The sequence below is a fragment of the Neophocaena asiaeorientalis genome, unplaced genomic scaffold (assembly GCF_003031525.2).
Source record: "Neophocaena asiaeorientalis asiaeorientalis breed wild unplaced genomic scaffold, Neophocaena_asiaeorientalis_V1.1 scaffold131, whole genome shotgun sequence".
NCBI lineage: Eukaryota > Metazoa > Chordata > Mammalia > Artiodactyla > Phocoenidae > Neophocaena > Neophocaena asiaeorientalis.
The window spans coordinates 346763-418524 of NW_020173201.1; the positions used below are offsets into that span (position 1 = coordinate 346763).

Here is a 71762-nt window from a genome sequence, read left to right on the forward strand (position 1 = left end):
AAGCAGAAGATACTCCAGCTCTGACAACCTGTTTATTGATAGGTTACAAAGGATCACAAGGTAAAAATCACTCAGAGGAGAACACAAGTACTGTACCTGTGGATAGGCCTTCGTAGTGGAACTCAGAAGGAGCCTCATTCATGGAAGTGCTAGGAATTTGGGCCCAAAACCCAGCGCCCTCACCACAAAAACTTAAAACAAATGTATTCCCTTTTGTCATTATGCGAGAAGAGGGCCTCCTGTTTCCTCTGAAGAAGGAGGCACAAGGATAAGAAGCATCTTAATGGCATCACAGCAGCTGGACTTCTACCACGTCACTGTACACCTACACGGCTGCTTTCCTAGAAGGATATTTGGCACTTCAGAAAGAGCAGAGACAGTTGTGAGGAGATGCAAGCCAAGATCCCAGGACAAAGATTAGCTGAAAGATCGAATATTAAAATGCATACCTAATAATCCAGAGGGTAGACTTTGGGGGAAATACCAAGAAGTAAGGGATGAAGATGGTGATCAGTTCTCTGATGATGTATTCTGAAGACGGGCATTAGGATGATCTCCTAAATCTCTCACTGTTGAGATGTGGTTGTCTTATATCAGACTTTTTAACAAGTATCAAGACACCAGACACTTTTGAAGGCAAGAATTTTATAAAGTTACACTAAGGAAACTGTTGAGAAAATGCCCAGTTCATCTGTCAGAAGATGACCTTCTTGTGCTTGAATATTCTGTTTAACCACATTGTATTAAATTTTTGCACTGTATCATGCATTGGTCTGAGTACTGCTTATAATAGAGTACTTTCTTTTTTTTCTTTAAGCCAAATGAAAGCAAGTGAGTCCTTTTTGTCTTATTCTCATCTCTATCAGATATTACTTATTACCTGTCTTTCAGTGAGATACTTAGTTGTGTCAGGAGTCACCTAAAATGAATTAGAAAGATATAACATCCTTCTTTTTTGGATAAAGAAGTGAGCAGTCTAGAGAATTTTATGCACATTTGCAAGGGGTTATTGAGATATTGGATGTGAAGTACTTAGGAAAATACTCACAGGAAATGCTTAACAAATGTGTTTCCTCCTTCTGCCTTCCCTTAGGAAGAATGTTATCTTTCATCTTGTTCGGAATAAGGAGTACTTTTAGCGTGAGCTAGAGGTGAAGGGTCTTTCTAGGTGACCAGAATTTCCTGGAGCAGCCTGGGGTCTAAGAAAGGTCTAAGATGATGCATGGAGGTGAAGGGAGTACCCATGCTTGTGCTTTTCCTGTGTTGAGTTCTTTGATCTAACAGGGGATATGTTCATTTACCGGATGTTAACGTTTGGAAAGGAAATATTTTCAAAAGCTACGGTTGAGAGACTTCCCTGGTGATCCAGTGGGTAAGACTCTGCGCTACCAATGCAGGGGGCCGGGGTTCAGTCCCTGGTCAGGGAACTAGATCTGCATGCATGCTGCAACTAAGAGTTCGCATACCGCAACTAAAGATCCCGCGTGCTGCAACTGAGACCCAGCACAGCCAAAATAAATAAATAAAGTGCTTACCCATAAAAAAAAAAGCTACAGTTGAATTATTGTCTTGCCAATATGTCACTTTAAATTTACCCCCAAAGAGAGGGAAACCTCTAGGCTGCAGAAACCTCAGTCTCACTTATACACACTTTCATGTCATCTTAAAGGGCTGTATGGTTGTCTCCAGAGAAGTTAACACTTACATTACCAAAGATTTGTTTGTCTAATATGTTGGCATCTCTTCTTTTCTGAATTAATTTATTTTTATTTATTTATTTTTGGCTGCGTTGTGTCTTCGTTGCTGTGCGCAGGCTTTCTCTAGTTGCGGTGAGTGGGGGCTACTCTTCGTTGCAGTGCACGGGCTTCTTATTGTGGTGGCTTCTCTTGTTGCGGAGCACGGGTTCTAGGCGCGCGGGCATCAGTAGTTGTGGCTCACAGGCTCTAAAGCGCAGGCTCAGTAGTTGTGGTGCACGGGCTTAGTTGCTCCATGGCATGTGAGATCTCCCTGGACCAGGGATCGAACCTGTGTCCCTGGCATTGGCAGGTGGATTCTTAACCATTGTGTCATCAGGGAAGTCCCTATGTTGGCATCTTTAAACAATGTTGAAAGAAGAATAAAATATTAGAACAAATAAGAAAAATCCTTAAAGGAGAACCTTTGTTAGACCTATAAATTTTATTTCAAAGACTTTATCCTAACGGAATTACCATGCATAATAGCTGATATTGTTTTTTTTATAAATTTATTTATTTATTTGGCTGCGTTGGGTCTTCGTTGCTGCACGTGGGCTTTCTCTAGTTGTGGTGAGCGGGGGCTACTCTTGGCTGTGGTGCACAGGCTTCTCATTGCGGTGGCTTCTCTTGTTGTGGAGGCTTCTCTTGTTGCGGAGCATGGGCTCTAGGCACGCGGGCTTCAGTAGTTGTGGCTTGCGGGCTCTCTAGTGCAGGCTCAGTAGTTGTGGTGCACGGGCTTAGTTGCTCCGTGGCATGTGGGATCTTCCCTGACCAGGGATCGAACCCGTGTCCCCGGCATTGGCAGGCTGATTCTTAACCACTGCGCCACCAGGGAAGTCCCTGATGTTGGTTTTTAAAAATGGAAATAACTTAAACATCCAACAAAGGGGATTTGTTAGTAAATTATTGTATCTCCAAATGACAAAATCATACATGCAACCATTAAAAATGATTTTTTAAATGTTGAATGACATAGAAAGATTTCCAATATTAAGTGGGAATAAAGTAGACAACTAAATAATATGTATAGTATGAGGCCATTTTTGTAAAATTAGGTATGCAGAGAAGAATAGTGTTAGATATATACGCACCAAAGTGGGAATTATATTGAACCTATATGATAACTAAAAGCCATTAATAATAAGCAAATAAACTGAATTTATAGAAAGGAATTTACTGTAAGGAAAAATGTTAAAAAAAACCAAACAATTAACCAACATTTATCTAGTGCTATATGCCAGACCTATTATAAGTGCTTTTTTTTTTTTAACATCTTTATTGGAGTATAATTGCTTTACAATGGTGTGTTAGTTTCTGCTTTATAACGAAGTGAATCAGCTATACATATACATGTATCCCCATATCTCTTCCCTCTTGTGTCTCCCTCCCTCCCACCCTCCCTATCCCACCCCTCTAGGTGGTCACAAAGCACTGAGCTGATCTCCCTGTGCTATGCGGCTGCTTCCCACTAGCTATCTATTTTACGTTTGGTAGTGTATATATGTCCATGCCACCCTCTCACTTTGTCCCAGCTTACCCTTCCCCCTCCCCATATCCTCAAGTCCATTCTCTAGTAGGTCTGTGTCTTTATTCCCATCCTGCCCCTAGGTTCATGACCAATTTTTTTTTTTTTTAGATTCCGTATATATGTGTTAGCATACGGTATTTGCTTTTCTCTTTCTGACTTACTTCACTCTGTATGACAGACTCTAGGTCCATCCACCTCACTACAAATAACTCTTAAGTGCTTTTACACATTTTATCTTGTCTAAACTTTGAAATGGTCTTAGACACTACTAATTTTATTTTACAGATGAGGAAACAGGCAGAAAGAAGTTAAAAATCTTCCCCAAGTTTGCACAGCTACCAAGTTGTAGATACTGGCTTGAACTTGGGAGGTCTGATCCCTGAGTCTGCGTTGTTAACCACAATTCTGGCCTTCCTCCTACTTCCCTCTGCTAGCATAGAGTGTAGAAAGATCATGTGAACATTATCTTGAATTTCGCCAATCTAGCTCCATTTTTCATCTTTTTCCATCCTGCCCTGTGAAGTGGAAGGATTATGGAATAGACTATATTAACAGGCTCCTATGTCCTCCAGCTACTGATTGAGTTTTGTCAGTGGGGAGCACTTTGGAGAAGAAGGGAGAGAGACAGTGATGGTAGAGGGTTTATTTCTCTGGTTCTCTCCCTGCTGAGAGGCTAAGTGCTATGTCAGTCTACTGAAGGGTACTGTTCCATTCAAGGGGCCTTCTATGAGACTCTTTCCTTCCATTTTCCAGTAGCCATCTCATCTCTTTGGGCCTAGTGATCGCTAACTGCTGTGCTGTTTTGTGATTCCCCTACCCAACAACTGTTAAAAAGTCCCTTTGTAAATCAGCTCTCTCAATCATCCCATTTTAAGTGTCCTAGTTAGAATCCAAACTGATACAAGTCGTGATACCTGTTTTCAAAAAGCTGACATTGAGCGTTTTGGGTATACACCACATGAGCAGGAAAGTTGAAGCTAGTATAAGAATACATCCTCCGTAGGAGTAACGTTGATGGTTACAAACTAAGATATTTTAAGTTGCATGTACATGGCCACCTGCACATTATTCTATTCTCCATTCCTTATTTTCCTCTTTTAGACAGATTAGCTGTAGAGATATCTGTAAAGCATGCTGCAGGGTGATCAAAATGCTCTCTGAAGTTTTGCAATCTTGCTGTCATAAGTAATTATATCAAAGTAATTCTCACAGCAGTTTTCAGAGCAATTTACAGACCTTGTGACACACATGGTCATCGAATCATAGAGCATTTTATAGACAGCTCTTCATCTGGAACAGATTTATGAGATCATTAGATAGGCCCTCTATAGAAACTGAGAAACAGAAAATAGAAGCTGAGACAGACTTGAGCCAAAACATTTGTATACGGCTTCCCTGGTGGTGCAGTGGTTGAGAGGCCGCCTGCCGATGCAGGGCACACTGGTTCGTGCCCAGGTCCGGGGAGATCCCACATGGAGCGGCTGGGCCCGTGAGCCATGGCCGCTGAGCCTGAGTGTCCGGAGCCTGTGCTCCGCAACAGGCGAGGCCACAACAGTGAGAGGCCCGCATCCCGCAAAAACAGAAAAAACAAAAACAAACAAACAAACAAAAAGAAACACTTGTATAGACTCCTTATCTTCCACTCAAGATAACATAAAGCATAATATAATAACACAGTTCTTTCCCTGCTTTCTCAGTCCTCTAATATTGAGGCCCTTCTCGTAAACTGTTGAACTATTTCACAAGTCTGAGCAGAACAGACATTTGAGGACTTGCAGAAAAGGTGTGTCTATAGTCAAGCATCACAAGGCATGACCGGGTCACTCTTCCACTCCCTTGAGGCAGCTGCCTTCTTTTGTACCCAACATGATTGATGGTGATAACATATAAAAGTTTCATAAAAACAAAAAATAAATATATATTTTTCTAAATTTGAGGCAAGGAGAGAGGCTTTAATTTTCTGCTCTGACAGCTCAATTCTGACTCACACAGGAAGGGAAAGGGTTGGAGGAGGAGGTGGAGAATAAGGAGAAATTCTAGAAAGTTGCCTACACAAAAAAGGAACAAGCCAGCAGATATAAAGGTACAGAACATCTTTTAAAGCTAATGCTGCATCTGCTAGTTCTGTCTATAGTTGCTCCCTTAACTACATTCAGATCTGTGCTTTCTATAAAATGCAAATAAATTCTGCAATACTTGGAAAGACTAATCTTATGAGAGTAATTGTGAGACTGGCCTGGTTGTCTACAATTGGTTGGCACTTAGTATTGACACTGATTTCCATATTTCTAGGGTTTACAGGGTAACCAGGATCTTGTGGGAGAACCCAGCACTGCTGACCACTGTGGCCTTTACTCAGGTCTCAGTCTGCTCCCTTTCAGGCCTTCTTTTCTCCTAAAGATCCCAGGGATTTAGCCTGGTTCTTCTCTTCTTTGGTAGATTCCTTCTCTGTAATGAAATGAATGGTACAGACAAAAAGTATAATTGCCCTCTCTCTCTCTACTTTAATAGCTCCTCTGAGTTTTTTTGTTTGTTTTTTCATTTGTCTGGTTTTTGTTTTGTTTTGAACCATGAATCATTTTTAAAATGATAATATGTTATAGAACTCCAACAGAAATTTGTGTATTATAATGTTACAAGGGGTATAGAAGGCACTGCAAACAAATTGTTTAAGGACATAAGCACAATTTCATTGTTTTAAAATATCATGTAAGTGTATCACAGAACAACCACAAACTCAATAATAAGCAATATTAAAATAAAACAACAAAAGCATTTTCAAATCAGTAAAAGCCAAAGTTCTTGCAAGGATTTATGTGGCCATACATGATGGACTTCCCCATCCTTACCTCTACCCCTGCCACCCTCTGAATCTCCACCTGGAAGGCTCCCCTGCCCCAATATTGACAGGGCAAGCTCCCCCATTTCCTTCAGGACTCAATTGGCCCCTTCTTTATGACAAAGTGAAAAATGGCCGTCTGGCAGTTAAACTATTAAGAGGGAATGGAATAGAGAGCCCAGAAATAAACCCACGCACCTATGGCCAATTAATCTATGACAAAGGAAGTAAAAATATACAATGGAGAAAAGATACTTCAACAAGTGGTGCTGGGAAAACTGGACAGCTATATGCAAAACAATGAGAATAGAACATTTCACACCATATACAAAAATAAACTCAAAATGGATTGAAGGCCTAAATGTAAGACCTGAAACCATAAAACTCCTAGAAGAGAACATAGGCAGAACATTCTTTGACATAAATCATAGTAATATATACATATATTTTTAGATCTGTCTCCAAAGGCAAAGGAAACAAAAGCAAAAAAAGGGGAGGGGGAATCTAGTTAAACTTAAAAGCTTTTGCACAGCAAAGAACATCACTGACAAAATAAAAAGACAACTTATGGAATGGGGAAAAATATTTACAAATGATATGACTGGCAAGGTTTTGTTGCCTTTCTCCTGAAAACCTTCCAATGGCTTCTTATCTTGGTCAGAAGAAAGAGCAGTCGTTACAAGTGGCCCCCAAGGCACCTCTAGGACTTCATGTTCTACCACTCTCCACCACGTGCATTCTGTTCCAGCCACGCTGACCGAATTTCGCTTACTAGAACCTACTAAGAATATTCCTGCCTCAGGACCTTTGCATTTGCTATTCTCTCATCTCAGAATACTCCTTCCCCAGTATCCACATGGCTCTGAGTCACCTCCTTTTTGTTTGTGCTCGGTGTCACTTCATCAGAGTCCTTTCCTGATTACCTTGTACATAACATAGCACCCACCTTCATTATCCCTTTAGTTTTTTATTGCTCTTCATAGCACTTTCCATTACCTCATTTTTTAATTTATTCATGGTGTTTCTTCCCATCAGAATGTAAGCAGGAGAAGAGGGCTCTTGTTTGGCTACTATACCCCTAGTGTCTTAATAACGCTAGGCATCTTAGCAATAAAAATAAAATGTACAGTAAGATTACTTTGCAGCAGGCACACCGCTTAAGGGCTTTATACGTAGCATATAATTTCTTTTCATCTGTAGAGCCTATGTTTTCCGTGCTAGGCGCAGAGAGTGGCGGCCCTGCAAGAGCCCCTGGGGCAGAGCCGGGGGCAGCCGCTAGGAGACCGGGCGGGTGCGGCCTGCAGGTGTAGCTGGTAATCGACTCCGCCGGGGAGGAGGCCGCAGGGCGCCGCACCTCTTGGTCCATGGCGCATGCTCCGCTTCAGCGAAGGACCCTCTCAGAAGCGGCGGCGGCGCTAGGCCTGGGCGGTGTCTCCGCGGCACTTCCCGGCGGCCGGCTGCTCTGATTGGGGGCGCTGGTAGCCGGAGGCGGGAGCGGGCCCTGGCGTCCAGCCGTCACCGCCCCCTCCAGGCCCCAACCGGGGACCCAGCCCCGCGAATTGGCACTGCGGCTGTGGACAGCGGCCCGGGAGGATTGCTCCAGGTGAGTGCCGGCCCCGTTGCGCTGCCAGGTGCGGGTGCCGCAGCTTCGGCTTCCCCCCACGGGCTCTGAGGCCAGGGCCCCGCACCGCTTCCAAGGCTCATTCCAGCCGGCCCTGAGCCTCCGCACGCCGGCAGGACTCTCTGCGCTGGTCTCCGGCGCGTCTTACCTGGAGCACCTATGCATGCCTCTTCTGCAGGTGGTCGCCCGAGGCATCTCGCGGTGACCCAGGAATTGAGGGCTGTCTTGAATTTGCCTGCCCTTTCCCAGGTGCCCTCGGGTTTCCTGGGCAGGCGCGGTCACCTCTGGGCTGCAGCGGCACCCAGGATTTCTGATTCCCAGCTTCCCTCACCTCCTTCCTCCTTGTCCTTTACTCCTATTAACTCCCCCAGGCAGCCTGCAGACCACTCTAACTTGTTAGTCAAGGTGTGGTCGATAACGGTTTGACATCGGTCCTGGTGAATATCTTGGCGATACTATTTAACCAGTTGGCATTTTGCTTCCAGTACTTAACTTGGGTGAGGCTCAGTTTCCTGGAAAAAGGACTTAACGGTACTGCAGAGAGTTGGTGGAGGCGTAATTAACATAGTAGGTCGGAAGCGCTGCCTGCGGAAGTCTGGAGCATAGCAGGAGATTAAATGGGAGCGGAAATTATTAGTGGTGTTGTTATTATTAGAAAGCTGAATGACAAGCTGCTTTGGAGCTTTTCTTCGGCCACTGAACTCTGGACTGCCCCAATCCCATTTTTCAAAATCTGTCTTGTGCATCTACACTTTGCTAGGTCCTGGGGGTTCAGAGTTGACTCAGATGCTGGCTCTGCCCTTGGGCTGGGGTAAAATGAAGACAGACAAGTACTTAATTGGATTGTTACAGTATAAAAAGGATTGAGATAAAAGTTGCTAAGAGAGCCCAGCAAAGCACATTGCATGCATCCTGGAGGAGGCTTTTTCTCTTTTGAACTTCTCAATCCTCATCCTTATGACAATTACTGGACTAGTAGGTTGAAAAACTAGTGTTTTGTTGGAAGGAAAAATCAGCTGGGTGACATTTCCAGTTGAGTGGCTTCAGCTGTTATCTTCCTGGAGCTTCCATTGTGGACAGCTGATCCAGGTCCCGGAGGATAGGCCTGAGTGGAAATGCAGGTTCTGCCAGAGGCTTCACTGTTTCAAATTGTGGTTACAGACTTTCACTTTTCTTTTCAATATACTCCTTATTCCCGAGTAATAATGGGCTTTTGGAAGGTTATATTTATAATAAAAGGTAGCCCGGAACTGTACAGCCCTTCCCAACCACTGTAGAGAAATACAAACTTATGAGTAAGCACAGTGGGCATGCTTTGCCAGTAGAGACTCAAGATAACATCCCCTCCTGTCTAGAAGTTCCAGGTTCACCACTGCTGGGAGAAATCACTGTAGCACCATCAAGAGATGCACCGACAGAAGGGAGTCAGTTCACTTTTGCAGTCTTCTGAGAACCAATTTCTTAAGACTTGTGGAATACTCAGTTTAAGCCCAAGTCTTAAAAACAGCTGTGTTGTATTACTGACGTACAATAGCAGGGCATATTTAGAATGTACAATTTTATGTTCTGATATGTATACACATGTGAAACTGTGATACGTTCAATATCATTAACCTGTTCATCACCCCCAAAAGATTTCCCTTTGCAATGCTTAGCTCCTGGCCCTCGTCTCCCCAGGCAGCCATTGATCTGCTTTACGTCAATAGAGATAAGGTTGCATTTTCTAGAGTTTTATAGAAATGAAATCGTACATATTTATTTATATGGTCTGGCTTCTTTCACTCACCATAACTGTTTTGAGATTCATCCATGTTATTTTATGTGCATTCTTTTTTATTGCTGAGTGGTATGTATATATCACAATATGTTGACCCATTCACCCATTAGGGGCATTTGGGTTTTTCCAGTGTTTGGCTGTTGCACAAGTCTTTGTATGGGTATACACTCATGCATCTTTTTGAATGATTATATTTATTTTAAAAAATGTGGGAGGCCTGGGCTGTTGTCTCAGCTTTGCCTCTAACCATCTGGGTGTCCTTGGAAGAGTCACTTCATTTTGCCTTTAACATCCATCTTCAAGGTCTTTGCTACACTATGATTTTGTGCCATCACTGCCAGAAACTAGATGGTCTTTGGTGATGGCTGGAGGGTCTCAGAAGCAAAGAGGGGTGGTCTTCTTTCCCTCTATTTCTCTTGCAAGCTCTCTTTTCTTTCATGACACTTTTTCCCTTGGGTGTAATTTTATGCACGAAGGGAATTGAATAGCTAGTGGGAGCAAGAACTCATATCGCTGAACTTAAAAGTGTTTAAATTACAATTAGGAAAAGGTGGGAGGTTAACAGGCTCTGGAATTTGGGGGATCTTCCTTTTTCTCAACCTATTGTCTTCTGAGTCCTTCTTTCTGCTATTTCTCTGGGAACATTATGTTTAACCACCTGGTGAGGAGGTGAGTGGGTGTTCTGGGCTCCAAATGTCACATATTAACTGGGGGTGGCGGGTGGGAGGTTTCCCAGTAAAAAAGAATTCCTCAATTTTTGCTTCGAGGTATGGCTTGAGTCATTTGTTCTCTATTTGCCCTTTACCTAACTTTTACCTGACCTAAACCTGGTTCAGAACTTTGTATGGGAGCATTATTTACCAACATAATTTTGTGTAGTAAAACTTTGTGTAGACAAGTAGCAACAGACTGTTTTATACAGAATGAAAATGTGGCTCTGGTGTTTGGTGGTCTGTTTGGTCCTTGGGACCCTGCATTCTGAGGTATCCAGAGGGAAGCTGGCACCTGTGGATCCTGAAACAAATATGAATGTGGTAAGTTTCTCAAAGTCATCTGTTTTTAAAAACGCATCTGTGATCAATGTTAATTATTTTCTGAAATCCAGTTATGTAGCTACACGAAGCCACAAACTCTATTCTCTTTATATCACATTATGTTTTTCCTGTTCTCTGAATCTTAGATTCAGCTAGCTGGACTTTACCTAAAAGGTAATGTGTATCTTACAAACCTCATTTGCTGTTAAAACATATACTTCTTAGTAAGATAAGTGATATTTTTATACATTCATTTCATTTTTAAGTCTCACTGAATTTGTTTAAACAACAATAAAAAAAAGTGTCAAAACTTTGAAAGAATGTTAATACTTAATGTGCTGAACAAGGACAGATTACCAATGTCCATAGTTCAATACAAAAATCAAAGTATCTGAAAAAAACTTTGTTAGAACAAATAAGCAAAAATAGTCCCTCGAGTAATGAAAACATTTCAAAGTTATTAATCTTAAGTAAACAATTAAATCTGGCGATACCTTATTTAGGCATAAAATATCAGGAAAGTACATGTTGCTACAGAAAACAGCAGCTTTAAAACAGATGACGCAGTGACGCAACTGAAGAATCAGGCAACCTTGGAGATGGAGATAAACTTATAGTCAGCCAAGAGAGTATGACCTGATATCTGGGTCTTAAGGTTGCATTTTATTTCTTGTCCCAAATCTTTTCTTTTTAAGTTTTTTTAAAATTAAAAGCATTTTTATTTAAAAATTTTTTTCCTGTAAGAATGATAAACTTAAATCCTTTCAAGTGTTTGTGGTAGAGAGAATAATGAGTACTTATTTACACTAAGTCTTCTGGACAATTGAGTTATCCATATGCCACTGAGCTCCCAATTAACAATTGCCCCATGGATTAATTGGTACAAACTGTTATGTATAAAATAGATAAACGAGGATATGTTGTACAACACAGGGAATGTAGCCAATATTTTATAATAACTATAAATGGAATTTAACCTTTAAAAACTGAATCACTGTGTTGCACACCTGAAACATATAATATTGTACATCAGCTATAACCTCAGTTTAAAAAAAGAAAACAAAAAAACAATTAATTGCCCCATGGATCTTTCCTTATGGAGTAGTGAATTTGATCATAATTCCTTACTTTTCCTCTTTTCCCTCCAGTTTTATTGAGATATAATTGACATATAACATTGTATTAGTTTAAGGTCTACAACATAATGATTTGCAGTATGTATATATTGTAAAATGATTACCACAATCATTTAATTAATTTATTTATTTAACATCTTTATTGGAGTATAATTGCTTTACAATGGTGTGTTAGTTTCTGCTTTATAACAAAGTGAATCAGCTATACATATACATATATCCCCATATCTCCTCCCTCTTGCCTCTCCCTCCCACCCTCCCTATCCCACCCCTATTTACAATAGCCAGGACATGGAAGCAACCTAAGTGTCCATCGACAGATGAATGGATAAAGAAGATGTGGCACATATATACAATGGAACATAACTCAGCCATAAAAAGAAACGCAGTTGAGTTATTTGTAGTGAGGTGGATGGACCTAGAGTCTGTCATACAGAGTGAAGTAAGTCAGAAAGAGAAAAACAAATAGCGTATGCTATCACAATCATTTTATCTTTTCTTGTTCAACTCTGCCTTGACATTCTAGTGTAGTTTTATTGGTCCATTGGTTAAAAACAGATTAATACTTTTTATGCTTCATTTCCCAGGATGGGGTCTCTTAAAACAAGGAAAATGGTAGATTACAGTATTACCTGGCATATTTAGAAAAGAAAGAAAGAAGTGTTTATTTGTACCTGGGAGCCAGGATGGAAACAAAGAAGCCCAAAGCTATGGTAAAATAAGACACACTTGGTGTAGAACATGTTAAAGTGGTTTAGCTGAACATCTATGAGTAGAACACAGAGGTAAAACAAGTGGAGGATTTACTTTTGCGATGGGATGTTGGCTATTAGATTGAGCAGACTGCAATTTCAGTAACAATTCATTTCTTAAGTAAAACCTGGAGAATGTCATTGACACCTTGTCTTCTCCTTGGCTCCACAGAGTGAAATTATCTCTCACTGGGGATTCCCTAGTGAGGAACACCTAGTTGTGACAGAAGATGGATATATTCTTTGCCTTAACCGAATCCCCCACGGGAGGAAGAACCATTCTGACAGAGGTATGGGTGTTTTCTGTGGTGAGAAAGGAGAGCTCTGAAAATTTAACAGCATTGCTGGAATTTGGTTCTTTTTTTATGTCAGTAACCAAGTTCAGATTTAACTTGAAAACATTGAAATGGGATTATTTTTTAGACCAAAGTACTCAACATGTTACATTTATGCAAGGTGTATAAAAAACACTTCTTCGGGCTTCCCTGGTGGCGCAGTGGTTGAGAATCTGCCTGCCAGTGCAGGGGACACGGGTTCGAGCCCTGGTCCGGGAGGATCCCACATGCCGCGGAGCAGCTAGCCCCGTGAGCCACAGTTACTGAGCCTGCGCATCTGGAGCCTGTGCTCTGCAACAAGAGAGGCCGCGATAGTGAGAGGCCTGCGCACTGCGATGAAGAGTGGCCCCCACTTGCTGCAACTAGAGAAAGCCCTCGCACAGAAACGAAGAGCCAACACAGCCATAAATAAATAAATAAAATTAAAAAAAAAAAAAAAACACTTCTTCTTTTAAAGAAATAAGGACAAGAGTCATCTAATTTCATATTTTGCTTAAAGGTTCAAAGGTCAGGTTTGTCTGAGGATATGCTAAAATCTCTGCTTTCTTTGTTATAAGGAAGCATTTTATTTAATAAAATGGTTTGAGCATTAAGTAGATAGCTCTTGCTGTTTGAAAATTACTTAATTTTTTGAATAGGTAATGTATTCCCATAGTTCAGAAATCAAAGAGAATAAAAAGATACACAGTGAAATACCTCCCTCCCATCTCATTCTCCACCTCCCCAGTTTTTTATGTATCTTTCTAAAATCTCTTCATTTTAAATTTCTTTCTCTCTAAAAAAATCTCTTTAGAAGCAAACATAAATTATTATTTTTCCTTGCTTCCCTTTTAATATAAAATGTGGCTTATAATGCACATTCTTTTGTTCCTTGAAATTTTTACTTAATATTTTGGAGATTTTTCCATACAATACAGAGAGCACTTCATCATTTATCTCTGCTGATACATAGTATTCCATTGTATAACTGTACCATGATTTATTTAACAAGTGTCCTGTTGACGGGCATTTAGACTCTTTCTAGTCTTCGATTAACAAATATTGCTGCTGTAAGTAACCTTGTATGTGTGCAAGTTTATTTATAAGATACATTTTCAGAAATAGAATTTTTGGGTCAGAGGATATATGGATTTGTGATTTTGATAGATATTGTTAAATTGCTTTTCATGTGGTCTTGTCCTGGTAATTACTCTCATAAGCAATATATGAAAGTTCTTATAGTTTTGGCTTAAAATATATACATATTTTTTCTTTTTCTTATGACTCAAGCAAAACTGTGGTTTCCAATGCAGATTGAGGAATTTCTAGATAGATTACTTGAAATTGTTAGATATCAGAATAAGGATCTGATCCTTAGTCAATCATCTCTCCAGATGTAGCTTATTTTTTTTCTTTTAACATATTCTGATTTTAGAAACTTAGGAAATTAAGGTGAGATTAAGGTAATTGGATAGCTATCTCTTCTTCAATTAAAATTTTATGTGAGTAGAAAATTTTTATTCAAAGCAAACTTAAAAGCCCTCTGTGTTAATGTGAGCTTTGTATCATTATCTGTTTTTCTCTTAATATAATCTGATTTATCCATGTTGTTCTGCTATAAATTCTAGCTGTAATGAGCCTTTCAGTAATGTTACCTGGTCAAGACAGCCAATGCTGTCTTTGAAATTTAATTTCTAAGTCTTGAGAGTTTTATGATTTACAGATCCTCTTAAAAGCATATTACAAAATGAGCAATGAGTTACAGCAAGGGCTTCTATTTTTTCTTCTGCTCAAGACACACAAAACATATTTTATTCAGAGTGAACATATGATCTTGATTTCCTTCCCTTTTTTTAAAAGAAATAAACCCGGTATACAGATTTTGGATCCCATATAAAGAAAAATAGGTATTGATATTATTTCTCTTAAAAGTGGTTAGTTGACTAATAATTAGTAGTGTCAGCCATTGTTAAAAAATGCAGGGAACCACAGTAAAAACATGCTTAGAGAATGTGCCTCCTCTTCTTTTTTTATATCCACCTCTAGGCTTCTCTTTCCTACAGCAATTAAAGCATATAGTGCCAGATGCCCTATGGTATGTATCTCAGCCACTGCAGGTGAAGGTGCTATGCCCTGGGAAGTGAGCATCCTTTTTTTTTTGCGGTACACAGGCCTCTCACTGTTGTGGCCTCTCCCGTTGCGGAGCACAGGCTCCGGATGCGCAGGCTCAGCGGCCATGGCTCACGGGCCCAGCCGCTCCGCGGCATGTGGGATCTTCCCAGACTGGGACACGAACCCGTGTCCCCTGCATTGGCAGGCGGACTCTCAACCACTGCGCCACCAGGGAAGCCCGAGCATCCTTTTGATTTGCTCTCAGGTGGTAGGAAGAAGAATCAGGAGAATTCCGCCTGCCCCTAAATACTTCTGTGCTTTCTCCTCTGTACGCCTTGGATTCTTCATCTGTAAAAACAGTCGATTGGCTGGGATGATCTCAAAGTTCCCCATTAGTCTTTATCACTCTCTGGTTCTACGGGTTATATTCTATATTCATTCATTTATTGGCAAGGGTGTGTGGATTGGGGCAGTGGATACCCTTGGTTTTCAGAATGGGGAACAGACTGAATGCACTCTAAACTAAGTCTGGTGATAGCATTAAGTCCCCACCCTTTTCCTCTGTTCTGCAGAGGCCTCCCTGTAGAGGATCAGTGGTATGTATATAACACCTGCTGTGAGCTAAGCTCAGAGGTGAGTTTCGGAGGAAATCTGTGACGAGTGACTTAGTTATCTAAAGGAATTTGTGATTCTCCTGAAAACTACATAGGTGTTTCTCTGATGGTTTGCATTTCCATGGTCCAAGGCAGAGCGCGGAGCTGAGGCTCTGCACTGTCCTTCACTCCCATTCAGGAGCAGTGCTGTCAGTGGTACTAATTTGGCTTATTTAAGCCAGATAGACAAAAAGAATACACACAATCCTTCACACCCAACATGGAACCCAGCTCATCCATGCCCCTTCCTCTCCTGACTTCCCCCTCTATTAATCACACCCTTGTCCTCCTGGACCTAGACCAGAAACTGCATAGTCACTCTTGACTCCCATCCTGGAGGAGCTGTCAGGTCCTCTCTAGGCTCCCCTGTTATATGGCTTCAGTTCAGCTCTTTCTTCTCTTCGCCAGGCCACCATCGTACCTTATGCTCTTGTGACCATTTACTTGGCCATCTGAAATAAGCTTAGAACCTGAGAGAGAGAAAGAATTTCAAAACAGGAATAGGGAAATTCAGTCTGCTTATCTTTTAAGAAATTAATGCTTTTAAGAAAATAATGCCATACATTTGTACCATTTATAAGTCATTACAAGATACATTAAAACATTATTCATTTATCAAGGATGAAGTGAAGCTATTCCTCTTACCCTTCTTAATGTAGTTTTTCTCAGTTTTTGTGTTCTTCTGTGATGCTGTAACCTTACCCCTGGGTTCAGGGGTGCTAACAAAGGCATTCTTGTCTGTGGATAGTTGCTAAGTTGGAGTTTCTGTGAGGGGGCTAGAGCTGGGGATCTCCTATTCTGCCATCTTGCCGATGTCACCTCCGCTATTTATTTATAGGTACCACATTCCTTGTGGAACCTTAGTTTAAAGCTGTGTGGTGAGGGCTTCCCTGGTGGCGCAGTGGTTGAGAGTCCGCCTGCCGATGCAGGGGACACAGGTTCGTGCCCCGGTCTGGGAAGATCCCACATTGCTGCCGAGCGGCTGGGCCCGTGCGCCATGGCCACTGAGCCTGCGCTTCCGGAGCCTGTGCTCTGCAACGGGAGAGGCCACAGCGGTGAGAGGCCCGCGTACCGCAGGAAAAAAGAAAAAAAAAAGCTGTGTGGTGAGCATCTTTCAGTCCTGTCTCAGTGACCCCCTCTGATTGTATGTAGAGCCTCACTTGGGGATCACTGGAAGTCTTTTATGATCACAGGACTTGGCCACATGGCTCCTCTACCCATGCCAACTGCTCTCCTTTCTGCCAACCTCCCTGTTCTCATCCGTCTTATGTAGTTTTGCAGGATTAAGCTTCGTAGAGCCCAGGTATAATTATATGATATTGCCACTCAGCAATCTTCATGAGCCTCATAAATGAAGATAACACCATTCCTTAGTATTTTGTCCTAGCTGTTGTCTTTACTGTTCACCTTCATTTTATACAGCAGTGGACCTTTGAAGTTCACCATGGATATGTGCAAGAACTTCATGATTCCTCAAACTAGTGATCACAGTTATGGGCTCTGATGTCTACGGTGACTTCCTCTGTAGAATGGGATAGAATACCTCTTTCACAAGGTTTACGAGGAGTGCTTGAGAACCACTGGTTGCCAGCTGTGTTTACCCATCATCTAAGAAACATTTATCATTTATCAACTGCACAGGTTTAAACTGGCACCATAGCCAGATTGCAAATGGTATAACTGAAGTTGTATCTGTGATAAGTATCAAAGAACTGCTCTCTCACATGCTGAAATCCAAATGAGTTATTTCCCTTTTGCTAAATTCTCCCTGGGCCTCAGCTGGTGACACAACCCTCTGGATTGGTGTTCACTCTGCCCACCATCTTTATTTCTATGCGTTCCTAAAAACATTTTTTTTTTTCTGTCCTTCCAGCCCCACCCAGCTTAACTGCCAACTCTCCATGCTGCTTGAGCATGAAGGAGACACACTTCCTCCAAACTCCCAGATGCCTTGCTAACACCCCTCCTGAGGTGTTTTTCTTCCTCTGCTTCGGGGTTAACTCACGTGTGTACTTCTCTCTCCCCGCCATCCCTCCCTGCAGCCACTCTTTGAAGGCAGAGGCTGTGTCTTTGTCACCTCTGTGTTCCTCACAGCCAGCAGTACCAGGTTCCCCGCGTGGGTGGCCTAATTAAGAGGTATATCGGGCAGTCTTCAGAATTGGGATTCTGAAGTGCATGAAGGCAATGGATCCTCTCTCTAGTAAAATAAAATAGACACTTGTGCGCACACAGATTTTATATTAAGATGCAGAGGCTGTGTGGACTCAGTAAAGAATCCCCTGATTTATTTTTATTTAAAAAAATTGTCTTTGTTGAAGTAGAGTTGATTTGCAGTGTTGTGCCAGTCTCTGCTGTACAGCACAGTGACTCAGTTATACACATATAGACATTCTTTTTTCATATTCTTTTCCATTATGGTTTATCACAAGATACTGAATATAGTTCCCTGTGCTCTACAGTAGGACCTTGTTGTTTATCCATTCTAAATGTAATAGTTTGCATCTGCCAACCCCAAAGTCCCAGTCCATCCCTCTCCCTCCCCTTCTCCCCCTTGCCAACCACAAGTCTGTTCTCTATGTCTATGAGTCTGTTTCTGTTTTGTAGACAGGTTCATTTGTGCCATATTTTAGATTCCACATATAAGTGATATCTTATGGTATTTGTCTTTCTCTTTCTGACTTACTTCACTTAGTATGATAATCTCTAGTTGCATCCATGTTGCTGCAAATAGCATTATTTCATTCTTTTTTATTCCATTGTATATATGTACCACGTCTTCTTTATCTATTCATCTGTCGATGGACATTTAGGTTGTTTCCACGTTTTGGCTATTGTGAACAGTGCCGCTATGAACATAGGGGTGCATGTATCTTTTTGAATTATAGTTTTGTCCGGGTATATTCCCAGGAGTGGGATTGCTGGGTCATATGGTAATTCTATTTTTAGTTTTCTGAGGAACCTCCATACTGTTTTCCATAGTGGCTCTACCAATTTACACTCCCACCAAGAGTAGTAGGAGGGTTCCCTTTTCTCCACACCCTCTCCAGCACTTGTTATTTGTAGACTTTTTAATGATGGGCATTCTGACTGGTGTGAGGTGGTACCTCATTGTGGTTTTGATTTGCATTTCTCTAATAATTAGCGATGTTGAGCATCTTTTCATGTGCCTACTGGCCATCTGTATGTCTTCTTTGGAGAAATGTCTTACTAAGGTCTTCTGCCCATTTTTCGATTGGGTTGTTTGTTTTTTTGTTGTTGAGCTGTATGAGCTGTTTGTATATTTTGGAGATTAAGCCTTTGTCTATTGCATCATTTGCAAATATTCTCTCCCATTCCGTAGGTTGTCTTTTCATTTTTTTATGGTTTCCTTTGCTGTGCAAAAGCTTGTAAGTTTGATTAGGTCCCATTTGTTTATTTTTGTTTTTAATTCTATTGCCTTGGGAGACTGACATAAGAAAACAGTGGTACAATTTATGTCAGAGAATGTTTTGCCTGTGCTCTCTTCTAGGAGTTTTATGGTGTCATGTCTTGTGTTTAAGTCTTTAAGCCATTTTGAGTTTATTTCTGTGTATGGTGTGAGGATGTGTTCTAACTTCATCGATTTACATGCAGCTGTCCAGCTTTCCCAATACCACTTGCTGAAGAGACTGTCTTTTTCCCATTTTATAATCTTGCCTCCTTTGTCAAAGATTAATTGACCATACGTGTGTGGGTTTATTTTTGGGCTCTCTATTCTGTTCCATTGATCCATATGTCTGTTTTTGTACCAATACCACACTGTTTTAAAGAATCCCCTGATTTAGGCAATTCTTTGTCTGGTCAGACCTCTACTAATTAGGAAGCTTGAAATGTGTATTTAGAAAACTGTTAGTGACCTGTGGAGTGTATGTGGGCTGTTTCTCAATGTTAAGCAAACTTCTCTATCAAGTGTTGAGCTACCCCTACTTTGCACTACCTCCAATAAGGGAATTGAAATTCAGAAATTCACCCTTTATAGGGAAGTGGTTATATTTTAATCTGCTCAGCCTTATTTCAGAAAGTCACGGGATGCTGGCACTAGAAGGATCTCAGAGTCCTGCCTGGGCCGGCAGTTTGGAGAACTTGCATTTTTTTTTTTGCGGTATGCGGGCCTCTCACTGTTGTGGCCCCTCCCATTGTGGAGCACAGGCTCCGGACACTCAGGCTCAGCGGCCATGGCTCACAGGCCCAGCCGCTCCGTAGCATGTGGGATCTTCCCAGACCAGGGCACGAACCCGTGTCCCCTGCATCGGCAGGCGGACTCTCAACCACTACGCCACCAGAGAAGCCCGAACTTGCATTTTTAACATAACTCTCTAGTGGATTCCAAAGGAAAATCCTTGGGTTTGGGAACCCAGGTTCTAGAGCAACACTCTCATTTTACTGGACGTGACTGTTAGGTTCAAAGAGGGAAGGGGATTTGCTTTAGGTCAAAAGTTAGTGGCCCAGCCAGTTTGACTCCGGGTTCAGTGTTCTTTGAACTGGAGTGTGCGGCCTTATGTAGTAAGTATTGAGCAACTTGATCCTGTGATAGTCAGCGTATTTATTTTAGTTGGTTAAAACAAAGAAATAGAGAAAGGCCTTGCCTAAAATACATAAAATAGCAACAGTAACAGCGAGGCCGACTTACTTCTGCCTAACTAGGAAATAAACTGTAAAATAAAGCAATCATCAAAAAAAGCACCAACCGTGGAACATTTATGTCTGAAAAGCAGTATGTGTCTGATGGTCTGGTGAGTGAAGTGCATTCTGGAGTGTGAGTAATTGCCTTCGTGCAGAAACAGGGTTTTTGAACTTTGCCGTGGGGTTGCCCGTTGAACTTTTTGAGTCATAATTGAAAATTCACAACATGGCTTGTGAGTTAGGTTTTGGGGGGAAAGACCATCAGGCTATGGTTTAAAAAAAAAAACCTCTGTTTTGATTATACGTTTTAGGTTTCTGACCAATTTCTGGGTTTTCTGTTCTTCCCTTGTACGTGGTTCCTAAGGAAACCATTTCCTAAACGCAGTGCTCTAACAAGCTAAACAGAGGCCTTGATCAGCTGGGATGTAATTCCCCTCCTCCCAGTGGCACTGGACAGACGTAGGGCCATTAGTCAGTGCCCGGGCTTATTGACTCTAGCTCCCTGAGCTCACTCCCAGGCTCACTTGGACCTTGATGGCACACCGGGCAGGGGACGGTATTCAGACCCTCTGCGTAACAGAGCGTCACGAGGCAGCATCAGCTGCACAGCACAGCTGTCTCGTATTGGCAGGTTGGAGCTGGGGCTAAGAGTCAGAGTGGAAAGGAAGAGAGCGCTGTGCCCGGCACCCCTCCCTCCTCCAGTACTCCCTCCCTGCCTGCTGCCTAACCTCGATGTCGCTTCAGCGAGGAGTTCCCCAGCTCTCACACCTGCTCAGGCTGACCCCTGGCCACGTATTCTCATAGCTCTTTGTGTGTTTCCTTCATAGCAGTTAAGACAGGTAAGACAATAAATAATAGCGTATTCTGTCAGGGGTGATGCTTATAACCTCGGTCCTCCCCGCTAGACCATGAGCTCTCGGAGGGCCCAAACCTTTTCTGATTACTCGATAATCTCTCCGGCCCAAGGCTTCAGTCTACCTGCTTCTACAGTCCTGGTCCTCCTGGGGACTGGGTTGACCGAAGCATCTGCACTTTCTAATGTTCCCTGCCCAAGAGCACGTTGAATTAAGGATCTTCCTGAGCTCAGAGTCACCGTACCTCTGTTTGAAGGCAGGCTGTGGTAGCAGAGAAGGGCAGGGGAAGCAGAAAGGCAGTTTGGCATGGAGATAACAAGCACTTTGGTGTCACGTAATCACATGGTTCCCGGTTCCACCATATACTAATTGTATTTACATCCTTGGGCAAATCATTTCTTTTTTCTATGCCTCAGGGTCCCTGTCTGTAACATAGGAAGGATAACATAAATGGCGTGGTGTCATCCTGGGTACACAGTAAACTAATTAAGGCAGTGCCCTGGAAAGCGCACATGGTATATGTGGGGTGGGTATCTCTGTGTGTGTGAATATGTGCTGTTGGGTGTTTTTTAATTTCTTTCCTTCCTTTATTCCTTCATTATTGCTTTTATTCATCAAATTTGCCTGGAGCAAGCACCACATGGCAGACTCAGCATTGGGTGCCACGGAGGCTGCAGTGAATGAGACGGACCGATTGCTGCCTTCTTGTTGCTTAGCGATCAAAGTGACCACCACTGCGGCTGGTGGGGCGAATGGCATTCTGAGGTTGGGGTGTTTTTCTTCCCTGCTCTGTGATCACGGCACTATTGTGTTTCCTTCTGCCGAGGGTCACCCCCTTTCCAGCAGGGTGACTATGAAATGTGAGTGCAGTGATCTGGGCAGTGGCAAGGTCTGCATGCCTTTCTGAACGCTTCCTGTGGTGGGCCATGTGCTGCACTCTGTGAACTGTCACATGACTTGTCACACAGCTCTTGGATGTAAGGGCTCTTATTACCCCCTGTTACAGAGGAGGAAACCAAGGTTACAGAGGTTAATTAACTTGCTTATTATAAAGTAGCTGGTGGTTGGTAGTAAAGGCAGGATTCCCATGGCTTGTGATGGCATGTCTGCCCCTTGGGCTCTTAGCACTGCAGCAATGTCTCTGATCAAGGGACAGCGTGCAAAGTGCTTGATTTAGATAACCTGCGTACCAGCTTCCATTGCTTAAGTTCCTGGTGATGAGTGCTTTGGAGATAAGCCTCTCCTTATTTCTCCCTCCAGTGAATATAAGGTGTTGTGGCCGAGCCTTCCCACTAATGTTATTTGTTGACAGTGTTTTGTGCTGTCTTTGAGGCCAATTCTTCAAATTAGAATTAGACTACAAAAATTCACCCAGTCGTCCCCTGTTGTGGATAAATAAAAGTCTGCTCTTGATTATTCTGGAGTAGGAGGCCCTAGAACTACCTTTAGGGGCCTCTTGGATGCCGGACCCGGGATCTTCACGTCTGGTTGGCCTCTTCTCTGGGCCAGCCTGGTGCAGCAGAGGACTGGACATGCTCCCCTTTTAATGAATCCACTTTGAACACAGCTATGGATGGGCTACATCAGAAGAGCTGAGGGAGCTTGCTGAAAATAAATATTTCCAGGCTCTGTCTCTGGACTTCCTGATTCCCTAAATCAGGACCAAGGGCAGAAATGTGCATGAAGTGCCCCCAGATGATTTTGATATGTAGCCACTTTTAGGAAATAGTGCTTGGCTTGATTTGAAGTGGCCACGTACAAACGGAATATTTATAAGCACTCCCCCTGTCCCCTACCTCTTTATTTTTGAATGAAGTTTTCTTCAGAGTAGTGGTTACAAGCAAGGACTTTAGAATGTGGCTGACTTGGGTTTCAGTTCTGGCTCACTGCTTAGGTGATTGTTTCAGAGCAGGTTACCTAACCTCTCTCTCCAGGCATCATCTGTAACGTGGGGGTGGATCTTAACAGCTCTCTTTGCAACAGTGTAATCCATGTGAAACGTGGTGCGTGATAGGTAGCTGTTACTGATGAATAGTAATAATAACACAAATCCACCAGATGCCACAGTGCTGCCTAGAGTTTGTCTTAAGTAGTCAGGGCAGATTCAGGAAGTCCCCAGGGCCCTGGCTCTTTGGGTGATCGACAACCTATCTTTGGCGTGGTTGAACCAGCCCTTGGACTTTGGCTTTGTCCAATCCCATGGATGGCTGCAGGGAGGTCTAAAGTGAGGGGTGATCCCGACTTTGCATTACTCAGTATGGGGTGCCAGGGATGCGTGTGCACCATAAGCCAGGTCCTTGTTGCCATTTTGTCTAGAACCTGCCTTTGCAGAAGGAGATGGGGGGCCCTTATGCCACTTACAGCCCGTCTTCTAAGCTTTTCTAGAAGATTTTAGGTCATGCAGGCTCCTGCCAAACTAGCAAGCAGCCAGGTCTCTCTCTTCTTCAGGCCCAGGAGACATCCTGCCCGCCTCTGAGTCCTGGTTTGGGATTGGTGGCTGTGCAACTCTGCACAGGTTACTTAGCCACACTGTGCCTCAGAGTCCTTATCTGAAAAATGGGGGTGAAAACTCGTCCCCAACTGTATTAGTTTCCTACTGCTGGTGTAACAAACTACCACAAACTTAGTGGCTGAAAACAGCATAAATTTATTACCTTACTCTTCTGGAGGCCAGAAGTCCTAAGATCAAGGTGTTCGTAGGGCTGCCTTTTGGAGGCACTTGGGGAAGATCCATTCACTTGCCTTTTCCAGCATCTGGACGCTGCCCGCATTCCTCGGCTTCTGGCCCCATCCTCCATCTTCGAAGCCAGTAGGGTAGCATTTTCCAGTCTCTCTCTGACTCTGACCCTCTTAGAAGGAGCCTTGTGATTACGCTGGGCACACCGGATAATCCCGGATGCTACCCCATCTCAAGATCCTTAATCACGTCTGCCAAGTTCCTTTTGCCATTAGCCTTTTCTCGGCTAAAGAATGCCACTTCATGTTGTCTTTCTTCACAGAGCTTGCGTTCTAGTAATGATTTATTACATTTGTACATTTATTATTATTGTGAGTCACTATTACTTATCAGCCATTGTACCATCCCCACTTTAGAAAAGGACATCGATACTGCAGAGAGATTGAGTAAATTCTAAAGGGTTACATATCCAGTAAGAACCAAAGTCTGTTTCATGCCAACGCGCTGATCTTTGTGATCTCCTCCTCTCTTCCTCCTTCTTTTGGTTCTTTGTTGGACCTCAGCTGATTTCTCACACCATTTTTGAGCAAGTTGGAGGCCTGTCCAGACACTGCCCTGGTAGAGAAGGCCAGTGCTTGGGAGGTAGGAGGAACTTCCCCGTGCACCCGGTCATCTTCCTCTTGTGAGGCTGTGGGCTCAGCAGATTCATTTTTGGAGGCTGAGTAATCCCCTCCTGGCTTCCACCCATGTTTGGCCCCATCAGGCAGGCAGCGCCGTGGCGGCCTGTCACCAGGCTGCATTTCTTTGCTGGCTCTGTGCTAACTACGTAGGTGACTGTGAAGAATTCACTTGCCCTCTCTGAGCCAAGGTACTTTTAGGCCTTTCCCTCAGCCCCCAGCCCTCGTACAGCCAGTTTGGACAAGCTAATTGCAGGGCACAGCAGGAAAGGCAGCCCTTGTCCTGACCTGTTGGTTTGTTACTCAAAGACAGACCAGGCTGCAGGTGCTGGAGTGTGTGGGCTAGGCTGGTCCTTGGAAGAATTGCCTGAGCGGGCAAGGTTGCATATCGTGGCCTGGCCTCCTGTTCTCTGTCTCCTCCATCCATCTACTAGAGATTCCTTTCTTCCAAGCACTTGGTCCAACTCCCTCCAAAATAGCTTTCTGTCTTTGGCTTGTCATTCCCTGAGGGCCTCTGTATGTTGTGGAATGACTCTCTGTTGTTAGCCTTTCCCATAGCTGTACGTTGTAGAATGACTCTCTGTTGTTAGCCTTTCCCATAGCAAAACCGCTAAGAGCATGGACCCTAGCATTAGACTTACGTAGATTCGAATCCCAGCTCCCCCACTTTTTAGCTCTTATCCAATCTTGTGCAAATGACTTGACTTCTGTTAGCCACAATTTCTTGTTCTGTTAAATGGAGATAGTACTAACTTCATAGGATTTTCAGCACAGTGCCTTAGAGCACAGGGGTACATAATAATATAGCTAGCTGTTAATTCAATCGGCTTCTCTCAGCAGGATGAAAAGAAATCTGATTAAAGTAATTCACTGGAAGGTGTGAATGGCAGTAGGTTTAACCCTCCTGGAGAGAAACTTCTTTTTCCTGCAAATCCTTAAATCCTTGATTGGTGGCAGGATGGGAAAGATGACATAATGCCTTCCTTTCTCCCCACTCCCCCCCTCTTAGGAGCAGGTGGGAGAAGCTGGCAGACATGTGGGTAGGCCCGTCACAGTGCCCTTGTCTATTCTGCTGCCCTTTTGCATTCGCTAAGTGCCAGAGGGAAGGGACAAGCAGTTTAGCACCCATTTTCCATCCCAGGATGGGTTTTGTTAATATTTTCTCTTTGTTGGTGGCCCATCATGTCTAATGGAATCACGGGCATGGGAAACCCAGTGGATTGTATCCTCTGCAGCTTCCTCCTTAGAGGCCCCTTTTGTTCTGGGAGGAAAGGGAGCTGGCCACACCTGCAAGGATGTGCAGCCCTGAAAGAAGTCCTTCATATCCCCTCTATGCCCAGGTCAGACAAGGCGCCATGCCCTACCAGCGGTTCCCCAAGCTGCCTGTGCATCAGACTGCTGTAGGGAGCGTTTACGTTTCACAGCACACTCTGGGGTCCCATCTGGCTGAAGCCTGGGATGCAGTGCCGGTTCTCTGCCAACCCAGGCTGCCGTTTCTTCACCCGAACCCTTTGTGGGGCAGTCTGTCTCTTACTTAAGAACCGGCCCGAAATTACTCCCCTGGCTGAGTACTTTTCTCTTTCCTCTGGGCTTTCCTGCGTGGTGGTCTGACCTTTTCCACACTGGGCTAGAAGGTAATCGTGTGTCTGTCTCCTTCACTAGAATGGAGCTCCGTGGGGGAGGGAGCATGGCTTACTCACTTTTGTGTCCCTGAATCTAACACAGTGACTAACGCATGGTAGGTACCAGGACAGGTTTATACAAGATGTAACGTGTGTTTTGAATCACTCGATTTCTTTTAACTTCTAGTGCACTGCTTATTATACAGTAGAATTCTCAGTAAAAACTCTTCAGATGAATGAGTAGGACACAGCTGAGAGGCCTGAGGTTGCCGAGGTGCCATTTCTCAGCCATGTGCCTTTCCATGCCAGCCCCTTTCCTCCCCTCCTGGCATTTCCCACGAGAAAGCCGTGGGGTCTGCCATATGCTTTGCAGCTCTTGGCCCGGATCCTCCAGATTTGAAAACACCTGGCTTTTCAAGAACAGATTCACTATTTTCTTCCTACCTGGTGCCATCTTTTCTATCTGTTCATTGAGCTTTCATATTCAGCTTGAAGTGAGGGATGGGGGAATCCCAACAAACAAGAAGAGAATTAGAAAAACAAGTGACTTCGATCCGCTCCCTTCCCCCGTGACAGGTGTCTTAACAAATCACTGAGTTTTCTCCACCACCCCCTCCCCCGACACACACTGGATGGCTTTGCTGTCACCCTGGGGTCTGCATGGTCTCGTGCGCGCGCGCGCGCGCATGCGTGTGTGTGTGTGTGTGTGTGTGTAGGTGTGTTCTCTTTGTCCTTGTGCAGTTACTTTCATTTTGTAGGTACCCAGCTGATTGTGGCATGGAGTTAATGGATGTCCACAGATTACCCTTTAATGTAAACAGTTTATTTAAATTCCAAAGTAATTAAACATATTTTCTTTGTTTCTTTTTCTATTAAACAGAGACTCTTTATAACCTGGATTGCAGTAGTGGTTGTTTTAGGCAAAGCCAAGTCCATGGAAGTTCAATGTACAGGGAAAATATAGGAACTTTGGGAAACCCTTCAATGGAGTGTAGGGCGAGGGGTCTGGGAATGTTTTAAGCCTCGTGCAGGGGTGAATGGTAGGTACGGGCTGCAGTGGGGGTGTTTGCAGGTATTGTTGGAAGCCCCTCAGCCACCATAATTAGCACACGTGCATGGTGGGCACATGCCTGAGTTGGCCGCCTGCACTTTGCTGGGCTTTACGCTCACCTCCTGGGAAAGTGTCAGTGGCTCCTAATTGCCTGTGGGAATCCAGAAGTTATTTGTTGGTGATGCTTAAAGAGTTTCCTGGTATATCTTCAACTTGCCAACTCCTAAATTTCTCCCTTGAAGCCTTCTGTGGGGTTAGGGAGGGAAGTGCAGAGAGATTTCAGGGGAATTTGAAATATTCCCCATCAGGAAAAGGTAGGCAGAGAAAAACAAATACCGTGTGCTAACACATATGTATGGCATCTAAAAAAAAAAAATGGTTCTGAAGAACCTAGGGGCAGGGCAGGAATAAAGATGCAGATGTAGAGAATGGACTTGAGGATATGGGGAGGGGGAAGGGTAAGCTGGGACGAAGTGAGAGAGTGGCACGGACATATATACACTCCCAAATGTAAAACAGATAGCTAGTGGGAAGCAGCCACCTAGCACAGGGAGATCAGCTCCGTGCTTTGTGACCACCTAGATGGGTGGGATAGGGAGGGTGGGAGGGAGATGCAAGAGGGAGGGGATGTGGGGATATATGTATACGTATAGCTGAAACTAACTTTGTGATACAGCAGAAAGTAACACGACATTGTAAAGCAATTATACTCCAATAAAGATGTTAAAGAAAAAAAAAAAGAAAGAAAAGGTAGGCAGCTGACTCCTGGTCCCTGAAAACTGGCACCTGACCCCCCTTCCAGCTCAGTCCTGGCCTGGCTGCCCCACTCTGTATCCTGCTCTCCCCTCCTCGGTTCTCCCACCCGCACTGAAACCCGTCCTCCTTTCTCAGGACTCTGCCCTGTGAAGTTGGCTGCACAGCCTCAGGTTTCACTAAGTGTCTGAAGAGGCACAGGTTGGAACCAGCACAAGGAATCTGGCCCCCATTGTGCTCTCCTTCTGCCTCGCTCTAACTCTCCTTTCCCCAGCAGGGGCCACCGCAGTGCCCACGCTCCTTCTCTCTGACTGGTGACCAGCAGCAGTGCCTCTTGGAACAAGGCAGTCCTGCCCCACTGCTCCCCATATGTAGCCAAGGTCTTTTCTTGCTTAGCCTGATTTCCTGGTCTTTTAAGGTCCAGTCTTCTTCCTCATGGCCCAGCCCCAGAGCACCTTGGGTGTGTGAGAAGTGTCTTAATGTGCCCAAGGAAAACGTACAGCTCCCAAGCGCCCTTCACACAAGTACATATAGTACAGTTACCACGGAATGGTAATGCTACCTCAGTCTTGTTTCTGTTTCATTATTTGCTTTGTGATCTTTTGTGACTTTTCTGATTAGCAAGATATCATGTTTGTTTTGAAGCTTAGTGCTGCTAACTCCTAAACATGATTGCTTTCCAGGTCCCAAACCAGTTGTGTTCCTGCAGCATGGCTTGCTGGCAGATTCCAGTAACTGGGTCACAAACCTGCCCAACACCAGCCTGGGCTTCATTCTGGCAGACGCGGGTTTTGATGTGTGGATGGGGAACAGCAGGGGAAACACCTGGTCTCGGAAACACAAGACCCTCTCCATAGACCAAGATGAGTTCTGGGCCTTCAGGTATCTTTGAATTGATTATGACGGGGGGGTCTTTTTCCTTGGTACTCTCAACATAGACACTGGGGACGACAGGAAACTCAGGATCATATGATGGGAAACTAATGGTTTATGAAAGGTTTTATGCCTTGTTAGGAATTTAATAAATAGCAGTAAGGCAAATTATAAATAAATGATTACATTTATGGGTTACATTCAATAAGGGATTTTTAGTTATTTTGACATTCCTGGTGGTGCGGGTGTCGCTGTGTAAATTGTGTACCATACCCTTCTCCCTTCCTCCGTAAACACGTCCTGCAAATATCCACTCCTCTTATTTCTAGAAGTTCTCTTCTCTCTCTTACTTCTGGCTCTACCAGTTGATCACTGCATGATATTAGGCATGTGACATAAGCCCTGTGTCTGTTGCCTTTTTGTAAAGTGGGGATAATAAATACCTTTCTCATAAGGTCACTGGGGGCTTAAGGGAGAGGACACAAGGAAAGAGGCTGGCACAGAGCCTGGCAGAGCGCAAGTGGTGGTTACAGTCAGTACACATGCGTACAGGTTCAGGGCTGTGTCTCTGTACCAGGCATTAGAGAAAGTCAGCACCATGACTCCTTCAGGCTTGCTTCCCCATTTGTAAAACCAGAACCTACCCGAGGCCGTGAAGCACAGGAATGAGAGCTTTTGCCAAAGGCATCTCCAAGAATATACTCGTTGTTACACTATTTGTAACAGCGAGAAATTGGAAACTACCAAATGCCCATCAGCAGTGAGTGAACAAATAAAGTGTCATGTATTTACACAATGACCAGCCGACAGCTGTATGTGACGGCAAAGATGAAGTCGGATGCAGAATGATACACGCTGTTTGATCCCATTCATAGAAAAGTTCCCAAATGGATCAAACTAATTTATGGTTTAAGAAAGGAGGATAGTGGTTATTTTGGGGAGGCATGGTTAGCAAGGAGCCCAGGGAGGCTTCTGCAGCGCTGGTAATGTTCGGTTCCCTGTGCTCGGGGCTGGTTTCCCCAGCTGTGTTCAGTTGGTGATAACTCATCAAGCAGCACACTTGTATGCTGTTGTGCTTGCATGCAATGTCTCAATGAAAAATTTCCTTTTTTGGATTACAGTTACGATGAGATGGCAAATTATGACCTACCAGCTTCAATTAGCTTCATTCTGAATAAAACTGGCCAAGAACAAGTGTATTATGTGGGTCATTCTCAAGGCACCACGATAGGTATGTATAAAATAAAGATGGGAGGTTGATATAATGTTTTATTACTGTTTGTTCCTTCTTAAAAGTGAAATATAAAAGAAATAATGTTCAGATAGAGTTTTGTGTTTGTTTTTTAATGCCAGGCAGAAATAATGAATAGGGCAAAGAATTTTGGTAATATTGAGTCTTCTCTGGAAATTCAGACAAACATAAATAGATGAACATGGTGTATGGTTCCCTTGATTGAAGGAATCAATGTAAACCACAGCCTATTACATATTTTCCTAGTTAAGTGATATGGGAATGTGAGAGAGTAGAAAACAGGAAGTTGTATAAGTGCAGAGACTTTTATAAAGAAAACAAGGAAATACACTGATTTTTTAAAGTGAAGTGGAATAAAGCTAGCTCCAAGGATGCCATAGTACACTTTATTTACAAATAATTTTGTAAAGTCATATATATTTTTAATTTATGCTGATGATAAAAGTATTATGTGTTCATTGTAAACAGAAACAGAAAATTTAGCAAAGTTTTAAAAAAATAAAAATTGCCAGGAGTTCTCTGGTGGCCTAGTGGTTAGGACTTTGAGCTTTCACTGCCTGGTCCTGGGTTCAATCCCTGGTCAGGCAATGAAAACAAGAGTTCCTCTGATTAGGTACCAGAGACCTGTCCCATAATTTATTTAATTCCCCTGTTGGCGTTTCCTATGACTCATATCTTTGGGTTCCTATCACACAATCTTCTTAGAATACATTCCTAGAAGACAACTGTGACGTGAAAGGTATGAATGCTTTGAAGTGTCTCCCTATACGTAGTTAAGCTGCCTTGCCCTCACTACCACTCCTCTTTGTCACCTCGAGAGGCTTCAAGCAACAAGTAACATGGACGTAATTGCCCTCCTTATTAATGGACTTAAGTATTTTCTGCATCTATATTCGTTCTTCCATGACCTGTCCATTGGTGTCCTTTGCCCCACTGCTTTCAAAATTGACATTCTGGGGCCAAGTTTAAGGCAAGAAGTGACCTGAGAGGAAGCTAAAAGATATTTTGAAGCTAGAGGATTCTAAATATGTAAGTTCCTTTCGAGTCCTTGGCGACTGCGTTGAGCACCTTCGTACATCATTCTTGGTGATGGAGGGGGGGCAGTAGGGGATGGACACAGTGGGGTGGAGCTGTTAGGAATAGTCTTCGATTCCCTGGCTTACATCATTAAAGGAACGGGAAACATCTGATTCTAGCAACCCGGATTTCTTCCAGTGCATATGTAGGCTGAAAATCAAAACAAGCACTTAGCAAAACTTGATTTACTGGTTTAATCAAATTCAGTGTTTGTGCACGTAGGAGTTCAGAGACCCTCGTTTCAGGAGTTTTGCCTCCTGGCATTGCTTGCACAGGTCTCAGATTGCCACTAGAAGGCGACACGCATGCCCGACCTTGCCTTTTCAGAGAAAAGTCCCAGAAGATGGAATTCTCTTATTTTCCTTTTGTTCCCACAGGTTTCATAGCATTTTCACGGATCCCGGAGCTGGCCAAAAAGATTAAAATGTTTTTTGCCCTGGCTCCCGTGACCTCAGCCCAGTTCGCTACTAGCCCTCTAGTTAAATTAGGACGATTTTCAGATCTTCTCATTAAGGTACTTGGATTCCCCCCACCTCCACTCCCTTCTCTCACAGATTTCCTTTTTGGTTCTGAAGAATTGGCCTATAGAGGAAGAAGGTGTGTCTTCCTCCCCTGTGTTTTGCTATCAGTGGAACAGTGGGTTTTCCTCTCTCCGTGGTTTTTCTTTCCCCTTTCACCCCTACTTCCAGATCCGGGGGAGCCAGGGAAGGTGTCCTTAACTCCACACTGGAACTCCCTGTTCTCATGGCTAACACGTCAGTGCAAATCCCCACCCACCTTACAAGGAGAGCATAGCTTAAACCTTAAACCTCCCTGAAGTTGCCCTTTATTCCATAGGGTGGGTCTGTGCCTAGGAGTAGGCAGCAGATGGGAGACAGGCGATGTGCTATTCCACATGCCCAACCCTGACCACACTGAGGGTGATCTATTATATTTTATTATATGGCCCCTAAGCAGAGGCCAGTAACTTCATCGGAGCTCAATGTGTGAACCCTCCAGGATTTGCTCAAGGAGGAAGCAGGTTTTTTTTGTTTTCTTTGTTTTTGTGCGGTACGCGGGCCTCTCACTGTTGTGGCCTGTCCCATTGCGGAGCACAGGCTCCGGACGCACAGGCTCAGTGGCCATGGCTCACGGGCCCAGCCACTCCGCGGCATGTGGGATCTTCCCGGACCAGGGCACGAACCTGTGTCCCCTGCATCAGCAGGCAGACTCTCAACCACTGCACCACCAGGGAAGCCCAGGAAGCAGTTTTTATGAGGAGTTGAGAGCCAGCTAAGGCCAGATGGTCTGTTACGCACGCACTATCTATGTTTTATGTATGATAGGTGTGTACACACACATATGAAATCCTATACAGAAATATATACTTACACATGTCTCTTGGCCATTTAAGAAGTATGTTCACAGGACATATAGACTATACTCTGACCTCAGAATCTGACTCTCACCTAAGATGGGATTCTCTGTACCAGTGATCAGACAGGCAGGTAAGATGTGGGCCCCTCTAACCACATGTATTTTAAATACCTTGGATAACAGAACCTTCGATTTTCATTATAAACAATTCAGAGATTACAAATAAAGTACCCTTCAACTACCAAGGCTTCTCCTAGCACCTTCCTCAGAATTAAGCACCGTGCTCAGCCTGGGGTCTTTTCCTATAGACCTTGTGTGTGAATTTGTATACCTATATAGGTCCAGAGAGAAATGTATTGTTTTGTTTCAGTGTAGACAGTATCCAACTATGTAACTTGAGTACCTTGATAAAGACCCTATTTCCAAATAATATCACATGCTGAGATACAGGGAATTAGGACTTCAACATATCTTTTTCGGGAGGGACACAATTCAACCCATAAAACCGCCTTTGTAGGCATTTGAATTTTTCACTCTGCTTGTCCCTCCAGAGGGTAGGCATCAACGAAAGGGTAAATTATAAGGAGACAAATTTGGGTTCACTATAAAGAAGATCTTTTTCCTATTTCCTATTACACATGTACACGACGATCTGCCTTGAGGGCATAATGATTGCCCCAGGAATACTTGAGCACAGGTCCAGGGGCCATTGGTCAGGTCTGATGTACACCAGGAGTCAGCACATGTTTTCTGTTAAAGGTCCAGATAATAAATATTTTTGGCTTTGTGGATCATATGGTTTCTGTTTCAACTACTGAACTCTGCCTTTGTCTTTTTTTTTTTTTTTTGGCTGCGATGGGTCTCCGTTGCTGTGCGTGGGCTTTCTCTAGTTGCGGTGAGCGGGGACTATTTTTCGTTGCGGTGCCCGGGCTTTTCATCGCGGTGGCTTCTCTTGTTGCGGAGCACGGGCTGTAGGCGCGTGGCTTCAGTAGTTGTGGCACATGTGCTCAGTAGTTGTGGCTCGCAGGCCCTAGAGCACGTGGGCTTCAGTAGTTGTGGTGCACAGGCTTAGTTGCTCCGTGGCATGTGGGATCTTCCCGGACCAGGGCTCGAACCCATGTCCCCTGCATTGGCAGGTGGATTCTTAACAACTGTGCCACCAGGGAAGTTCTCTGCCTTTGTCTTGTGAAAACAGCCAGAGACAATGTGTATAGAGAAAAGCATGGCCGTGTTCCAGTAAACTTTATAAAAACAGGCAGTGCTGGCAGAGGAGGCATGGGGAGTTATTGTTCAAATGGGTACAGAGTTTCAGTCTGAGATGTTGAAAGAGTTCTGGAGATGGCTGGATAGTAGTGATGGTTGCAGAACAATGTGAATGTACTAATGCTGCTGATCTGAACACTTAAAAATGGTTAAAATGGTAAATTTTGTATTAAGTATTAAAAAACCCCAAAAGGCAGTGGGCAGGATTTGGCCCACTGGCCAATAGCATCGGATCAGATGTATGTGTCCTAAGCAGACACATTGCTGACCGACCACAGTTTCAACTCTTTCTCAGAAGTCACTAGCAATCCATCAAAGTCAGATGAAACTTTGGGGATGGCCCTGGGATCAGGGATCATTCAGGCCCCCTCCCACTGTAAAAGTCTTCTGTGGACCTATGTGATTTTTTGCCTTCTTTTTTTCGTTTGAGACTTTAAATACACATCTGTAATATCTGCTATTGCCTTAGTAAACGTATCACACAGGTGTCCTAGTTTGAATGCCCACTGGTTGCCATTTCTCTTCTGAGGCCATCCGTGGACACGGTTGGCATGTGTCTGCTTGTGAGGTGGGACGTGGAGGCCATACACCAGAAGGAAATGCTGAGATATTCTTTTTATTTTGCAGGACTTATTTGGGGTTAAAGAATTTCTTCCCCAGAGTACGTTTGTGAAGTGGCTGAGTACACATGTTTGTACTCATGTCATTCTGGAGGAGCTTTGCGGAAATGTCTTTTTTGTTATGTGTGGATTTAATGAGAGAAATTTAAATATGGTATGTATGTTTACAATAACACTTTCTTTAAACTGTCAGTGATTTTATTTTATCTGTGAATGTGCTTCTTTGTGTTGGAGGGTGTGGGAGAGGCAGGAATGACCTCATTAGAGCTCTAAAGGCTCTTTCATTTAACGGGTATAAGAATCAACCTTGGCAGGTACCTGGAATACCATTTGCAGCTAACCTCAGGCCAGCCGTTGTCAGCTTCCTACATTGTACCTATGCGGAAACTATGGAATGAGGGAGATCGGTCATCATTTAAATTGCAATATTTATATTTATTATAGTGATCTTTTTCTTCAAAATAATTACTATAAATGTGTTTAAATTTGGAATGGCCATTTGTACACACACACAGGCACATACCCACCCATGTATATATACATTTATTTATTTATTTTATAAAATGTAAACCCTTGGCCAGCAATGTGCTGGTGTTTCTAAATACATTCGTAGTTTGTCATGTTGTATTTTGAAAACAGGTCTTAAAATTCTGGAACGAAGGCTCTAGGGAATTTTTAAGGGATGTTAATTTTTCTTGTTTCTGATGAATAAAAGCAAGGTATGATTGTTATATAAAATTTTGGAAATTCAGAAAAATAAGAAGAAAATAGAAATGAGCAGTAATCTCAACCAATACAGCCCCACGGTTACCATGTTGCTGTATATCCTTCATGTGTATTCTGTGTGTGTATGTGTGGTTATTCATATTTTTACAGGACGTATTTGTAGTCAAAGAACTTTTTTTCCTGCTCTTAATCTCACGTATTTGAGATTGTGGCTCTGTAGTTTTTAATGCTTCAAGGTGCAAACTGTGTTTGTTATCAATGCCTCCTTCAGGCTGTTTTCATTCTTTATTTCCACATGTTTATTTTGCAGTCTAGAGTGGCTGTGTATGGCACACACTCTCCTGCCGGAACTTCTGTGCAAAATATGTTACACTGGAGCCAGGTACGCATTCCAGGAGTACAGTGGGGGGTTTGTGGAACATCGGCCTTAGAAAGTTCTGTGCATTCCATGAAGCAAATAGAAAGGTAGTCTGCTTACACATCTGAGCTGCTTTCCTTCCTGAGTCCTGGGCTCCCGTCACTATATTTATGTCGCTTGTGTTATCCTCCCTGGGGCAGACTGTACTACGGTGTGAGTTCACCAAACAGCTATTGGAGTTGACTTGTTTGTTCTTTTCTTCCCCCTCCCCTCTGTCAGTTTTTCACTGAGTCCCAGATTTATTTTATTTCTGTGTTGCTCCAGAAAGCAAGATTTTAGAGCAGCTTTGGAGATAGAAGCTGCTATTTCAGCATTAACCTATGAACATTGTATGCCTGAAACATCAGTGGAGAAACAGAGCTAAATCAGTCAAGGATATAAGTAAGAGACACTAAATTTTAAAATAGAGTTTTGAGTGTATGATCACACATCACGAAAGTATGCATGTTCATTCTACAAAATTTATAAATTACATACGAGTATAATAATAAAAATTCTCATAAGGTGAAAAATAAAATTGTTCTGTAATCCCACACATAGATAGAGAATGTGTACCAGGGATATAAAATGTCTCTGCATTCTACTCCGTATCTCTTGCTGCGTATCATTTCAGAAAGAAGTGGTTAAGGATATAGATAGAAATCATAATTGTAGAAATAGATTGTTTACTTTTCTTCTTACTCTTTTATAGCTGTTTTTTTTCACCTGACAATATGTCAGGGACTTTTTCTACCTCAGGACATGTTTTTGTATAATTTTTCCCCCAAAATTCTTTTTAAATATGAAATAACTCACCATTTAAGCGTCAAACCAAGATGCAGTGAGTGCCTTGGGCAGCAATCTTCAAACGACTGGCAGTCACTGCCTGTATCAGAATCATGTGAGTTGCCTTTAAAAGTACACTTTTTAATATAATATTATTTTTAAAAAGTAAGGGATATTGGGTTTGTGGTAGAGCTGTTGGATTAGCTACAATCCAGGCTTTTAAACACAAAGCCTCCTGTGTCCCATCCCTAGAGATTCTAATTCATTTGGACTGCAGTGTGTATACCTTTATTTTTTTTAAACATCTTTGTCGAGGTATAAGTGACCTACAATATTTGAAGTGTACAAGGTAGTATGTTTTGCCATAGATATACACCTGCAAAGCCATCACCACAATCAAACCAGTGAACGTATCTGTCACCCCCAGAAGCCCCCTTGATGGGAGAGCCCCTCCACCCTCTCCCATCTGCAGCGACCCATCTGCTTTCTGTCACTGTAGGTTACTTTGAATTTTCCAGAGTTTTGTCTAAATATAATCATACAGTATATATTTGTTTTTGTCTGGCTTCTCTCAGCATCATTATTTTGAGATTCACCCAAGTTGTCATGTGCATCAGTACTTCATTTCTTTCTGGTGCTGAGTGATGAGAATTTATATTTTTAAAAAATTCTGCCCATTAGATTCTTCTGCCCAACTGGATTTGGGAACCTCTGACCCGGGACATCACTGGTATCCTTCCTCAGTTGTCCCAGGAACGTTGTCAGTTGCGAGTGCTATCAGTTACCTCTCCTTGGGCTTATCCCTATGGAACCAGGCAGGACCCGGCCTGAGGCTTTTAGCCCCGTAGTGACTGTAAGGCCTAGTGTTAAGCGTCGGGGACTCAGTACCAGAGTTTGGCCTAGAAGAGGGGCATCTGGAAGGCAGGTAGCTCATGACGTGCTGAGGAGCACACCTTTACCTCTGAAGGGATGTCCCGAAACCTTCAGGAGTCCTCAGATGTTCACCCCCAAGCGTCCACTCAGTCCCCTACTTTTCTCCCCAGGCACTTCTCCATCTAGAGACGCTTGTTTCTCTGTATGCCCTGCCATCAGAAGAGCCTTATCTTTCTGAGCATTTTTACCCTCTTACCTAATGGACATTTTTCAGTAAGGTCCAGTTTCTGTCACCTCAAGAGTCAGTGCTCCCCTGTGTGGAGGACGACTGAGCCGAGCTGGAGGCTGATGCTGAGCGGCCCACGCTGGCAGCCCCATGCCTCAGCAGAGCACAGGTGACCGCCAGCCCTAGCCTTTCAGGTACCCTTGGGAATGTGGTGGCCAAAGCTGTCAGACTACCCTGTTGCATGTCACAGCACGGTAGTCCTCCAGCCTTTTGTGCTGCAGGCCCGCACTGGCGTTGGGTTTGCCTAGAGCTCTTGGATTGGCTGCAATCCAGGCCCCTGCTCTTGTTCCAGCCTTTTTTTTTTGTGGTACGCAGGCCTCTCACTGTTGTGGCCTCTCCTGTTGCGGAGCACAGGCTCCGGGCGTGCAGGCTCAGCGGCCACGGCTCACGGGCCCAGCCGCTCCGTGGCATGTGGGATCTTCCCGGACCGGGGCACGAACCCACGTCCCCTGCATCGGCAGACGGACTCTCAACCACTGTGCCACCAGGGAAGCCCATTCCAGCCCTTTTGTCAAGCAGCTGACTGGGGTCAGGGGCTGCTGGCTGTGGATCGGAGCACCGCTCTCAGGCCCAGTGGTGACCACGTGGTTTTAGGTCCTCACTGCATTGCAATGTGCACCACGAACGTTTCTGAAGGCCAGATTCCCTGCAGAAGTCAGCCCTGCCCTTTGTTCTTGTGCTCCCTGTGTCATCCCTTTGTTAAGAAAATGGTTGCTTTGTGCAGCTGTTTCATAGGATCTTCTTGACTCTCCCTCCTCTGGGCTGTTGGCCAAGGGCTGCCAGCCAGGGACTGCCACTCTCTGCCTACGCAGGACGTGCTGGGGCAGCAGCCCTGGTCCCTGCTGGGAGAGGCTTCCACTGAGGGTGTGCGGGGCCTGAATCCTGGCAGGCTTGAGGGCTACAATTCAGATGTGAAGTTGGGAGGTTTCCGTGGCAGGAGTTTGGGGGTGCCCTTAAAGGCCATTCTATTCATAGTAAATTTTGAAATGGATCTTTTGTATAAGTAATTAGCATTCAGTTCTCGAAGTTCTAAAACCTAGTTCTTCACTGTTTTTTTTTAATTTAGCTTACAAATCATCTTCTTCTCTTTATAAGCCTCACACGTTTCAGAGACCCTCCGGAATCTCTAGCCCCCTTGCCAGCTATGCCCAGAGCCCAGCTACTTGCTCCTGTTTGAAGAAGGCCGGTCCTAACATATCTTTACAGTGCTGTTCAGAATTACTTAGGGTGCTATAAAAAAATACAGTTTCTTGGGTCTACCCAAGACTTGTTGAGAATCAGAATTCCTGAGGGTATGGCTCTGGGATCTGCATTTTACTAAGCACCTTGTAAGATCTGATGTTCTCTATTGTTTGAATCCTGCTGCTTAAAAAAAAAAAATGCAAAATATACATTAGCTAGGCTCTTCAAAACACTGTAAGAGACATTTAGTAAAATTTTTGTTATACATATATGTTCATTATGAAATTTTAAAAATATGTGAGTACAAGAAGAAAATACATTACCTGTATGTCTACCACCAGGGATAACTACGATTAGTATTTGCGTATTATAGGGGAGGTAAAATTTTTCCTTTACTCTCTTCGGGTTTCTGACTGGGACTGACATAGGACAAATTAACTGGAGAAAAGCATATGGATTTCATTTACGTGTACATGGGAGCCCTCACAAAAATGAAGACCCAAAGAAGTAACTAGGCCTAAGTGCTTAGATACTAGGTTGAACAAAGGATAGCAGTTTTAGAAAAGTAACTAAAATATATGGGGAGACTTACAAGACATGAGAGTTATTTTCACAAGGTCTTTTTGTATAATTTCTGTCAGCCTCCTCTTTTAGACTCTGGTGATGAGCACGTTTCTTCCTCCTGGTATAGGGAGGGCTTCTTTCACATGGGAGTTTTGTGTTCTCCTTTTAGAAAGAAAAAGGAAGGTCAGCGTCCTCTTCATATCTTCTGTTTCTCAAGTGCCTTTAACTCAAAATAGTCATTATGCCAAAGCGGCATATTTTGGGGTGGCATGTCCTGAATGCTTACACTGTAATCTTATCATTTTTTTTGGTATAATTGTTTCCATTACAGAAGGAGGATTATGCTACATGCACTTTTTAATAATTTTATTTTTTATTTGATTAAACAGCATTGTATTTCTGAGGTGCAGGCTAAGTTGCTGTATCAAAGACCCTAAAATGCAGCATCTAAATAAATAGTTTCCTTCCTCAGAATCCAGTCCAGACATCAGTGGCACACAGTCGTGGAGGAGTTGTGACTGCTGTGTGAAGTCATGCAGTGACCCCGTCCCCTCTGCACTATAGCTTGGCCATCTCTGGGGCGCTGGCCTCTTCTACCTGGTTGAAACTGGGTCACGTTCATGGCAGTTCCAGCCCCCAGGAAGAAGGCACATGAGGGATATGGTTCCTACCCTGGCAGCCATGTGCTTAGCAAAAACTTTAGAAATTTTATTACTGAAAGGAAGAAGGCAGGAATGGGTACTGGGGGGCAAATAGCAGCCTCTGCCTTAATCAGAAATGCTTTTCCAGGTCAATAACTACACTTAAAAATATTTGTAACTGAGGACAACTTTTTATTGTTCGAATTTATTATTATTATTATTACTATGATAGGGTTTTTGACAATAAAACATTCTGGGATAAATATTCTTGAATTAGAGATCTGTCCTTGTACATTAGGCAGATGACTTCCTTAGGATACAGTCTTAGTAGACTTAGTGATCAGAGGGTAAGCATCTCTATAAGACTTCCAAATATGTATGGTACTTTAGAAAGGTTGAACCTATTTACATTTTCATTACCAACAAGATGTTAAAATAATTTTTTAAATAGTTTAAAATTAACTTAAAATATTCATATGTGGATAAAGGTCAGGTGAAAATGCTTATAATACTAGGAGAGACAGTTTTTAAAGTCTCTCCTAATATTATGAGCATTTCCACCTGACCTTTATCCACATAAGATTACCACTTGAGTATAGCCATAGTGCATGTTCAATTTTACTTTCTGACTTTTCTCCACTTAGTATTATTTATAAACAGTTTTTCTTTCTATTGTATTATATTTGTATTTACGACAGTGGCATACCATGTGTATATTGATATAATGTATTTAACCAAGTATCTGTCATTGGATGTTAGCTTATTCGCAGGTTTTTGTTGCTATGAATACTCTTCTTCACATTTCCCTCCTTCTGAGATGCCCTTTCAAGGGTGTAGTTTGAAGTCCTATGACGCTGAGCGCCAAAGTCAAATCTGAAGTTTAGCCTGAACTCTCGGCACGTCTTTCCTTTGTTTCTACACTCACTCTGGGTGCTTTATATAAAAGCCAAAGACATATGTGAGAAAGTGACAAGCTGGTGTCTGTCTATGGGGGCAGAACAACTTGCATTGATATATTTTCACTGGCATTTAGAGCTAGGGGAAGAGATGCACTAACAGGTGCTGTAAATTTATACCTTATTCTGCTTGTTAAATGTGCTGCAGGTATTAATATCTGTCATTTGCAATGGCAAATGCGGATGCTAAACATTCCCCCTGTAGTACCTCATCTCACACTGTTGTTTATTGTATAAACCAGTAGAATTTTATGCAATTGATAAGAACTGAAGCCAAAGGCAGTTCTGACAAAGAATCCTAGGTTTTTCCTGTTTACCAGACGCCACCCTCTGGCCAAAGCTTATTAAACAGTTTCCAATTCATTTGGTTCGCCAATTTTGGATTTAATTCTTGACATATTTTTAATTGGGGGATATAGAGGAGGTATGGATTTGCATTATTTAAAAATTTATGAATAAGTGACTTTTTGTTCATATTTTTCTATCATGCTATCCTAAATAAGCATACATTTAAATTTCATATACAATATCATTTCATGGCTCTAGTATCCTCAACTGATCGGAATTGTTCAGTGTACAGTACAATTTGGTGATTTTACTGGTACTGGTACTCAAGAAAAAGTGTTAAACGAATTAAATTCGTAAAATATTAAATAATATAACTAGTCAAATCGGATGGATATATAGGAAATATGATGGAGATTATATGTAATATAATTATATATACAATTAATGTATTTACATACTAATATAAATATATTTATCCATATAAATACACATTAATATATTAATCACTTGTTAAATGTAATATGTATTTCTTTCCCAAGTGAGATAGTGAACTCTTTGGAAAAGTTTAAGATTCAAATTCCAATAAAAAAACATCAGCGTAAAGTTTATCCAACGGGTGCAATGCTGATCCAGGATCATTTACAGCACATGTGTGTAGCTGCTTTATTGTGTCATGTAATAGCTACTTTCCAATCACACAGTGAGAAATTGAGTCATTTAGGAAAGGAGAGCAAAATTATGCCGTTTTATTTTAAATTGCAGTTTGGGAATTAAGAGTGAATCTGGGTATCGGTGTAAACTTGGTATCTGAGGGGGTAGCTAACTCTTGCAACCTGTGATGCTATATCAGATTTCTGTGTTAGATAACTTTATTTCTCCCCCAATTATCTTCTGTCTAGCTTATTAAATTGCAGAAGTTTCAAGCCTTCGACTGGGGAAGTAGTGCCAAGAATTATTTTCATTACAACCAGGTAAAGTCTTCAGAGTCTTTAGAATTAAAATGGGCCCTGAAAACTCATCAAGGAAGCCAGCCTGAGTTATGAGGATTCTGGCTGGGTTCAGGTGCCAGGGGAAATGGTCGGGAGGGTTGACTAGGTAGCCTTCGTTTTCCCCCAGTCAGTTCTAGAACAACCTAAGCATCCTGGTTCGTGCTTTGGACCTTGTCCTTTCCCTGGCTCTGTATAGTCATCTCTGTCATCGGTCATGGATAGTGATCAGGCACACAGACCTTAAGAGTCAGACAAGCCCATAGGGCTGTTACCTGGTGGCTGGGGGGCCTTGGCCAAATTACGTTGCCTAAACCTTTTCTTCCGTATACACATGAATTGACCACTTTTTGGGTGCTAAGGGCTCTAAAATGGGAGGCACTCTGCTCATGTTTTTCTTATTTAATTCTCAGAATATCCCTGTGACATAGATGTGATGATGATTAAAGAGGAAGAAACAGAGGCTTAGGGAATTTCTGTGACTTGGGTCACACCCCAGAGGGAAGGGAGGTGTGGATATGACTCCAAAGCCCCTTCCCAACCACTTGGTTTGGTTCTACTGCTTGGCATCAACTACCTGGGAGAATGACGCCTTCCTCCCAGGGGATGAAACTCGTTACCTTGCCCAACACAGGGTAACAGCTCGACGGCTAGCATTCTTTTCTTGTGGGTTAGGCTTCTTTTTGTTCTGGTAATAGCAACTTGAAAAGGAAATAGAGTGATCTTCAAACTTTAGTCTTTGATTCTCAGATCAGATTTACTAATCAGTGTTTACTGGGGATTGTATTTTTGTCAATTAAAACAACAAAGACAAAGCTTTCTATGGGTTTTCATTACAGAGTTACCCTCCCTCTTACAATGTGAGAGACATGCTGGTGCGGACCGCCGTCTGGAGTGGGGGGCAGGACTGGCTCGCGGACGTCAGCGACGTCAGTGTCTTACTGACCCAGATCTCCAACTTGGTGTACCACAAGCACATTCCTGAGTGGGAGCATCTTGACTTCATCTGGGGCTTGGATGCCCCGTGGCGGCTCTATAATGAAATGATAAATCTAATGAGGAAGTATCAGTGAACGCCAGACTGGAGACATTTACTGTCAAGTCATGTTAAATCTGTTTGCTTAATTTCTCTAAATATACGTGTTTTCCTTTCCCAGGCGTTTTGTATTTTTATATTCAAGAAAATTATGCCGTTGAAGATGCCCAGTTCTCTCCAGTTAGGATAAGAAACGCTTTTGCTTTTTTTGTTTAATCAAACAAACTGCCCGCCAACCTTTGATCCTCTCCCGTGGGGAGGAGAGTGGTCTTAAACCTGAGGAGGGGTGGGTGATGGTTTGGAAATCCGCAGTTTCCACTGAGCGAGGCTGTGAGTGGAGACTGAGCCCTGATTAACCCCATTTGCAGGTAGTGGCTGCAGCTGCGACCCTGGATTCAAGGACTGTCCATCAAATGCTCTCCTTGGACAAATGAAGCAACCAAAGCTGGCGGAGACAATGCCATAGGGCCCCCAAAACATAGATTTAGGAGTCTAATGTGATCTCTCCCACTACTCTGTAAGCTTGAAGATATATCTTACTTATCTCTGTATGCTCAGAATCTAACACAATACCTGGAATATTAGTGAGTTAATAAATATATGCGGACTGACAGAATGTGTGACAAGCGATGGACTTTGTCATTTAGCTATATGAAATTAGATGCACAAGTAACATCTGGGAGGGTCTGAAGTGGATTCTGATTTTTCATGGCAACTAAAGTGAAATTGTAAAGAAAAGAGTAAAATTGTACTAGATGCGAAGGATATACGTCCCCAGGAGGATGCCATTCTCCCCACTGGCCTTATGTCCCCCTCAAGAAAGAACAATGCTTTCTCCTTTGACCAAGGCAAACTGGTTTGGCCAACCAGGTACAAGATTCTTGGGTCAGGGCCAGAAAGAACAGGACAGTGAGTGGCTGTTTTTGTTTGTTGTTTTCCAGCAGTAGTGGGAGAGAGCTCGTCAGAGAATGGCTTCTGTGTCCTAGGTGACTTGGTTTCCCTTCTTTGGTTGCTGCCATGGAGTCTCCTTCAGATGCCCTTGAGAACTTGTGGTCAGTAAATCTGCCACTCAGACCACGGGAATGAATGAGCAGCGGCTACATTCTATAGAGTCCACCTGTTGTTGGAGTGTCTTTCTCTTCACCTCCTTCCCAAACTCTTCCTTGGGGATTTTTCTTCAGTCTGTGGGCCAGTCCAGAGGTGGAGATGTTGCATGGTGGTTTTTGCTACAGTTGGGCTACACGGCGCATTTGCCTTTGTTGCTGGCCTCTTGCTCCTGATGCAGCTGTGTAGGCTCTTATATCCTTACAACCCTAGCTGCATTCATGTAGCTTTGTTTCACCGTTGACTGACAGTGCAGAACAAGATTGGACCTTGTACCTTGAGAAGTCCTGTAACAGGTTGGGAGGACTTCTGACTCTCTTCTTTTCCACTGGGTTTGCTATATATTCTTTTGAGCAGAGCACAGAGATCTCCACAGACCTCTAGGGCAAGGAGAATTCTAGTTAATATTCCGTCAACTTGGAACTCCAAGATCTTGTGTTTACTTGCGTAAAGCCACTACATGAAGTCACAATTGAGAATGAAGTCATTTTTTCATTCGCCATAAGGGGGCGCGCTTGGGTCTGCTTCTTAACCTTTTCTGGGCTAGGCAGAGAACTTTGCTGATTTAGGAGGCAACTGGTAATTTGAGGACTGATAAGACCAACCATGTCTGTGGTCATTTCTGTCCAGGATTATAACTAATTCTTGCCTAATTCGTAATATCTGAAAAATGTTCTCAAAGAATAACTGTGCCCCAAATGGGACATGAAAATAAAAACTTGCCTAATAGCTAAGAGTGGTCAGGACCTCAGACATGAGGAGGAAGTGGGGAATGCTTTAACCAAGGCTTCACACTTATTAAGACTGTTGATATTATCTCCAAACAATGATTATTTTGTGTTTGTGGGTATGAAACGTGTTGATTTGTTAAATGTATGCCTTTAAAGTATCCTGTAATTTTAACTCTTTTTTTTTGATATATGGAGAGATTTTCAAAATGTGACCCCTGAAAGGCAACATCAGATTATCATAATTCTGATTTTAAAAAGTTTGTCAGTGATTCATTCAAGAGTATTTATTATTTATTGTACTGTGCAAGGTACAGATTTCAAGATCAATTCCAAACTAAACAAGTAAAACCTTCTCTACCAACTTGGTTTAGTAGTACTAAAACAAATACTTTGCATTTTTACACTGTGCCTTCCGGGGTTTTGAAGCCTTCTCATAAGGCTTTGATCTTTACAGCACCCCTTTGGCGGGTAAGGTGAGTATTTTCTCTGCTTTACAGGCAACGGTATGCCTTTTAATGGGGATGATTTTATATGCTTTAAGTATTTTAAGCAGGTTGTTGAGAGTTCCAACAATGTCAGTAGAAGCACCCACTTACATGTGACACAGATGGATCAAAATATAAAGAGAACACTTTTAAAACCAAGTATGTATCAGCATCTGTGTCAAATAAGGCCATCAAGGACTCTCTTGGGGGAGTTTATACCCTCCCCCCCCCCAAGTTCATCAGCATCCCCTACTGTTTTGGTGTTGATAATTATTGTTTTCTGAGTCTTTTGTAAACTGCCCTATAAATGGAACTTCGATGCCGCACTCCAACACCAAACTCCTCCTGTAGAGGTACCTACCTTGAAATTGACACTGACCAAGTTCTGCTCTCAGTTTGGCTCTTACTTCCTATTGAACCCTAGCTAGTCTTGGCTTTTCTGAGACTGAGTCTTCATGTTTACAAGGAGGGATTAGATTTTGATCTTTGAGTTTGCGCCACCCTCTATGAGTTTTACGTGTTACAGCTGTAAAATGTTAAAACACTGCTCATCTCTGATACCCAGGAATAATCGTTTCGGTTAGATAGATGCCAACACAGTCTCACCTAATTATGGAAAGAAAAAATAATCGTAAAGGCCATGCAAAAAGAGAAATCGTGTCATTGGTAAAGGGTTTTTCCAACTACATCCTCTATTTTTTTTCTTGTGGGGAGGTGGGGGCATTACACGTTGTCTTTTGGTGAGTTGGTACCAAATAGCTTTGAGATTGTGTTAAATATGCACAGACCCGATTGGTGTACTCTCAGAAAAGTGATTGGATCTCTGTCCGAAAGACCATGCCAAGATAAAAACACACAGAAGTCGAAACCAACTGGAGAAGCACAAGAAATAGTGTGGCCAAAATCCTAATACCATCACAAGTCAGTAAACACCCCCTTCTATGGAAAACCATCCCAGTAATCCCAGTAAGTAAATAGACTTAAATGATATCAGCCAGTGCCCCAGAAAAAAATGATTCCTTTTTAAGCCTCTATTTAAAGCCAATATCTTCTAAAATGAGCATTGAGTTCACACAGATACCTTTTGAACCTCATATGATGCTTGACACTGTGGGAAAAAAATCCTAGACCATAGACCCTGTGCCCTAAAAAGACCTATTCATCTAGCAAGCCATTAACTAAATTTTGTGTAAGTTTAAAGTGTTTAAAGGTGCATGTTTGCCAATGCAGGAAATGGCACCACTTAACTCAAGGCTAAATAGGGCTCAGTTTTATTTGGGTCCATTAAGTGGTGCTGGTTTTGATCGGTCAAAATGTTGTGCCTACTGTTTCAGCATCCTCCATGAGAGAGTGGACAACTGATGAGATTTTAACTGACCACTTTCCCCAAGACAATTGCATTTGTAGATAGGAGGACACAGACTTCTGTCCTGGGGGTGGGGGGCTTCATGGGCTGGAAAGGCAGAGAAGCTGGTGGCTATTCTTCAAAGTGCTGCTGCGAGTAAGAGGGGAGAGCCTGGGCCAAGCAGGCTGAAGCTGTGGCTTCAGGTCTTGCTGCTCAGGGTTTTATGGAGCATATTCTAACAGGCTTAGGGATAGAGGATGGAAGAACCAAGTAAGGAAAAGAACGTGATGGTTGAGGCTGGGGCCTCAGAGGAGGCAGTCCTGATAGCAATCTATTAGCTAAATACAAATTAAGCAAATGAAGCCACCCACTTAAATCTGAGAGATTCCAAAGCATTCAAGCATGAGAGCTGAAGCCAAAGAAAAGAACAGCATGTGCTGAACGGAAATTTGAAGGTTGACTTAATGTCTGTGGAGGGCAAATCTGAGTGACATCGTACTTCTGAGCAGAATTCATTTGTAAGTGTGGGAAAGTGAGCTTTGATGGTCCCTCTGGAGCACTGAGGAGCCCAAGAGTGAAGGCTTAGGAAATGGCATAAGAGACATTCAATAGTGTGGTGTAATTCTCAAACTTCTTCTTAAAAAATCACCCCCCCCAACACCCCCCCAAAAAAGTAAAGGAGAAAAAGCCCTCCTCTTTTCTCTGAGTTGCTGCATAAGTTACACAAAATTCAAAGGTAGGGTGATGTCTGCCAGGAATGGGAAAGGAGAAAGTGCCTGGGTTGTCCTAAAGGTGAACTGCAAAGAGCAGTGGAGGAGGGGGAAGATTGAAGAGAAGCCTAGAAAGGACAGGCTGTCTAACTGGGAGAAACCCCCCCAGCAGGGAAGCCAAGGCCCTGCATGCTACCTGTCTCTGCTACCATCCAGATATCCAAGCAACATTAGAAAATTCACCCCCTTTCCTTTTTCGCATTGGCTGTCAAGAAGCTCAGAGCTGCTTCTGAACATTTATCTGATCAAGACACAAGCAGAATATCGTAATATTCTTATGGCCAACTGAGTTTAAAAAAAATAAAAAAGGCTGCAGTAGGGCCAGAGGCTGGGGGTTCCAGAGAATGGGCATCTAAGGAATATCCATATTCCATTAGTGGCAGTTCAAGGAGGTTCTGAATTATGAATTGACCTATTATAGGGGTGTGTGTGTGTATACATACACATAAAACATCCCATATATATCATATATTAATATATATGTTATGAATTGGACTATTACGTATCATCTACTTTAGGCCCATATATTGGTCTATATTTTTGTTGTACTTATTTCCTCATAGTATATGGCTTTTTATCTTTTATTTCTCTTTACATAACTTTATTTGATGTTAAATGAAAACTTCCTCAATTATTCTTTAGGTAAAATGTGGAGTACACATTTAAAATAATATGTCTCATTCTGTAACTCTGTTCCAGGCACTATACTTTTCCTTCTGTAAGACCATGGCAATAATAATCTTGGCGGTGTGGCAAACCCTGCTCTTCTAAGGACTGGATGAAATCACTTCAAGTAAAACACTTAGTTAATGCCTGGCAGACGTTACATAGTAACTTTAACATTATTGTTATTGTTTTCTCATTTAATGCTTGCAGTAGCTTCATGCGGTGGCTACTATTGTTATTTCCCTTTGGAAACGAAGGGGTGATAAGAATACGCAAAGCTTCATGGAGAGAGTCGCTGGCCCCATCCTCATTGTCTGTGAGGCAAGAAGAGGCAAAGCTAGGGTTAGGAGCGATCCCTGGCTTCGAAGTTTCCGCCCCAAACTTCTATCCTCTAGGCGTCCCTTGTGTCTGGCCCCCGGGTCAAACGCGGAGGTTGCTTTTCATGCAAGTTCTGGGGTCACCCCCTGCCCCCGCCCCGACCCAGCAGAGCTCTCTTAATACCGACTTCCTCAGGCTCAGTCCAGGCCAGTCGACTCCAGCTGATGGTGGAGAAACGCAGAGGTGAGCGTGGCCTCGCCGGTGGGCTCCCTGAGCCTGGGATGGTTTGGGGGAATAGGCGTCAAGGACGTGGGGCAAGTTGGCGTCGCGAAGCCAGCAAGGGAAAGGTAGGGAGGGCGTGACATCATCTGTTCAATCAACAGCCTCCCCGGAGGCTTCCAGAATGCAAAAACATTCCCTTGATTCTCAAAGTGGGTGGTTTACTGATTTCACTGCTTCCACCCCAAATTGAGATGCAGCGGCTTTTAGCCAGATCTGGGCAGGCTCTGGATGTTAAATCCAGCCCTTGACTTATTTTTTTCTTTTTTTTTTTTGTAAAGTGAAGGATAACAGTCGCGGTCCCCTCTCTTCCATCCGTGCCTCCAGGTTCCCGTCGCTGGTCTGGGCGACCCCGGCGCGCCGCGAAGGGACGACCCGCCCGCCAGGTTTGGGGGCTCCTCCGGGGGAGTCTGCGTGAGGTGGGATCTGGAGCAGTCCGCGAGCTGGCGGGCATAGCTCCTCACCGGAGACACTGAAACTGGAGGAGGTTCCAGTCCCGCCAATCTGATTTCCTGCGCTGCTCGCCGCCGCGCGCCGCCCAAGACCCGCGGTTAACTGCAAAAGGGTAGTTTGCTGATCACTGCTGGTTAGATCAATACGGCGAGAGCAGAAAGAAAAGATCCGAAATACGAAAGATACGTGGCTCTTAAAAGGTTTTTGTTTTTTAATGCAGTTACACTTGAATCTTTATTAAAACACATAGACGCAATTTTACGTATGCATGAAAAAACACCAGTAATTCTGCACTGGTTGCAAAGGAGCTCTTTCCGGTGATGATGGAAATATTCTTCATCTTGTTTGGGAATGGTGATGATCCATGAATTGAGCTGTCAGAACTCGTAGAAACTCTACACTGAAGATCTGTGCATGGTATCGAGTGTAAATTGTACGTCAGTTAGAAAATCAGAACGTAATCTTGCATGCGTAGAAAGTACTGCGTGCCGTTGCGTAACTGCATACACGAATGCCGATTAAATGCAGCTGTAGATGAGTATTTATAGCAACTAAGCGCAACTCTGTTGGATTATTTAATTATGCAAGCTCCCCGAAGCCGGGAAGGGGAGAAAAACGGCGGCTGACATCACTCGGGGCGGGGCCGAAAGCCCCAAGAAAAGGCCGTAGGACCCGAGCGGCAGGCGCTGCCAGACACCACCTCATCATGAGCAGCCACAACGGCTCCGAGCTCCACGTCCTCTGTAGCTCCGGCCAGCTGTTCTTGCAGCCCCTCTGGGACCGCCTCAGGACCTGGGAGGCCCTCATCCAGTCGCCCTTCTTCCCCGTCTTCTTCTCCATCACCATCTACGTGGGCTTCTGTCTGCCCTTCGTGGTGCTGGACGTCCTGTGCCCCTGGGTGCCCGCGCTACGGCGCTACAAGATCCACCCGGACTTCTCGCCGTCGGCTTGGCAGCTGCTGCCCTGTCTGGGGCAGACGCTCTACCAGCACGTGGTGTTCGTGTTCCCCATGACACTGCTGCACTGGGCGGCCAGCCCCGCTCTCCTGCCCCCCGAAGCCCCCGAGCTGCTCCAGCTGGTCCGCCACGTCGTGCTCTGCCTGCTACTCTTTGACACCGAGTTCTTCGTGTGGCACGTGCTGCACCACAAGGTGCCCTGGCTGTACCGGACCTTCCACAAGATGCACCACCAGAACTCGGCCCCGTTCGCGCTGGCCACGCAATACATGAGCGTCGGGGAGCTGTTTTCCTTGGGTTTCTTTGACACGATGAACGTCTTGCTGCTCCAGTGCCACCCGCTCACTGTCCTGACCTTCCACGTGGTCAACATCTGGCTGTCGGTGGAGGACCACTCAGGCTACGACTTCCCCTGGTCCACGCACAAACTGGTACCTTTCGGGTGGTATGGGGGCGTGGAACACCACGACCTGCATCACTCCCAGTTTACCTGCAACTTCGCCCCTTACTTCACACACTGGGACAAAATACTGGGAACTCTGCGGTCTGCTCGCGCCAAGTGACATGCAGGCACCCCTCCCGGCGTAGTAGTGGGTGCTGTGGTGAGGGGTGGGTGTACCTCAGACATTGTGCATTTCACCCTTGAATCGGGAGAGACACCCTTGAGGTTGCTTTTCCGTTTTATTTGCTGGAAACTTACAGAGAAAATCTGATGTATTTTTCACAATCTAGTAATGTATGTAATGTTTGTATACCAACAATTATATTCTTGATGTGGAATTTTAGCCTCCTTCAATAGCCTTGATATCTGGTTACAAAGTATCCAAAATCACTGGCGTATTTAAATAATCTCTGAAAGGGTTTGTTTGTAGAACAAGGAGTTTTACTCTGTTTGAAGGTGTCCTAGAACTAGGCTAAAATAATATATTTTTATGGAGAATCTGATCTGTGACTCTGTAAACAATGAAACATGTTCCTGCTGGACAGTGGCTAAGATTATTGTACCTTTTTTTCTTTGTTTTCATAGAGCTGTATATTTATATCGAAGGAAACGTTATTTATGCTTGAAAAAAAGTAAAAAAAAAAGGACATAAACCAAACAAGTACTGGCTTCTGGCATTTTGACTGATAGAAACTGGAATGAGAAGAGGGAGCTGGGATGGCAGGTGCTCTTCAGAGTCTACATCAGCCCAGCTGTGGAAAGAGGAATCTGGTGGTGGCAGGTTTGGGGGAGGGGAAGCTTGTAGGAAAGGAGGTCAGAGAAGGGATCTGTTTGTTGGTTTGGGTCTAGAGATTTCACAGAGGGAAAAACACTGTTGTTCTGGATGTGTTTTAGTTGATTTCTGTGTAACAGAAAACTGATAAAACTTACTCTGTAAAGTTTTACAGAGAGATTAACACTGGGCTGGGCCACCATTGCATTATTTGGGGGGGAAAAGGTGGTGTTGGGGGATGAGTAGAATTAGTGAAGTGCCTTGCTTTGCACAACTGGTAAGTCAAGTGTGTGCTTTAAAGGGGCTGATAGGTAGGGGAGGGATTATGAGTGAGCCCCCCCTTTTCATAAAGCCATCTAATACAAATGACCATCACACATTGTCTCTGCAATCTGCGATTTTTGTATGTTCACTTTTCTTTATGAAGACTTACATGCAAACTGCATACTCGTTTCTCAAAGAAAGAGAAAAGTGAAATTTGGCCCTGGATCCCTAGTTCCTCACCTGCAAAAGGAGATTGATTGTGTCCCAGATGTTCTCATAGATTACTTGTGACAGTAAATGTGCCTATAACTGACTGCACACCTGTCACCCATCATGTACCCCATTCTGCTGCTGCATAATTGTTTTAATTTTATCTTTGGAACACCATTTAGATAGATAGGGTAAAGTTAAAAAATCAAGACACTTTAGACAAAAGATCTAAAGAAAGGCAGCTTTGCATGGAATTCTAGGCTCATAACATATGCACCAAACTATCTTGTTTAAAGATGAAAAAAAACCCATCTAAAGACTTGATATTATCCATACTCTGCCAAATGAACCTCCCTAGAAATATGTTGCGGTGCTCCAAACCTTTGCAAGATGCAATCAGAGTGCCTGGCTGCCCCTCTGATTTTCTCACATTCCCTCCCAATGGGCGTGCCCTCTTGGCTTCTGCTGAAGTCACCTCCTCCTCTGTCCACAGCAGGACCATGCTGGGACTTAAAGATTATATCAAGAATAAAAAGTGAAATTCGCAAGCGCAGGTAGTGAGGGGAGAATGCCTCACTGGAGTAGTGTGTTATTATCGTGAGCCAAACGGTGAGCAGAGAAAGAAAAGGGGGATGAACAGGCTGGGGTAGAATATATTCTATTAGTTGCTTTGAGCAGCTTTAGGCATGCAAAAGCAGTCTGCAAATCTTGGATAATGACGATTTGTTACAGCTCCCTTCCAGAGAATTTTTGAAATGGGTCATAATGCCTCACTGTGTAAGGGAATTTCCCATTTAGGACAAATTGTACACGTGGGAATTACTTGGGTTCAGAACACTTTCTCAGAGTTGGATGTCTTAGCAGTTTTCCATACCTTGGGGGGTGGAACTGGGGGGGGTGGTGGAGAGGATGAGCAATTTCTTGGATAGTTTTGAGAGAAGAAGAACAATGATAATAACAAAATAATGCACATTTGCACGAACTTTCTCACATTGTTTCACTTGTTCCTTACACTCTAAGGGACGTAGAATAGTTATTATATTTTTAATTTTAATTATCATTATTTTTTCACGTTATGGATGGAGACTTGGTATCTGCACCGGTCAAGTGACTTGCTCCGGATGATAAAGTACTAGGATTTGGAGCTGGTTCTTGAACTTAGGTCTTGTAGTGTATACTGTACCTGTCTTTGGGTGGCGCTTATGGTAATCTTCACAACTGCCAGTGAGCTACAAACCCTGCAACACCAGCAAATGGCCTCCCTCTGCAATTCCTCCCCTGTCAAACACAGCGTCCGCCATGAGTTCAAAGCCTCTGCTTGGCAGAGGAGAAAGCCAGATTAATCTCAGCAGGGCTTGGGAAACCATGAAGCAGGTCAGAGGCTCTGTTTTCTGTACCCCTCGTTGCACATCAGGGAAGAGTACACATGCTGAAGCCAGATTGCCCCAGGAGGGGTGTGGGGGGAAACTTGACTTGGGACTTAACTAGCTGAGTGACTGGACAAGTTACTTAACCTCTCTGTGCTTGGCTTCCTCATCTGTAAAATGTAGTTAATTATAGAACCTACCTCCTAGAGCTATTGTGAGAGATTTTGAGCTACTCTGTGTGAGTGCTAGGTGGGTTGGAGGTCTGGACTGTATTTGTGTTTGCTACAAATGATGCTTCACGATGTGAGCTCCAGGACTGTACCAGGATCGTAACCTTCTGTCCACACAGATGTTTGAGCTCTCCTGTCTACAGGGAACCAAAAAAAGTGTTGGAAAGAGCCAGAAGTCTGTGTTTGTCTGATTCTGTTTCCTCACCTCTGAGTCATCCCACTCCCACCTCTTCCTGAGACTTTCACTCCCTATTCACTGCTATCTTCCCAATGATCAAATCCAACGATTTCCCGCGCTTGATTTTCCATCTCCTTGACTTTTTTTTTTTTTGCGGTACGCGGGCCTCTCACTGTTGTGGCCTCTCCCGTTGCAGAGCACAGGCTCCAGACGCGCAGGCCCAGCGGCCATGGCTCACGGGCCCAGCCGCTCCGCGGCATGTGGGATCTTCCCGGACCGGGGCACGAACCCGTGACCCCTGCATCGGCAGGCGGACTCTCAACCACTGCGCCACCAGGGAAGCCCCTTGGCTTTGTTTTTAAGGTATTTGTTTCTGCTCACCAGCCTCTTAGAATGTGGCTCTTGCTTGGTTTTAGTGATGCTTCTCTATGTTGTTTTCCTTCCCAATTCTCCAGCTGTTTCTCCTTCCTTCAGTGGCTGCACACTCTCCTCAGCAGGGAGGCCAGCCTCAAGGTGCTTCTCATTTTATTAAAAAATATCTATGTTGTGTGTAATGACGATCCTTCCTACCATCTTCTGGTGCACCCTCTAAATCTCTGCTGGCATTGCATTCCAGTGCACACGTGGGCGCTTCTACGCGCACAGGCCATGTGAATGTGTATAAGTGCGCGACATATGTATACACACTGTCTATGTACCTACCACGTACAAACTATATGTCCACACACTGTTATACGGACGCAGACATGCATTTGCCCAGTATATATGTGAATGTGAACATACACAGTATATGTATGAACACTATATATGTACAAACATACTTTATACACCCTATACATGTATATATGTACCCATAATATGTATATACACTATATATATACATGTTCAAACGTGACATATATGTGTACATATATAGAGACATTATATACGTACATCTACCATATATTATATATGTGTATGTAATATGCATATGTATATATACAGATATATGTGTATATGTATATATATACATATGTATATTCAGGGATATGTGTATATATACGGATATGTGTGTGTATATATATATATATATACTCCTCTCTCTAACTACACACACACACTACTATTTCGGTCCTGTTTAACATTCATCTGTGCCCCTAGTACTATGCCTCGTTCTTGATAAATACTGGTTCAGTGTTGTGTGAATCCTGGAAGCAGTAGAAACACAGATTTGCCATTAATCATGTTTTTCTTCATTCATTCCATCTTCCATCACTAGTCCATCCTAGCTTCCTAACTAAGGCCATGCCCACAACCCATAATCTCTGTTCTAGAGAAGTTCACAGTCTACTGGGAAGGAGAATCAGGCAAGCAAATGCATCTAAGCTAATGTAGTTAGTGCTACACTGGGGGTGTGTTAACAGGTTGTTAAGGGAGCCCAAAGAAAGACAGGTCCTCTGAACACTAGAAATCATGAAAAATTTGTATGCATTCCCTGGGCGGGGTAAAGGGCATACCTGGAAGAAGAAACAGCAGGTAAATCAGAGAGGGATGAAATAACAGGATATGCCAGAAACATGGTGGGAAGCTCCAAGCACTGGGTGACCCAGGAAGGAACGTCAAGGCGTGTTGTCTCACCACTTGACAAGCTATTGAAGCTGCTTCGAACCACTTGCTCGTTTGCCTATGTCACAGGGATTTGGGAGATGGTATGGAAAATTGCTTTGAAATGAACATTAGGCCTTGCTATTATTTGTTGATTTATAATGAGTACATGGATGAATTGAAAACTGGACTTGGAAATGACATGCTAATGAGCTTAGGTTGTATTCTTTAGGCGATGGTGGGGGACAGGGGTGAGAGTTCCACAGACCTCAAGCAAAGGGGTGATGTGATCAGATCTGGTGGAAGAAGGTAAGTGGCAGCAGGGAATGGTAGTGGTGATTCCAGTTAGGACAGTTGCAAGTTCTGCCTGGGTTCTAATCCTGCCTCCACCATTTAGGAACTTTGTGTGTTTGAGCAGATTACTGCATCTAAGGCTCAGATTCTTCATCTGGAAAAACAGGGTGATAATACCTACTTGTAGAATTACGGTGAGGAATAAGGAGGATATTTAGAGAATTTAGCACTCTGTGTGCCACATAGCAAAACCTGTAAATAGTAGCTCTTTTGTTAGAAGTTGTTACAAAAGGGTAATAATTGCAAGTGTGAGATGATAAGCCCGCAGCAGAACAAGCTGAGAGAGAGGTGGAGACTAAGACATAGATTTCTCTTTTAACATAAAAGTAACACATGGTCATGGAAAAATTTCAAACCTAGAGAACAGTGTAAGGTAAAAAGTAACAACCATCCCCATTCAATGAACTTACTTCCACCACAGATATAATCAAAGTTAACCCTTTTTTTGGTTGCCAAACAGAAAGTCAGTCATTCAGTATCTTTTTTTCTCTCTTTCTCCCTTTCAGCTGGGATGCATTAAGTGGTTTGCATTGAATGAATGCATTAAAATAAAAGGAAGTTCGTGTGAACAGAAGTTCTCTGGACAAAGGCCCAAGAGCATTTCCTCCTTCTAAATATCTTTTGCTTATTTCTTTTTTCTATTCCTTTTGATCACTACTCAAAACAAGAAGAGAAACTCAAGTTGTCTCTCTTCACAGAGCACAGAACTGCCCGGGGCCAGAGGAAAAGCGAGGTTTTCCTTGCTTCCCCTTCTCACGCCTAGAGCGTTTCTTTGGTGCCTCTTACAGTGACTTTACTTTCTGCCTTCCAGCGAAGCAGTTGCCTTCTCTGCCGGGGAGAAAGGTCTCTGAAAGAAGAGGTCATGTCTTACAGATCTTTGACTCCTTCAAGGATCTTGCACTTGAAAAATGCTCAATAAATGTCTCTGGAGGGGAGGCTCCAGGGCTTGGAGGCTGAAGAGCCTGAGGTTGAGCTGCCTGATTTTCTGTTTGGGGAGAAATCATTGAATCATGCTGAACATCAGTTTCTCTCTCTGTGAAATGGGTGGAGGTTGGAGTAATAATAACTGGCATTGCCTACTTCCTCAGGCTGCTGGGATGCCCCAATGAGATAGAGCAGCGAGTTGCTGAGTGGGTGTGGGACGATGTGGACCTTCGGCAGCTGGGAGGCACCAAGGTGCTATGGCTGCCATCTCCCTCCATCTCTGCCACGACCACACTCCTCCATGGATGGAGGGCTTCCTCCATCCAGCCCCTGCCTCTTGAGCTCCATACCTTCTGTTACTTGTATTCCCCTCCTCTGCATGCCCTGGCTCTTGCTGCCCTGCTGAATCTCAGGAGAATATAGGAAGAGAGGCGAGCTTTAGAGGGACCAGGAGTGGAGGAAGCTGGCCCCAGGGTAGCGCAGTTTGCAGAAGTAGCCGGAGCGGTAGTATTTGTGCCAGAGTCAGAAGTCGTGTCAATCTGAGACACGCCAGGAGAGGGCTCTTCTTTCTGTACCAAGGACCGGCTCCAAGCCAGGAGCTGCAGCCTGCTGGATAAGTGGAATTTGGCCGCAAAAGGCTTTTGAAAGAAGAAGCCCCTTGGAGTTGGACAGTAACTGAAAAGAAGTCACCCTTCACTAGGCAGTTTGAGTTCCTTGTCATGAGGTGAAAAGGAAGAGTGACCCATGCCTGGCAGTGGGTTTGATCTGCCTGAGATCCAGCATCGCCTAGGGAAGATAGCTCACATGCTGACACTGTCAAGCTCAGAGATTCTACAAATGCTAAGGCTGAGACACCACTGTCCAGTTTCCCTATTTTATGAATAAGGAAACTGAGGCTCAGAGATGGGAAGTAACTTTCCCGGGGTCACACAGCTGGGTTAGAACTCAAAGACCCGTGCTCTTCCTGCTTTTCCCTTCTGCTTCCCTCCCACCCTCTGGGTCCTCAGAGCCACTGGGAGCTGTCTCCTGCTGAGTAGCAGAAATGCAGTTAGGGGACACTGCTTAGGAATTGTTGTGATCCATATTCTTCATTAATCATTTGGATAAACACAACATAAACAGCTCTGCTGATTTTTAGGAACTTGAGTGAAGCATCTATTTCAAATTTTGCTGAGGTCTATTTTGCATATCTTCATGCAGAGCTGGTGTGAACTTTTCTTTCATTCCTGTGAACTCTGAAAATCTTGTTTTAGAAAATGTTTAAGAAAGCCTCCATGCAATGGACTACAACTCAGCAATAAGCAAAAATGAACTCGATGCATAGAACAACAAAGATGAATCTTAAAATAATTATGCTGAGTAAAGGAAGCCAGACCAAAAAAATGTGTACTATATGGTTCCATGTATATAAAATTCCAGGAAATGTAAATGAATTCATATGACAGAAATTCATATGACTGCAGTTGTTTGGGGGAGGAAGAGTGGCTGCAAAGATGGATCACTAAGGGGCACGAAGAGACTTTTAGGAATGATGAATATGTTCAGTACCTTTGGTTGCGGGACTGGTTTCATAGGTGTATACATATGTCAAAATTTATTGAATTTTATACTTTAAATATGTGTAGTTTATTGGATATCGGTTATACTAGATGATGACGATGATGGTGATAAGTTAATCCAGGACCTCATGTTTTTTTGTTGGTTTTGGATTTTTTTGGTTTTGTTTTTTGCAGTACGCGGGCCTCTCACTGTTGTGGCCTCTCCCGTTGCGGAGCGCAGGCTCCGGACGCGCAGGCTCAGCGGCCATGGCTCACGGGCCCAGCCGCTCCGCGACATGTGGGATCCTCCCGCACCGGGGCACAAACCCGTGTCCCCTGCATCGGCAGGCGGACTCTCAACCACTGCGCCACCAGGGAAGCCCTCAGTGTAGTTTTAATATACTATTCTTTTATTATGAGTGAGGTTATGTATTCTTTCATAGGCTTGAAAGTTATTTGTATCTTTATTCCCATAAACTGTTTGTATTCTTTATCCATTTTCTCTTGTGTTGTTGTTCTCTTTCTTAGAAATCTCTGGGGATTATATATTTTAGAGTGATTAGTCTTTTGCTGGGATGAATTGTTAATAGTTTTCCCAGCTTGTTAATTTATTTTTTGATTTGTTTATGGTGAGTTTTACCCAAGTAAAGTCATTAATTTTTTTTTAAAGAATTGAATTTAGTTTTTTAATGGCTTTTTGATTTTGAGTCAAATAATAAAGGCCTTCTCCACCACCCTAAGGTTATAAAGAATTCTTGTTTCTTGAGGCCATTTGTGGTTTAATATTTTATACATATATACATATAATATACACTGACATTTTGTGAGAGGTGAAGCCAATTATAGTTTTTTCCCAATAGCAATGCAGTTATCTGGACTCCACTTGTTGAATTCATTATTTCTTTTATTTGCCTGTCAGCCTATTTAGTACCTGTTAGTTATTGGAGCTTCGTAATATGTTTTATTATCTGGTAGGGCTAGTCACCTCTCATTGCTACTCTTTTTTTTTTCCCCCAAAGAATTTTTAATCAGTCTTGTTTGTTTATCTTTCTTTATAAACTTTCAAATGATTTGTTCTGGGTCCCTTCAGTCTCCCCCAAACCCCGTTGGTTTTATTTTCTGCTACTACAATAAATTTATAAATTAGCTTAATTAGAACAGATATCTTTATTATGTTGAACCTTTCTATTAAGAACATGGTGTAGGAGGACAAAATTTGCCACCCCAAAATGTCTCTTTGGCATGTGGAGCTGAAAACAATCAAGGCCCAAAAGACTCAGGAAGAAACTTCAGTCTTCTAGTTCACTCTATGTCCTACTGTCTCTGCAGGCCCAGCAAACACTTGTTTACCAAACTTTTCTTCTTCCCTCTCCATGTGAATTACCTTCCTCCTCTGTGATGTCCTAAACCACTGCCCCCAAGGTTCCCTTTTGTCTTTAGCGGAAGATGGTATTTCAGGTGAGGGTTTCAGCCATTTTGGTGAGTTACTCCATTTTACTGGGTCTTTTGTTTGATTTTCTCCTGTTAATCTGTCTCTCATCAGTTTAATTCTTAGACCAGCCAGAAGAACCTAGAAGGGTAGAGGAATGTTTCTTCCTGCCCAACAATGGTATGTCTTTCCAGTGTTTTACATCTCTCTTTACAAAGAATTGATGAAATAAAAATTCACATTTTAAGGCAAGACAAGAAACATTTAAACATAAAGCTTTTTTCTCTGCCTTTTGGCCTCTTCCTTCCCCTCTAGTGTGCATCATGCATCTGCATTACGTGTTAACCAGACCTCCCCGATGGCAGAAATACCTACTCAGCCATAAAGGTCAATTTTTCTTTTTCTGGCGCCGACCATGTAACTCCTTAGAAGATAACATTCCTTTCTCAGTCTTTTAAGGCAGGATGACCCTGTCCTCATCTACATAAAGTTCACCGAAGATGTATGTGCAGACATCTTCAGTGAACTTTATGCACAATGCCATCATTCCCCTTAAAGATAACAATTAGGGGCTTCCCTGGCGGCGCAGTGGTTGAGAGTCCGCCTGCCGATGCAGGGGACACGGGTTTGTGCCCCGGTCCGGGAGAATCCCACATGCAGCGGAGCGGCTGGGCCCGTGAGCCATGGCCGCTGAGCCTGCGCATCTGGAGCCTGTGCTCCACAACGGGAGAGGCCACAACAGTGAGAGGCCCGCGTACCGCAAAAAAAAAACAACAAAAAAAGCAGTTGGTGCAGAACAGATGGGTCAGACTACCTGGGAAGAAACTGTGCAGCACCTAATGGAAGTTCTTAGCTTAAATACTTACTTGTGACCTTATAAATGTACTCTGCCTATTTTATAAGATTATTGTTTCTTGCATTACCAAGTGTGTGACTGAGCCTCAGATAAAATCAGTGATGACTTGATACAATTGATCAAAAATATAGTTCTATAAGATTAATGATTATAATAGTGTAACTCTAAATATGGGAAGAAGCAAGAAGAGGAAACCGCTTCTTGGACCATAATAGACTAGTAAGACAGGTGGCCCAGAGGCATTTGGTTGCTGTTAACAGGGTCTAGACCAGAGTGCACAGTGAGTGGCCTATCAATGAAACCCTCACCTGACCTGGGAATGCGCATTCCTAGCTCCGTGGGACAAATTGGTTACAAAATGCCTCTCAAACTTTGGTTGAAATTAAGACAGAAACAGAAGGGATCGTAGAATAAAGAATGTTTGCCACTGTCCAGTTCTACAAGATGATTCATTAGCCACTGAGTTGCTGACCTACCATATACCCTAACAGGAATTCAGGGCAAAGATCAAGATGAGGTACATTGTTCTCTGGGAAAACTGACAGAACTGTTACTTAGATAATTAGATATTTCTAGAAGATTTTGTAAACCCCGTTTCTTGCATCTTCCCATGCTCAGAAAAGCACTAAAACCATTAACCAAGGTATCTGTTCCTTGAGAAGAGCAGTAACTTTCTACTGAGATGTGTGCTTGACTCATGCACCCCTTCACTAAAATCACATATTTACTGGCCCGCCTTTTACCTCTTCAGAACAGTTCTCAGAGCTCTCTGAGAGACTGTCTCCTGGGTTATAATCCTCAGGTTGGCTCAAATCAAATGTTTCATTTCTTTCTTAGATTGACGACTGATGAATTATTTTGTTGACAAGATCATACACGATTTTTGTAATCTTATTCCTATTTTACCATTTCTTTTGCTACTTTTAATGTTTTTTCCGCCTCTCTTTATATCTTTCTATGAGTCTTGTTTGTATTGGTGAAAGATACTGATTTTTAAACAAATGCATACCCATCACTGTACCGAATTCTTATTTCTTATTCTTTTAGTTTTTAAATTTTTATTTATTTATTTACTTATTTATGGCCACGTTGGGTCTTCGAGGCTGTGCACGGGCTTTCTCTAGTTGTGGCGAGTGGGGGCTGTTCTTCACTGCAGCGCGCAGGCTTCTCATTGCGGTGGCTTCTCTTGTTGCGAAGCACAGGCTCTAGGGCACGCAGGCTTCAGTAGTTCTGGCATGCAACATCAGTAGTTGTGGCTTGCGGGCTCTAGAGCGCAGGCTCAGTAGTTGTGGCTTGCGGGCTCTAGAGCGCAGGCTCAGTAGTTGTGGCTTGCGGGCTCTAGAGCGCAGGCTCAGTAGTTGTGGCTTGCGGGCTCTAGAGCGCAGGCTCAGTAGTTGTGGCTTGCGGGCTCTAGAGCGCAGGCTCAGTAGTTGTGGCTTGCGGGCTCTAGAGCGCAGGCTCAGTAGTTGTGGCTTGCGGGCTCTAGAGCGCAGGCTCAGTAGTTGTGGCTTGCGGGCTCTAGAGCGCAGGCTCAGTAGTTGTGGCTTGCGGGCTCTAGAGCGCAGGCTCAGTAGTTGTGGCTTGCGGGCTCTAGAGCGCAGGCTCAGTAGTTGTGGCTTGCGGGCTCTAGAGCGCAGGCTCAGTAGTTGTGGCTTGCGGGCTCTAGAGCGCAGGCTCAGTAGTTGTGGCTTGCGGGCTCTAGAGCGCAGGCTCAGTAGTTGTGGCTTGCGGGCTCTAGAGCGCAGGCTCAGTAGTTGTGGCTTGCGGGCTCTAGAGCGCAGGCTCAGTAGTTGTGGCTTGCGGGCTCTAGAGCGCAGGCTCAGTAGTTGTGGCTTGCGGGCTCTAGAGCGCAGGCTCAGTAGTTGTGGCTTGCGGGCTCTAGAGCGCAGGCTCAGTAGTTGTGGCACATGGGCTTAGTTGCTCTGTGGCATGTGGGATCTTCCGGGACCAGGGCTCGAACCTGTGTCCCCTGTATTGGCAGGCAGATTCTTAACCACTGTGCCACCAGGGAAGTCCCTCATTTCTTATTCTTAAGCATGCATTTGCTTTTCAATTTATTCTCTTAGGTTTTTTAATATTTACAATGATATTATCTGCAAGTGACTATAGTTTTACCTCCTGCTTTCTAAATTGTCTGTAATTTTTCCTTGTATCATGGATTTACTGGTACCTCTAGTGGTGAAGGAAGACATTCTTGTCCACTTGCTGACTCTTGTAGGAAGTTCTCCAGTGTTTTCCTTACAATAAGCATGATACTAGTTGGCCTGAGATAGATTTTCTTTTATCGTGTTGAGGAATAATTCATCTTTTCCCATTATTATTTTTAATAAAGAAAGGTTACTGAATTTGTCAAATGCCCTTTACTGTCTACAGAGATGATATGACCTATTAATGCGATCTATTAAAAACCCTTCATTAGTGTGATCTCACAGTCTGATAAATTAAATTAATAGATTTCATCATCAAACTATTCTTACATAGCTGGAATAAAAACTATTTGGTACTCTTGGTATTATTCTTGCAGTATGCTGCTGGATTTGCTTTGCCAACATTTGTTTTTAGAATTTCCCCCCAATATTCATTACTGAGTTTGAATATTGTGGTGTGGATGCATGTCAGAATTGGGGAGGGGGGAGCAAGAGGAAAGAGAGAGAGACGGGAGGGAGAAAGGCAGAAGAAGGAGGAGACAGAGGAGGAGGTCAGTCACGAGGTGTTTATCAAGTTTTTGTATTGAGGTTACATGCATTTCATAAAAAGAATATGAGAGCTTCCCTTCTCTCTCTGTGCTCTGAGACAAGTAACATTGAAATACCCTGCTCTTTTAACTCATTGTACCCTGTGAAATGTCTGATCCTGGTGTATTTTGGGATGAAAGGTAGAGCAGTTCTTCTCTGCTTGCTGTATGCATACCTATCAATTTCCTAAATTATATTTTAAATTATATTTAAATTTTCCTAGAAAAAATACTCATTTCAGCCATGTTTGCAAATTTATTTGTATTAACTTCAGCAAAAAAAAATTTTTATGATTGTCTTATTGTTTCTGTACTTATTCTTTCTTATTTTGTATGTCAAACACCCCTTCTTATTTGGAAGGAAAGTTTGAATGGTTATAAAAATTTTGGCTCCCGTTTTCTTAAACATCTTGCCATCTTGCTCTACCCTATTCTGGAGTTGAATGTCGCTATGGACAAATTTAAGTCCAAACTGATTTTTTTCTCTCTTAGGAACTTGATCTTGGCTGGGATGTCTGAAGGGATGTTTATCTTTCAAGTACAATAACTTTATTAGGATATGTCTTCACATCCAAATAAATTCTGAATCATTTTCCAGGGCATATGGTGTTCTTTCAATATGAAGATTTGGAACTTCTTTAATTTCAGGAATTTTTTTTTAATTATAGTTTTTATAATATATCTTTGTAAATATTTGTTCTGATCCATTGTTCCTGTCTTCTTCGGATTTCCTTCTCCTATTTCTATATCTATTTATCCCTCAAATCTTGTTGAAAACAAGGGATATAGCTTCTGCCTTTCAAAGTGAACCCTTCTCTTTTAGGAAATTTATTTGCTGGCACATTCTAAGATCTGCCACTGATCAGCCTTCCTACAATTCTTTGTTTCCTTTTGTGTGACTTCTTACCGACCTCATGCATATTTCAAGACCTTACACATATGGAGTGTTTTAAATCTCTTAGTTCTACTGAAAAGATACTTTTGTTGTTGTTATTCTTGTTGTCCTTTCTCCTCCTCCTCTTTTCTCTGTGTGATTTCAGGAGTAGAAGAAAATGCTGCCTTAACAATTCATTTTCATGTGGCAAAATTATATTAATTTTAAAAACTATATACATACAATAATCTTCAAAACTGTCAAGTATGGTTTTACTTTTCCATTTTAATCTTCTAGGGACATTTGTTGATAATGATGTGTCTCATATTGTGGCCTCTAACTTCGCAAATTTCTCTTTTCTCTGCTTTCCTCCTTCTCCTCCTTCTTCTAAATCTTGTGCTCTGTTCACACCCTTCAGCCACATAGCCACTGGGATCCTGACTTTGGAGTAAGACAGACCTGGGTTCAAGGGCAAGTGCTTGCAGCCCTGACCCCTTACTGTCTCTGCTCTTCTTAGCCCATTTCTCCTCTCTCCATCATCAAAGGCACCACAGTAGACATGCTATGTGGTTATCACTGTTGTTTGGTCCGCCCAACAGTCATTCCCATTCCTTTTGGTTCCATGCGTACCTCTTACTATGAGGTTAAAAAAATTCTAGATGTTCACCTCTCTCTCTCTTTCTCCCTCAGCTGCTGCAAGTTGTTTTTCCTAATAAGCTGATCATGCCATAGATGGGAACTCTCTGACCTTTCCAGTAGTTGTTTCAACTTACATCCAAATTTTAAGAAAATACACAACCCATGTGTGATTTCAATTTGCCTTACTCTTTTGATCCTTGTTTTTTATTGGCAAATAAAGGGTGTTATTCCTCTTCTTTTTGTGCGGTAATTACTCGAGAAACTCTGTTCTAGTCAGTGGTAAGTTCAAGAAGAGAAGGATATGAGCCCTAGCATTTAAAAAATCAGAGTTAACCCATTTCCTTTGGAATCACCCACCAGCAACCCTTCAGTAACTCATCAATAACCATGAGGGCTTTGTTTTCAAACCCTCAAAGAGAAAGGGTGGGGAGAGGCGGGGTTTTAAAACACCAGAACTGGGTGCCTGCAGTGGGTATGGTGGATTCCTGAAGCCATTTAATTACATCCGTTTTCTTCACCTTCTCACCCCAGATGGGCTTGTGCTCTGCTGTGATTTTATTTCCAAAGGCTCCTGCATCCATGCTCTTGCCATTGTTGCAGATTTCTGCAGAGAGGAATCCCACAGGCAATAATTGTCCTAAGATAATGGAGGGGGAAAGGCAAGAGCAGAACTTACTCTGCTTTTCTCCAACTGATCTTTTCACAGTGCCAGCCACCCTCCACCGAGGCTGTAGCCATTACTCAGTGCATTGGCCAAAACACACTCACACACACACACACACACACACACACACGCACACACACCAGTTCAAAATAGTCTTCCATCTCCCAAGGGGTTTCTTCTCTTCTGCTCTGCTCCTCCCCCTTTCTTCCTCCTCTACTCCCCTCCCCTCTCTTCCTCCTTTTTCTTCATCTCCTCTTCCTTTTTAGCCTCCTTCTTTCTCCTCTTTAATTCCTAAAGTCTATATATTCTTCTATAGAAGAATATATAGTTTCTTTGGGTCTGATTTTGCTGAAGGAGCCAGCATCCTGTGAAAATTCACCATCTTTGCTGGCATCCTGCCTATTATGGTGACAGCAATAATTAGGCTGACTGGAGTGTTGTTTACTTTAGTGAATATCACGCAATCAATCCTTTGAAGATCAGTAGAGTTTTGAGCAGTGTCTCTGCAAACAGTAAAAACATAACTTTTGGTCTGTTTCTTTTTTCTGGCTAACTTCACTTGTTACATTTTACTGAAAAAGTCCCTGAGGGATATTTGACTTTGTTTGGAACTACTGCTGAAAAATGTAAAACAATAATTTAACCAAAGACTTCAGTTAAGTCACACAGAAAGCTCTGGCTACTTAAGAGGTTGTGATAGTTAATTTTATAAGCCAACTTGTTTAGGTTACGGTGCCCAGTTGTTTGGTCGAGCTGTTGCTGTTCAAGGTGTTTCGCAGATGTGATTACTACCATCAGTTGACGTCAGGTAAAGGAGATTTCCCTCCATAATGTGGGTGGGCCTCATCCAATCAGCTGAAGGCCTCAAGAGCAAAAACAGATTTCTCAGAGAAGGAATTCTGCTTCACGACTGTAACATAGAAATCTTGCCTGAGTTTCCAGACAGCCAGCTTGCCTTACAGGTTTAAAACTTGGTAGTGTCTACAATCACATGAACCAGTTCCTTAAAACAAAGCTCTCTCTCTAAATACATACATACAGGTAGCTCCCGCTTTTCAAAAGTTTGCTTGATGCCACTTTGCTCTTGTGGAAGACCTACATTAGAACCTGTAGGTTCAAATGAAATCCAAAAATTTTTGCTTTTCAGAAAAAAGGCAAAAAGTAAAAATAGTGTTCAGCGTTTGTTTTCCAGTTATTTCGGAGAGGCAGTACACGAGCAGGGCAGTGGGAGTGGTGCCACCGAGCTCCTTTCCCAGGAACTGCACTCAGCATCTCAGCATACAGCCACCATAGCTTTGAACTCTGAGCATCTGTGCTTTATCTCGATTTATTTTGTGCCTCTGTTAACAAGATGTGTCCTAAGGTAATTGCTTCTTCACTGTATGCCATTTTGACTCATAAAAGCTTTCACAGGAATGCTCTGCTTTCAGAGAGCAGGGGAAACCTGTATCCTGTTGGTTCTGTTTCTCTGGAGAACCCTGACTGATGCAGAGGTCATATCACATCTTTTCTTGAAAGTGAAAAAGGCTTTTAAATCAAAGTTGGTTAGATAAATTTCTCAGGTGTCAGTTTACCGGGGGGTAATTAGAAGCAGGTGGTAACTGCTGCTTGATTAGACCTGCCCCATTAGACAGAGGCATGATAGAATAGCTTTCTTTGGAGCAGAACTCAAAACCAAATTTACCAGAGGTAAATGGACACTTAGATGGGAAATAATGAGGTAATCAAATGCTTTTTCCCAGAAATATATATATATATATGTTTGTTTGTTTTTGCCATAGTGCACATCTCTTGAACCAGAGCCAGCAGCCCTTTAGGCCCTGCACGTCTTTAGCTGTATTCATTAATTCTTACATTAATTCATTCATGCTTGAAACATTTACTGAATAGGGCAAGGACTCTCTCTGTCCTGTTCACCACTGTATCGCCAGCATGTAACACAGTGCCTGGGATGTGGCAAACATTCATGGAGTTTTTGTTGACTGAATGATAGACATCTTTTTTTTTTAACATATTTACTGGTGTATAATTGCTTTACATTGTTGTGTTAGTTTCTGCTGTATAACAGAGTGAATCAGCTATACATATACATATATCCCCTCCCTCTTGCGTCTCCCTCCCACCCTCCCTATCCCACCCCTCTAGGTGGTCACAAAGCACCGAGCTGATCTCCCTGTGCTATGCGGCTGCTTCCCACTAGCTATCTATTTTACATTTGGTAGTGTATTTATGTCCACGCCACTCTCTCACTTCGTCCCAGCTTACCCTTCCCCCTCCCCATGTCTCCAAGTCCATTCTCTACATCTGCATCTTTATTCCTGTCCTGCCCCTAGGTCAACGGAATGAATAATTAAGCTGGAATATCTGTAGAGGGTTTTCAGCTTCTTTGCTCCCAGTCGCCTTCTGTTAAGTATTCAGGATGACCCTTGTTCCCCGCAGTAGAAACCCTTCAAGTCGAAGGCCCTGGGGTCCCATCTGCTGCCTAATACTGACGCCAGGTTTGGGTCCAGGTTTGAAAGGTGGTGCTTAAGAAGGTTTAATTCAGCAGCTTGTTCCTGTGCATGCCCTGCCCTTGGACTTCTGTGCCTGTAAGAGGGCATTGGAAGTCTACTTGGTTAGGGTGTGCTTCCTCTCTTTACCACGGATGATTAAGGCCATGGTACAAAGGCAGGGGTGGAGCAGTATAATGTCCTGAGCTTTGGGCTTCCTTGGATGTGGGTTCAAATTGAAGTCCTGCCTTGAGCCCTGGTTTCCTCATCTGAAGAAACGCATGTGATAAGACCCCTCTTGCAGAGTTGTTGTTCTAAGTGTGCTTTAACACTAAAAAGCACATAGGGGACACTCAGTACATGTTGATTCCTTCCTCATTCTGGGATCTAGGTCTATCTTGCTTTTCTTGTGCTTACTGTGAATGCCATGACTTGGCAAGCCAGTGTACATCTGCGGGGAAATATTTTCTCACTATCCAAGAAAACGTTGAAACGTGATATTATATTCCAAACGTGCAACAAGACATGTTGTTTCAATAATTTATTCACAAGCACTTACTGAGTGTTAAATTGGTACCAGACACTTCAATGCACTAGGGATTCAATGATGAACAGGAAGAAAAGTTCATGCTTGCATGGAGCTTATGTAATATAAGGAAAATTAAAATGTGACCTTAAAATATGATAGAGAGGGCTGAAGGCTGGTTTAAATTTGGTGGTCAGGAAAGTTCCTCTGAAAAAGCTTCATTTAACCTGAGATCCTAGGAACAAGAAGGAGGTAGTCATGTGATGATTAGAAGGAAGAGGATTCTAGGCAGAAGGAATCACTCCTTCAACAACCTAAGATATGTTGGTGTGGTTAAAGAACAGAACGAAGGCCATTGTGAGTCAAGAGTAGTAATTGAAGGAAGAGCCTTAATGCAGTCCTGTGCAATGTGAATGTTCAAAAGGGGTGATTTCGTTTGCAATATTTCTCAAGTTTATTGGACCAGAAAACTGTTTTTGCATAGGGTATCTATTAACATTTCTTGGCAAATAATGTTCCTACACCAGTTTCTGATTTATTTCCGCTTCTAGACTTCCCTGCCCTTGATCCAGTTACAATTCCGACTAATTGGAGAGAAGTCATGCGATGCCAGGCGTTGAACAGATCTCTTGTCTCTCCCTATGGCGGGTGCTAGTCCCAGTTTTCCTAGCTGAGTGTTCTGAGGCTCTGGTCTGGTCCAGTCAGGAGTCATTACAGGCTCCTTCCACAAGTGCACTGAGAAGGCATCTTTTCTTCAGTAACAGCAGCCTCTAAGGCTTTCTTTCCAAGTATAGATTGCTGTTCATGTTTGACTCCTGTGATTAATTTGAGGGATGCTGGGGAAGGTCTTTGAATTGAACGAGTTTTGCTTGAGGCCATGGTAATCTACCTCTCTCCTTATCTCAACCCCATGCAACTGTCCAGACTCATTCTTACAGTAATTATCCTAACAGAGAAGAAGATTTACTGTTATTCTTGTGTAAGTAAAATGGCTATTTAAGTTTAAGTACAAGGTATTTGCAGATGAAGAAATACATCCTCCACAAAAGCTATAATGCCACAGTTAATAATGTTGTACCTGGGCCTTAAGCCAGGACTTTTAATTCCAAAGTTTATTTCCCTTTACACTATACTCTGCTACCTTCCTAAAACTTAAGAGTTCTGTTACCAGTGAGACTCATGGTCTGTCCCTAGTTTGCAAACTCTTTTTTTATGCCTCCACATTCTTTATATGTCCAATACATCCACAAGCAGTAACTTCTCGTTATTTTTATTTTACTATTTTCATTACACAAAATAAAGGATGATGGCATGCTTTCATGCCGATTTTATTTGTGAAAATAAATGTTTATTTCAAGTATGAAAAGTAATGTTTAAACATTATCCAAAAATTCTGTTCAGTTCAACAAGTATAAAGCAAGACTTCTGACAAAATTTCTGATACAATCTCACCAGGAAAGCATGCCGTCATCTTTTATTTTGTGTGAAATGTGAGTAAGCCCCTATTGACAATCCCTGGTGTATCCAGTCCAATATTCCATTTCTCTGCTTTAAGAGATGTGGCACGTGGGATCTTAGTTCCCCAACCAGGGATCAAACCCGCTCCCCCTGCAGTGGAAGCACAGAGTCTTAACCTCTGGACCACCAGGGAAGTCCCAAGAGATGTTTAAAGAGAAGATACACTGTGTTTCTTGAAATCAACCACCAAAGGAAGCTGCTGTTTCTCCCTCAACCCCCATCCCACCTCACCAGCAGGAGCTTCTTGTAGACTCATCAACTGGGATCAGGGCTAATACATTTATTTCCTCCAATCTCTTCTCGAAGGAAGTTAACTTTTTTCTTGTGCCGTGGCTTAGGGCTACAAAATATCATACACTTACCACCTGCCATATAAAAGAGCTCTCTGTGAAGTAGGAGAGTATAATCTGGCTTCTTATGACTGACCTCTAATGGGTTGTCAGTGCCCTGGGAATTTTAAACATACTTAACACTTTTGGGGGGTCTGAAAGATGTTTGGTCTATCAAGGTTGTTTGGGGAGGCAACTGGCTGCCTACGAAGAAATCCTACAGGATAAAATTGAATTGCAGGCTCCATGAGAACAGGATCTTTGTCTTGTCCATCACTGTTCTCAGAACCTGCCATGGTGCTGGAAATACAATATTTGTATTTGCCAAGTCAAATTTTTGCCAAGTCAAAGTGAGTCACCATCGCATGGCACCCAATATGCAGCCCAGATGCTGGTCTTAAACTGTATACCCAGACTCTTAGCTTTACTGACAACCCCCATGGATTAAGTAGCCAACTTTTTATTTAACAAGCGGGGGACATCCCTTGCCCAGGATGCAGTTTCCAGTATTTTGGTATCTAGGGAGCTGACCTAGGTGCCAGGTGGTTGCTTGTTTAATTCTGAGCCCCCTTAGCTACATTGACCCTAATGAGCTTCCTTGCCTCATCTGTGCTTCTCCAAACTGCACTTCTCTAAAATTTCCAGCCCATTAGTTGTTACATTCTTGCTTTACTTGAATTGTTATCCCTCCTTCATCAAGATAGCCGTTCCCACAGAAGTAGTTATTTTTACGGCTTAGAATATTTTTTTCCTCTTCATCTTAAAAGTGAAGTTCATCCTCAAAGGGCAACTTAATTTCCCTTATTTCCTAGTCCTTGGGGAGAATGGAATTTTTGCATTCACATATCTACCAATGTTCTTCATTTTTGGCATTAAGCAGAGACCTTTACTTATATGGTTTGTTTCTTGGCTCTATCATAGCAATGCTAATTGCTTCCTCATTATTATAATTGTTCTCAGGTTTTTTTTTTTCAGGATTTCAAGTCTTGATTCTTAGTGTCTTTCATGCTTATAAGAAAGCCTTTCTCAGGAATACAAGATTCACGTAGGAGAATAGGACACGCTGCTCTATCCTCTGAGTCATGTTGGCCATGTTGTGTTAGAACAGCCTAAAGACATTTGGAGAAAATGAAAGAGACCATTTCATCTATCTGAGTCATTCAAGCGCAGACTTTTTCCCCATAAATTTAAACTCAGGCTAAGGCGCCAAAGTTCATAGAGTTTCACTTGCCTAAGGGTTCATGTTACATACAAATTAGGCTAAACCATATTAAAAATACAATTTTCAACTTAAACTCAGCAAACATGAACGTAAAGCTCTTTCTGTATGTAAATGGAGGACCAGAAAAGGACCTTAGAAGCATGTTCTCCTTAGGTGCAGAATAAAGTGATAGGTTAGTCTCTTCCACTGAAGTATGATGTTTGTCTTTACACACTTGAGTTGTTGGAACCAAGTGTGGGAGCGAGCTTACACTTACTCTTTTATATTATATCCCTTAAATTTGGCCTTTTCCTCCAGTGGACTAGGATCTTTCTGGATTCTACTCAACTTGGCTTTTTGTCTCCTGTACATTTTGATAGGCAGGTTCTCTTTGACTGCATGTTAGTCACTGGAGAAGAAGTGTAAAACAGGATAGCAAGGAGGACAGGTCCCAGTAATGGAAAAGTGTCAGTGATAGGGCTCCTCAATTCTCCTACATCTGTAGAGCAACTGTTCCCTCCCAGTTCGTTCTTCTTGATTCCCAACTGTCTGAAAAAAAAAATAAGAAAAATAAACCAAGCAACCAAGAGGGAG

The 71762-nt window shown here is 43.1% G+C and overlaps 2 protein-coding genes across 2 annotated transcripts; both read left to right on the forward strand.

The window, feature by feature from the left end:
• Positions 1–7551: 7551 nt before the first annotated feature.
• LOC112399586 (lysosomal acid lipase/cholesteryl ester hydrolase) lies at positions 7552–43552 on the forward strand. The gene is made up of 10 exons (XM_024744833.1): positions 7552–7706; positions 10424–10535; positions 12596–12713; positions 28461–28659; positions 29772–29881; positions 31357–31493; positions 34226–34372; positions 35255–35326; positions 41817–41888; positions 42743–43552. Exons 2-10 carry the CDS (start codon positions 10425–10427, stop codon positions 42974–42976), a joined length of 1200 nt encoding a protein of 399 aa, XP_024600601.1. The 5' UTR covers positions 7552–7706; position 10424; the 3' UTR covers positions 42977–43552.
• Positions 43553–48936: 5384 nt separating this feature from the next.
• On the forward strand, positions 48937–51155 carry CH25H (cholesterol 25-hydroxylase). The gene has a single exon (XM_024744844.1). It carries the CDS (start codon positions 49797–49799, stop codon positions 50607–50609), a length of 813 nt encoding a protein of 270 aa, XP_024600612.1. The 5' UTR covers positions 48937–49796; the 3' UTR covers positions 50610–51155.
• The last annotated feature ends 20607 nt before the right edge of the window (positions 51156–71762 follow it).

What these genes read in the sequence shown, in the direction of transcription:
- CH25H (XM_024744844.1), top strand. Translation starts at nt 49,797, where the DNA reads ATGAGCAGCCACAACGGCTCCGAGCTCCACGTCCTCTGTAGCTCCGGC.
- LOC112399586 (XM_024744833.1), top strand. Translation starts at nt 10,425, where the DNA reads ATGAAAATGTGGCTCTGGTGTTTGGTGGTCTGTTTGGTCCTTGGGACC. An exon ending in ATGAGAGAAATTTAAATATG is followed by an intron (nt 34,373 to 35,254) that starts GTATGTATGTTT and finishes TTTATTTTGCAG; the next exon opens with TCTAGAGTGGCTGTGTATGG. An exon ending in ATTATTTTCATTACAACCAG is followed by an intron (nt 41,889 to 42,742) that starts GTAAAGTCTTCA and finishes TTTTCATTACAG; the next exon opens with AGTTACCCTCCCTCTTACAA.